This window comes from Phragmites australis, chromosome 18 (assembly GCF_958298935.1).
Source record: "Phragmites australis chromosome 18, lpPhrAust1.1, whole genome shotgun sequence".
Lineage (NCBI taxonomy): Eukaryota > Viridiplantae > Streptophyta > Magnoliopsida > Poales > Poaceae > Phragmites > Phragmites australis.
In genome coordinates this window covers 3666000-3735813 of record NC_084938.1, presented here as the reverse complement: position 1 = coordinate 3735813, position 69814 = coordinate 3666000, and the positions used below count along the sequence as shown (strand labels likewise).

General features: G+C 42.5%; 6 protein-coding genes, 1 long non-coding RNA gene and 1 pseudogene across 14 annotated transcripts in view; 3 read left to right on the top strand and 5 right to left on the bottom strand.

Annotated features, from left to right (window-relative positions):
- The window catches only part of LOC133898826 (uncharacterized), a 14015-nt gene extending 5924 nt beyond the window's left edge, over positions 1–8091 (bottom strand). Inside the window, exons 1-15 of the mRNA XM_062339588.1 lie at positions 7831–8091; positions 7642–7734; positions 7007–7179; positions 5307–5580; positions 4953–5020; positions 4797–4866; positions 4386–4706; positions 3762–3841; positions 3628–3679; positions 2876–3029; positions 2043–2130; positions 1865–1967; positions 1697–1787; positions 1399–1496; positions 447–635 (exon numbers count right to left, since the gene is read on the bottom strand). Coding sequence (XP_062195572.1) covers positions 447–635; positions 1399–1496; positions 1697–1787; positions 1865–1967; positions 2043–2130; positions 2876–3029; positions 3628–3679; positions 3762–3841; positions 4386–4706; positions 4797–4866; positions 4953–5020; positions 5307–5580; positions 7007–7179; positions 7642–7734; positions 7831–8016 — 2040 coding nt within the window. The 5' untranslated portion in view covers positions 8017–8091. The remainder of the gene's footprint in view (positions 1–446; positions 636–1398; positions 1497–1696; positions 1788–1864; positions 1968–2042; positions 2131–2875; positions 3030–3627; positions 3680–3761; positions 3842–4385; positions 4707–4796; positions 4867–4952; positions 5021–5306; positions 5581–7006; positions 7180–7641; positions 7735–7830) is intronic.
- A 2022-nt stretch (positions 8092–10113) lies between these two features.
- LOC133898924 (uncharacterized) lies at positions 10114–21000 on the bottom strand. 4 transcript variants are annotated; one of them, XR_009906281.1, is made up of 3 exons: positions 20632–21000; positions 12816–17499; positions 10114–10615 (listed from the first exon to the last, which is right to left on the bottom strand). It is a non-coding gene; the product is annotated as an uncharacterized LOC133898924 (long non-coding RNA). The 4 variants fall into 4 exon arrangements; XR_009906282.1 differs by having other exon boundaries at positions 12816–13205; positions 13854–20990; XR_009906280.1 differs by having other exon boundaries at positions 12816–13290; positions 20632–20990.
- Positions 21001–25782: 4782 nt separating this feature from the next.
- Positions 25783–26830, bottom strand: LOC133899447 (uncharacterized). Its single transcript, XM_062340436.1, has 2 exons — positions 26669–26830; positions 25783–26379 (listed from the first exon to the last, which is right to left on the bottom strand). The coding sequence occupies exons 1-2, from the start codon at positions 26828–26830 to the stop codon at positions 25783–25785; spliced, it is 759 nt and encodes a 252-aa protein (XP_062196420.1).
- Positions 26831–34712: 7882 nt separating this feature from the next.
- LOC133898827 (general transcription and DNA repair factor IIH subunit TFB1-1-like) lies at positions 34713–44977 on the top strand. Of its 3 annotated transcripts, none has more exons than XM_062339589.1 (20): positions 34716–34888; positions 37757–37835; positions 38167–38240; positions 38322–38385; positions 38791–38929; positions 39485–39560; positions 39669–39764; positions 39912–39956; positions 40516–40572; positions 40751–40906; positions 41018–41083; positions 41189–41312; positions 41773–41829; positions 41908–42032; positions 42114–42305; positions 42882–42995; positions 43218–43295; positions 43930–43977; positions 44195–44263; positions 44613–44977. In XM_062339589.1, the coding sequence occupies exons 1-20, from the start codon at positions 34814–34816 to the stop codon at positions 44691–44693; spliced, it is 1815 nt and encodes a 604-aa protein (XP_062195573.1). In that variant the 5' UTR covers positions 34716–34813; the 3' UTR covers positions 44694–44977. The 3 variants fall into 3 exon arrangements, 2 of the variants coding, with proteins under 2 accessions (XP_062195573.1, XP_062195574.1); XM_062339590.1 differs by lacking the exon at positions 34716–34888 and adding an exon at positions 37327–37565; XR_009906273.1 differs by lacking the exons at positions 43930–43977; positions 44195–44263; positions 44613–44977 and having other exon boundaries at positions 34713–34888; positions 42849–42995; positions 43218–43253.
- A 3674-nt stretch (positions 44978–48651) lies between these two features.
- Positions 48652–51285, top strand: LOC133899822 (pentatricopeptide repeat-containing protein At4g16835, mitochondrial). Its single transcript, XM_062340889.1, has one exon. It carries the CDS (start codon positions 48850–48852, stop codon positions 50674–50676), a length of 1827 nt encoding a protein of 608 aa, XP_062196873.1. The 5' UTR covers positions 48652–48849; the 3' UTR covers positions 50677–51285.
- Positions 51286–52211: 926 nt separating this feature from the next.
- LOC133899330 (uncharacterized) lies at positions 52212–53532 on the bottom strand. The gene is made up of 2 exons (XM_062340319.1): positions 53148–53532; positions 52212–53023 (listed from the first exon to the last, which is right to left on the bottom strand). Exons 1-2 carry the CDS (start codon positions 53313–53315, stop codon positions 52421–52423), a joined length of 771 nt encoding a protein of 256 aa, XP_062196303.1. The 5' UTR covers positions 53316–53532; the 3' UTR covers positions 52212–52420.
- Positions 53533–58484: 4952 nt separating this feature from the next.
- On the top strand, positions 58485–62386 carry LOC133899420 (uncharacterized). 3 transcript variants are annotated; one of them, XR_009906360.1, is made up of 10 exons: positions 58488–58816; positions 58936–58989; positions 59568–59651; positions 60251–60376; positions 60872–60939; positions 61030–61099; positions 61301–61366; positions 61448–61525; positions 61738–61884; positions 61970–62386. XR_009906360.1 is itself a non-coding variant. In XM_062340408.1 (9 exons), exons 1-9 carry the CDS (start codon positions 58529–58531, stop codon positions 61786–61788), a joined length of 885 nt encoding a protein of 294 aa, XP_062196392.1. In that variant the 5' UTR covers positions 58488–58528; the 3' UTR covers positions 61789–62386. The 3 variants fall into 3 exon arrangements, 2 of the variants coding, with proteins under 2 accessions (XP_062196393.1, XP_062196392.1); XM_062340408.1 differs by having other exon boundaries at positions 61738–62386; XM_062340409.1 differs by lacking the exon at positions 59568–59651 and having other exon boundaries at positions 58485–58816; positions 61738–62386.
- Positions 62387–63361: 975 nt separating this feature from the next.
- LOC133899445 (monocopper oxidase-like protein SKU5) lies at positions 63362–69336 on the bottom strand (annotated as a pseudogene).
- Positions 69337–69814: the final 478 nt, after the last annotated feature.

The window sequence follows — 69814 nt, the reverse complement described above, 5'->3', positions numbered from 1 at the left end:
GTCCTACTAAGTCTAAAACCTTTCAATTCTAAAGTATATCTCCACAACTCCAATTTCCTATTAACCCCTCTACTCTCGTCAACTAGCACAACATCGTTAGCAAAGAGCATACACCAAGGGATATCTCCCTGAATGTCCCTTGTGACCTCATCTATCACCAAAGCAAATAAATAAGGGCTCAAAGTTCACCCTTGATGTAGTCCTATTTTAAGCGGGAAGTCATCGGTGACACCTTCACTTGTCCGAACACTTGTCGCAACATTATTGTACATATCCCTGATGAGGGTAATATACTTTGTTGGGACTTTGTGTTTCTCCAAGACCCACCACATGACATTTCTCATAAATACAGAACATAATCAAAATTTCATATGGTATAAAAGAACAAACTATAAAGCAATATCACAGAAGTTAATGTTTCATAAAACATTTACAGAAAACATTACCTTGATTCCAACCACAAGACATCTTCCCTTAATTGATGATTCTTCTTTAGGTCCAGGAGGCCCAAAGTTAGCATCACACTTTTGTTCTTCAAAGCTTTGCATTTGTAACAAATCAAGAACGTTGTCACGAATTTTTTCCCAAATTATGTTTGCACAGCTTGGGTAATTGTGAACCACTGATCTCAACACCTGGGCACACACCAAAAGGATGAAAAATGGCCAAGGATGTCAACTTGTGGGATACTGCAAGGACATTCAACATAAATGTCCTACAAGGGTGCAGAGCAATTTATTCCTATGGCAACAGTCAACATGCATATACATGCCAAATGTACATATAGGAACATACAAAAAAGTATGTCTAAGTAGTGATATCTCATTAGGTGATCCATATGTTCTTATTCATTAAATATGGAGTTATGACTTGTATCTTCAATTAATGAATTAATGAAAATGGTGGTAGTTGATTGAAAAAACATCATTTATGTTGTATAACCATCAAACATACAACTGCATTACTGTTATAAAGACCATGAAGCTCAGCATTCCCCAAAGCTCATTAGCATAAAAAAAAATATGAAGATATCCAGGATACAATTCAGAAGAATGAGATAAAATATCTCAAAAGTGGTTATAGGATCATAGTCTCAGGAAAACATATTAAAAAAAGCAAACGGAGATTTTGGGAGGGGGGAGCACTGAGTAATGAAAGTTCAAGATAACAGTCAAGTCTGTCTGACAGGTACAGGACATTGTATTTGTTTGTAACAAAATTTCGTATTAGGTAAGAGAGGTGAAGGCTAAAACTTTGTTACAAACTAGTCCATGTGGGACATATGATCAAAGGATGATCAACTTCGGACATATTATCAAAGGTTCATATAATCAAATTTCCCAACAAACAAATACAAAAGTAGCTTTTAAGATTAACATAATCAGAATGAAAACTTGCCTGGAAAGCTCCGCATCTAATACTGAAATGCATTTCTTCTTCTATGCAATGGAGAAGAACAGCTATCACACTTGACTGTTGTTGATCATGTGATAGTCCTGAAAAGCTCATATTGGTACAAAAATGTGAGAGCTTGGTATTTTCCAAAGCCTTTGAACATGATCAACTTTGCAGGTCTTCTAAGAAGACAATAACCTACTGTAGCAGTATGCAGCTGATAACAAAATGAGAAAACTAAGGCAGAACATTAATCCAGATTCCAGAACATTAATTCAAATTCAAGATTATGATGCCTAACCAGCACAGCAATCTTGAGTGAGAACCGCAAAAACATCCAAAGTAGGTGGCACCTTTGAAAATGCTGCCTCCAAGCAATTTAGAACATTAACCTGTTGTGCACCCATGTAAGGTACAGGACAAACGACCATTGGTTCCTGAATAAAGGAATAAATATTTGAAAACTAACCTGCAAGGCATAATGTTCACTCTTATTCGAGTGAGCGTTCAATAATCTACCGCACATGATTGTAATGACTGTAGGCAACAACTCCTTTGGCATCCGAGGGTATCTGTTCATATAACATACTATCAATTATACAATATTGAGTAAAGGAAACAGAAATGCAAGGGGGTGAAGATCATACGGTGTAGCAGATATCAAAAGAATGAGAACTTTGAACAATGCCGCAAGCAAAGTAGCTTGAGTTTCACGCTGTATCAAGTATAGTGCTCCTGCCAATCAGAGGAAGCCAACATGTAATGCAAAATTAACATATCTATTTACAAAGTGGAGGGATCTGGTTATTTAATGTAGATGGATAGGAGAAATGACTGAAAAATGAATAATGAGTTCTGCAAAAATAAAGGGACTCAATTCTGGAACAGTGGAATTCGAGTGCCCGGCTGTGGAAACGACAGAGGCTATGAATAAGTTAATAGATTGTTAGTGGTACTGATAGTGATAGAAAAGAGCTGTTGTGGAGTAATTTTTGTTGTGATCAGGCACAAACCTTTTTGAGTAACCACAATACATATCTGGAACTTCTGGTTCCCAGAAGACATAATCAGGTGTAGCCCCACAGCGTGCCTAGTCATAGCGAAGTAACAGCTCAGGAGGGTAGGTCACTGTCGCAGAAGCGAATTACTGGAGGTGTTCAGAAGACTTCGACCGGAGCTTACGATGTACTAAGGTTGGGCACTAACAACCTTGATGTAGACCCTCATTTTCACTCTATGCCCTTATGCTCATGCAAGCATGCCCCTGTTAACTGTTTAGCTTTGCATTATGTGCCTAGCTGCAGAAACTGCTTTTGTTGTTTGCGGTCTGCCAGGTCATAGTGTAAAAGGTGTGATCAACTCTTTTTATCGGTGCTGAATTTCTATTTGGAAGAACAGTCATGAGACATGGGCTTCGGTGGTCAAAAAATTGCCCAGATATTGTTGTATTGGAATTTGAAAATGTCAGTAACTCTCCTACCTGTATGCAGCTGCATTAAAATTTGACCAAGCGAGCAAGATAACGTAGTGAAAGATCCACATTTGGATGACCCCTTGTACTCTGCAACTTGTGTCAAAACTAATGCTTGCCCTTCCAGCATGGCAGCAACAGTCGATGCTGCTTCAACACGTACCTGTACATAGTTAAGTCAGGCCACACCAATAGCGTACATGAGAGTTTCTGGATGGAAAATGACTAATTAAAGATGACCATAAATCACATGTTACAATATACAGAACTCAGGAAGGTATATTATCATTAACATCTACATGGCCTTCCTAAAAATTAGAAAGGCGGAAAAAGAAAACAGTAGCATTAAGATAGTACTTCATATATGGGTAACTCGGAAGTGCCTGGACACCCAGTTGAGTTCAACAGGGAAACACCATTCGAACTAAGTTTCGGTACAAAATTCGTACTACATTTAGTTGGGTGATGGAGAACAATGAAGGGTGGATGCAAAGCAAAGGTTGGATCGAGAAAGGCAGTCATCAATTTCGTTAGTACATTAGTTTTTTTTTTCCATAGAGCAGATAATTCATAACGGCATTAAGACAAATAAAAGCCTTCTATCACACAGCTTACAGAGGCAAACTTGGCATGGCAGTGAGGTAAGCGCAGCTTTGTCAAATGCAGAATAGTCAGAAAAAGCTAGATATTATAATGATGATGCCGTGCAGATTTGAGAAACTTCACAACCAAGATATATGTAAGCAAATACTGACTTGTACCTTTGTTATAGGATCAAAAATCAAGCATGTCATCAGAGTTGCTTGATATTTCCTGTACAAGCAATGAAAAAGTACCCATTAGATGACAGTAAGATGTGATAAATGTTGTACCTATTGTATGTGGAAGAGTTTACCTTTGTTGGAGAACATCATTCTCAGGCAAAAGTAATGGCCATAGTGAAGTAAGTAACTTCGGATCAGCGCGACAGATATCCTTAAAGAGATGAGAACAGGATAGTGAGATGGTTACTTGAATAACATGAGCACAATGAAACATTTGATGTTGTATTTGGTATTTAATATACCATGACATTAACTTCAGGAAGAAAATGACAACAACTAGAGGAACTTAAATATCTTCATTTAGCTCATGTGGATGCAGCTCATGGATATTCATGTAAAATACAAATTTTTGGCTCCAAAAGTATAGTTTCATTTGTGAAGTCCAAAAAACATATCAAAAGTTCTTCAAATTGGCATAGGCGAGTGAAGTCGCCCAGATTACCTGATTGGTCACATAATTTGCCTTTGAATCAGTAGCTATCTATTAAGGGGTACCCTCATCCATTCATATTTCAAGAATAAAAGTAATAACCATCACTACAAATTAATTATGAAGGACACATATCTCATGATTTCTCAACTCCACTACAAAATCCAATCTAAACTGCATAGATGCATAAGGAAACAATGATAAAAATAGTTGTATCTGAACTAAGGGAGACATGTGATTTACAATATATTGTGTAGTTACATACCTGTATACAAAGGATGGCAGCTAATCTAGCCTTTGAACTCCGAAAGCGGTCTCCATTTTTTGCATATCCATCACTATCGCTCAGATCTGAATCAGATGAGCTTAAATCATATCGAGAATATTCACTATCTGAACTTTGACCATCCAGTGAATCATTCCCTCTTCCGTCCTTGTTCCTCAAATGAGGTGGTCTATATCGTCCACGATATGAAGCCCTGGGTTTTGAGTCTGTTTTGATTTCCTTTGGAGCTAGTGCAGGAGGCGAAGAGGACCTCAGCCCATATACGAAAAACATTTGCAGATTTGCCACAAACCCTGCTACCTTGAAGTTTTATGCACATTGTGATAATCAGAAAAAAAAAACTAGCATATTTGTTAAAATGACAGAATTAAAATTTCCTTTTATACTTACATGCCCTGAGAGTGGTCCCTTGGGGTCCGATAGAACCAAATGTAGACAACGAAGAAAGGAAGTACAAAATCTGCAAAATGGTGAGGTTTAGCTTTGACTTTAGAATTTGTTCAATTCACTGTAATCAGTAATCCATGATACAACCAATGTGCTAACCTTGACATGATGCTACTCTCTATAACAAGGTTCCTTGCTGTCACAAAATCCATAACTTTCCGCAAGACCTAGAAAGTATAAAAAAGGAGATTGGGATTAAGATAGATGACCAGAGCACAAACTGACAATGTAAACCACAAGTCAAGCCACAGAACAGTGCTTGATGTGTTAGCATCTAGTACTTCATTAACTAACAGCATAAGTCTAGGTGATTAATCATGGAGGAAGCTCTAAATCACCAATGGTGGTTGTGTATCACACATTGCTGCTAATTTCCTAGTTGCGGTACTTGCAAGGCCACTTAATGCCCTTATGATAGCACCAAGCAGAATGACGAAAACAAAAACTACTAACCTCAATGACAGACTGCCACAAGTCTTGTGACATACTTGATGCAATCTTACATAGTATATCTTCCACCATGGAAAATGCAGATATTTTCATATCCCAGATATTGGGATGTTTATTATTCACCGATCCAGAGACGGGGGAAGAAATGCCAGTTCCATTTGGTTTATCAGAGAGGTTCAGTTCAGCTTTCAAGAATGATACAATCGAGATAAGCACTCTTAGTGCATGTGAATTTTCAGTTAATGGACTAGTTCTTCCATAATCCCTGCTCCAAAACCTGGCCATAGAGAGAAGAGAAACATGAGGAGCAACATAAAGATTTTTCATGCCTGATGACATTTCAGCCAACCATGAATGATGCTAGAGTACAGGTATCACCTCAATAAATTATAGTGACTTAAGTACTACATACAGTACAACTAAAGGCAGATTTTTTTCAGTACTCCCTTGTTCAAAATTATTTGATGTTTTAGCTAGTGCCATGCCACAGGAATCAAGGTGATGCTCCAAAAGACCACTCTAGCCCTATTAATTATCCATTTTATTTCACCTGTGGCGAGCATTAGCATTGGGCACACTGCAACTTGCTTGCAATTTCTTACTTTACGTGTAGCCATTACTCCATGCATGCATGCACATAGTAAAAAGCACCACTCACAGCTCATAGCGGGTATTGGTTTGCTTAAATACCTCAATGACGAGTGGAAATTCATGTAAGGATAATTATTAGGGGTGCGTAAAGTACTCAACAGATATATAGAGGAAAGGATAAAATAGGAATTGTCACCAACCATTCTCCTTGAAAATCTAAAACAGAATGCATTCTCGAAAAGAAGAAGAGTCTAAAATGTCATACATTTTCGAACGAGGGAGTAATAATAAGAAATAATTAAAAAAGAGAAAAACTGTACAGCGACTACCATACTTTCCTAAGGCATATATATCCACCCTTGCTTCTAATCTTGACAACTACCACTGTACTTGAGTTAGTATAGACCATCACCTTTACTTTTAGTTTTGGCAAATTGCCTCCCCGTACTTTTAAATTTAGTGTGATTCATTTACCACCTATACTTATTTTCTTAATAAAATTATTAACTCGTACGGCATGATATAGTTTTAAAAGGTAGTAAGTATGTTCATATCAGCGCTAAGCTTACTTCAATTTTCTAATATTTCATTCAAGTGAATGATTTGTCGTTAAACACAGTAGTAATAGGTGTTTATTTCCTCTTGATTGAAAACTGGGGACGCCAAGTAGCTCAAAACCCAGAGGTTTATGGAGGTAATCTGCATCAAATTAAAGTGTAGATGGGAAACTGCCTAAATCGAAAGTACTCATGGGGATTTGGAGTCTCAGGCAAGTACAGAAGAGCAATTTCTTGAAAATAGGCATAGATGATTGCTTTTGTGGAATAAAGGATCACATGTAACAAAGGAAGAGCTCTAATCAGAAAGATTGGGCTAACACGGAACAAATTAGTCATTTATTAAGTTCTTTATGGAAGGGTATGGTATAGTTGAATGTAGAAGTTTTTGTGTTGAGAGAAGCAAGAAAGAATAAAAAAAAATGTCATCGAAAGTTCAGTCAAACCTTGAACCATCGTCACACATTAGCAAACAAACAGGTCATTAGTACTTGATACCAAAAAAAACCTACAGGAAGCAGGTTCCCATGTATTTCATAAAACTCAAAAGCTAACCTGAGGATCTGTAAACATTCAGATGCTGTATTCAATGCAGCTGTCCTAACAGAGAGGCCCTTCACACATGCACCTTCAATCGAGCACTTCACAAGCGCATCAAGGAACTTCAACATTGCAAGCCAACCAGGAGAGTCAATCTCCATATTTGTTTTGCAAACGATATCATGAATCTGCATTAGCGGTTTTGAGAAAGTTAATGCAAAGGTTTTCAGAACGTTTTGGTCAAACTAACGACGGCACAACAGAATCTAGACGGCTTAACTTTGTTATGGGTCAAATTGATCAGAGCTAATAGTATCATTTCAGAACGTAGGAAACTAGAAATATCTCACCGATAGAATTTATCACAGTAATGTGGTAAAAGTGATAGCAAAATGGATAGAACCATGTCCTCAAACCTCCAACTAATCATAACTAGACCTCAATGCAACAGCGTGCTAAAGCTAAGTTCGACTTCAAACTAATCAGGATTAACATTGCTATTCCACGATTGATCATAACATCACATTCTCGTGTCCGATCCCCACAGAACACAATCTAATTATCAGAATGATATACAGTTCTAAACTAATCCACCGTCGTCCGACAGACACCTTTAAGATCTCGACCGAGTGGAAGCACAGAACCATTACCAGGTGGCAGACGCCGCGCAGGTCGTCGTCAGCGCCGGTGCAGGGGGCCACCGCCGTAGCCATCTCCGCGAGGAACACCACATCCGAGCCCACCTGCACACGTAGCACGCCACAGCGGGTGAGATCGAGACAAACCGATACGAGCCGAAGCGTGGGCGGAGCCAGAGGGGATCTTGCCAGGGGGCACACCTCGTGAGACGAGAGCACGGCGGCGGAAGCAGCGAGGGACGGGCAGGGGGAGGTGGGGGAGAGGAGGACGCGGCGGAGGAGCGCGAGGAGGACCGGGGCGGAGGGCGAGGCCACCGACTCGTCGCGGAGGGTGAGCAGCGCGGTGCGCCACGGCCGCGCGCCGCCACCGGAGGAGGTGGAGGCCATCGGCCGCCGGTGCCGGTGACCGCGGGGGTTCGGGTTTGGAGTGGGGGCACGGGGAAGCGACGTTTGGGCTTCGGCGTGGGGTTTTGGCTTCGGTTAGAGGTACACGGGCCGGGCCGGGCCGGGCCTATCTTCTGGAAGACGAGGCCCAGACTGATAGTGTCTAATCCAATTGAGTTTTAAAGCATGTTTAATTGGCGTCTAAATTTATCATGTAATTAGTTAAATATAGTTTATTATAAAAAATATGGTTAATAAATTTTTAACCATAATTGTACTAAAAAACTGAGGGTGCGATGTATGGATCAGTGAGTCAATAAAGTGTGACTTTATATTTGTAACCGCTAATTAAATAATTGTCTAAAAATCTATAACATGACTAATCTTAAATGTAACAAAATTAGATATGAACTAAATAAAACACAAATACAAGTATACAAATTTAATGTAGGACATAGTCGCACCCACAGCTATGCAAAGTTTTAAATCTTTAGAAAGCTTCTAGGCTTCTAGGTACGTCTTTTACCGAATTTGCATCGTTTTCAATATTGGTGGCATTTTCACCTTAGTTAGCTCCCTAGTAAACTAAAACTATTTGCTAATGTCAGCAAAGATAGCGGCTTGTTTCTGTCTTTTTTGGTTTCCCTTATTTCCTCCATCATTCGATTAACATCGCACACGCTGGCTCTAGGAAAGAAAGATTGAGGGATCCAGCGCAACCGGACGCAGGTTAACTGGTTCCTACATTTTGATAATACCATCAGTTTTCGAAAAAATAATACCATTTTTTAATTTCGAGATTAAATAGCCGTTACGCATGAAAAAGGAAAAAAACAAAAGGAGAAAAGACTTTGGAAAGCGTATATTAGGGAACGCAAGCATATCCCCACGCACTATCGGTTATTAAAAAAGTGTCATTAGTGAAATCACCCTAGCGAGTGCAGTATACGGGCGCTATCTGAGGCCTTATGTGTGTTTAATAAATTCCTAACTACGTATGTAGTAATGTGTAATTATAGAGAAGGGTAAATTGTAGCAATGTCACAATCAGTTTGTATGTATGAAACCGATCGGTGGTAGTATAAAATTGCTATAATCGGGATATCGACATGAATCAAATCAGACCATCTATATGAATCGAATCCATGGCAAGAAAATTTTCTAGTGGATTGGAGGAAAAAAAAACTGTACTCATAGAGAAAGACAAATCGTAGCAATATCACAACTAGTTTGTATGCATGAAACCGACCGGTGGTAGCAAGAAATTGCTATAATCGAGACATCTACATGAATCAAATCAGACCATCTACATGAATCGAATCCATGGCAAGAAAAATTTCTAGTGGATTGAAGAAAAAAAAACTCAAATAAGACGAGAGACGTCCATCCTAGCACAAATATGTAGAATGTGAGAGTCGAACTTTGTTAGCTGATTGAGAACACCCCATTTCCATTGGAATGAGATGAGTTATGGATGAAGAAGGCAAGATGTAACCACTTGAAGAGAAATAATCTCTGCACGACTAAAATCACAAAATAACTACCAAAATGGCACTGTACATCCAGAATAAACCTAATAAAAGTTGAAAACCGTTTAAAATTCCATTGTTGCTCAAGGCCTGGTAAAATTGCGACGCACCGTGCATCAGCGAGTTTCTGCCATTCTGCGACAAAAAACGTTGATCTGGGCGAGTTCCAAGCTCCTGGGAGAACAAGGCACACTCCATTTCTTTTTCACTAAGGTGCTACCATACCTTGTAGTTGTACAACAATATTTGTGTGTCTGATCGTTCCCTGGATCTTCTTTGGGAGAGAGGCTCGATGATTCCTACGAACAGTCCTTTCAATGAAGACAGCAAGAACATAGCATTCGCCTTTTTTCAGACACCTTCGCCTTAAAAATTTCACATCGATTTGTATGTACTGCTCCCTCCGCTTCGAAATACATAATGTTCTACCGAGAGTTCGCAGCTACAAAATAAGTAACATCACGATTTTTCCTTGAAGATACAAAAATCATGCAAACACGAGACCAAATATGCCGCGCCCAAGTCTGACAGTGTGCGTCAGCTGCACATAATTCAGCAGGCAGCCCCAACGTGCAAAATAATATAAGGCTGATGATTGGAGGACAAACACATGAGATAGAGGGATTTGAATTTTTAACAGGACATTTGAACGAGTCATTCCTGGTGGTCTTCATGGCATCCGGATATTCTCCCCTTATCCCATGAACGATGTTGACGCGATAACACGGATTATGCGATGGTAACACTTGATCCCTGAGAAGAAACAAAAACCTAGCATATGCTGCTGCTACGTGTGAAGCATCTTCCAGAGTTGATCAGGTTAGCAGATGAATCCAACAGAAGCAATCCAGATCTCCAGCGAAAAAGTGTTTCCTTTCTAGCTTCCAATTGACCTTCCGAATTCTGAGGCTTGTGAAGCTGCAGCCTGGGAGACATTTGTACAGAATTCGGGGAATAAACCAAATTGGTTCTTTCAGAAACTGGTTTCGCATTGTCCAATTCAAACATTGTCAGAAACAACCACCTGAGTAACCAACCAGCTGTCAGTGCGCCTCCGCGTTGCAAACAGCAGCCTGCACAATGCAAATCCGGTGGAGCTGTTAGTCATCGTCAATTTTGATTAGAACTCAGCAAAAGTTCAGAGAACACATAGCATTGTAAGGCTTCTGCAAGGAGCCGGCATGCATGCTCCGGATTCCAGAACATTGCATGGAGCTCTGGCAATGAGAAACATCGCAATGCTTGTGCTTTTTTGTGCCTTCCCTCTTGGACGAAATGCATCAACAAAGTGCTCCAGGTGCAAATAAACATTCCGGGCCGGTTGCAATGACATACGACATGGACAGCCTCATGTCTTATATGCAGTCTGAAAAAGCATATGCTCAGATTGTTCTCCAGTTATAACTAGACAACCACCTTGGTCATGTAAGCACTCTTTAATCTATTGTGCAGATCAGATCTTCTACATTTTATTAAAAAAATTATCATCAGGAGGCATGGAATTTATTTACCTGATCAGGGTTATGAATCTTTAAAGTGAGATCCTAGACATTAATCTAGCTTTCAGATGGACTTTTCATTCACGACTAAAAAAAATTACTACGTCCTCCCAAACTATATGTCATGATAGAATATGTGCAATCCAACTATTAAAACTTTGACCATTAATACTCGTAAAAATATTTACATTTTTGACATGGAAATGATATTTGCACAATTTTCACTAAAGTTACCTTAAGTTATTATTTAAAATAATCTTTATTGACACATAAATAGAAAAAAACTGAAAAAATAATGGTGAATATATTGGAGAATGTGGGTTTAGGTAGTACATGATTAGCACATTTGATGATATGGCCTATCGCTGCTTCATAGAGAGAATTGTAAAAGAATATAAATGATGTATTTGCCTTTTCTTACACTTATTCACTCTGGGAGGGCTGCTTGCTGGCAGTTTTCAGTTTTCTCAATCCAAAGTTTTAAATAGCTACGTCTTTATTGTGCCCCTTATTCTCCATCTAGATTAATGAAAAACAATTTAACAACACACTGATCAATGTCATCTTAAGCATGCATTATTGTGTTAACCTGATACAATATGCTCATGGATCCCTTAACCAGCTCAGAATATTTTATTTTCAACCTTGGTAGTACCTATAGTACTTGTTTCATGCCACTTTGGGAGATATGGTTGTCAGTATCTATGTGTAAACAGTCATGCCCAGAATGCAACGCCTATGCCTATAATACTGATGCCATATATGCATCTCCTTTTCCATGCTTCTCTATTGCAAAGGGATCACAAAGATCTCTGAGAAAAATGGCCATAAACTACTATGAAGATCACTCCATTTCATCATCTCAGGCTGATGACATGGATGAAAGGAGAAGCGCAACTTCAGTATCATCAGTAGCTAGTGCCGACGAGAAGCCATTTTCATTCTTTGAACTGCTTTGCTATGCCGACATGGTAGATTGGTTTCTCATGGCCCTGGGAACTATCGGGTCCGTCATCCATGGCATGGCATTTCCAATCGGATATCTCCTTCTTGGGAAGGCGCTTGATGCCTTTGGAACCAACATAAATGATCAGGAGGGCATGGTCCATGCGTTGTATAAGGTGAATTGCTAAAAGCATTGATATGCATGCATATCACCCCCCCCCCCCCCCTCTACCACCACCATTCCCAGGTGTTGTGTTTTGAACTTCAAATCTTTTGGCCAGCAATGTTTTTTAACTTGCATCAATTTTTTCTACTTGTTGCTTGAAGGTGGTCCCTTTTGTGTGGTACATGGCAGCAGCCACTCTTCCTGCTGGAATGGTTGGTAAGTCGAGAGTGTAAGGGTCCTTTCGTTTCTTCCATGGTGCATGTGGCTTCTCCTTTGGTGAAAGAAATACTCTAGCATCTCATGCTCCATTTGCATGTCACCTAGTGCTTTAAAAAGAACAAATATAGAGGAAAGGCAAAACATGGACTCCAGCACTTGCTGAAAAACATTCATGTGATTTTTGGTTTGGTTCTATGAAATTAAGATATAAATAGAACTGAAACATTTCTCACTGATTGGCTCACTCAGTATGCATCAAATAAACCCAAAAACTCAGGAGAGATTATTACAGGTATGCTTGAAAATTCATGTTCACTTTAATTCGCAGTGACATAAAACTTTAACAAGTCCAGTAAAGGCACATTAATGTGCAGAATGGATGATGTACAAGAGATCTAATAGTAGCAACAACATAACAATGTTGAGTGGTGAAATATTGATAACCTTTCCTCTGATGAATTCGCTGCAGAGATATCCTGCTGGATATACTCAAGTGAGAGACAGTTAGCACGCATGCGGATAGCATTTCTGAGATCAGTCCTTAATCAAGAGGTTGGGGCCTTCGACACTGACTTGACAACTGCAACCATCATCACCGGAGTAACCAGCCACATGAGTGTCATACAAGATGCAATTGGTGAAAAGGTAATAGTCTAATGGATTCCACAATCATATGGAGCAAACTTCTGACATTCTGTGGTCAAACTTTCATATAAGCACACTTTTCTGCAGCTGGGTCATTTCGTTGCAAGCTTCTCCACTTTCTTTGCCGGAATCATAATTGCATTTATCAGCTGCTGGGAAGTCGCAATGCTTTCCTTCCTGATCATTCCTCTGATCCTCGTCATTGGAGTAACATACATGAAAAAGATGAATGGTGTATCACTGTCACGCAATGCTATTGTCTCAGAAGCAACATCTGTTGTAGAACAGGTATTGTGAGATCAGTTAGCACTCATAACTCAGGCCAAGTTACTTGAATAAACATAAATGTTGGAGTACAGATAATCTCCCACTGCATTATGTTCATAGTCCTAGTATACATTTGTTCACAGACTTTGTCGCATATCAAGACTGTCTTCTCCTTCGTCGGGGAGAGCTGGGCCATGAAGTCCTTTGTCCAGTGCATGGAAAATCAATTCAAACTAAGCAAGAAGGAAGCAATGATAAAGGGAATAGGGCTTGGCTTGCTCCAAGCAGTGACCTTTTGTTCATGGGCACTGATGGTTTGGATCGGGGCGGTTGCAGTAACAAGAAACGCAGCAACAGGAGGTGGCACGATAGCTGCCATCATGAGCATCCTCTTTGGTGCAATGTAACAATCGTACAATCTCTCTCGTTGGTTAAGTCACAGTTTTAATTTGTCGATGTAAAAACAATCAAATCACAACTCATATAAAGCACACTATCAACTGGCATTTTTTTTTAATTTGCGTCATTCTAGACTTATTGGTTCTTCCTACATGGATTCAGATCAATTACCTATGCTGCACCGGACCTTCAGACCTTTAATCAAGCAAAAGCTGCAGGAAAAGAGGTCTTCAAGGTGATCAAAAGAAAGCCATCCATAAGTTACGGAAAACATGGAGCAGTACTAGAGAAGATTCATGGAGAGATCAAATTGCGTCGAGTGCATTTTGCCTATCCCTCACGCCAGGATAAGCCGATTCTCCAAGGATTATCGTTGTCAATCCCTGCAGGCAAAGTCGTTGCTCTGGTAGGGAGCAGTGGCTGTGGGAAGAGCACTGTTATTTCACTACTTCAAAGGTTCTATGATCCAACCTCAGGTAGCTTTGTACCATCTGCCTAGTGCAACTATATGCATAAGATAAGTCAATAATATTTATTGTTTCTGCCAAATTTTCATGAAAATTGAGGTCAGATGATTGTCATGAATTGTACATCTACGAAGCACAAATAGTCATTGCAAGATAAAGTAGTTTTAAAATGTTTCAATCAAGTAACAAGGACTAATGCAGGTGAAATATTCATTGACGGTCACAATATCAAGGAAATTGACCTCAGATCCCTGAGAAGAAATATAGCTTCAGTCTCCCAAGAACCATCACTATTTTCTGGTACTATAAAGGACAACTTGAGGATTGGTAAAATGGATGCAAGTGATGAAGAGATAATTGAAGCAGCAACGACAGCTAATGTGCATTCGTTCATATCCAAACTTCCCAACAAATACTCAACAGAGGTACTTACTGTGTTCACTAGAGAAATGCATTAAAGATTGAGGCATTGATCCATTTTTTGTATATGCGACTGGAAACCTGTCCAACATCTTGAAAATTCATGTCTACAATCATGGTTGTGGTTATGAGAAGACAAAATACCCTTCTGAGTTAGATTAAAGAAAGAAATAGGGTACTATTTTGATCATGACAACTGAAAAACTTTCCATGTCATGATTACCAATTTGGCAATAATCTTATGTCAGAAAGGAAATTAACTGTTAAAAGATAATTATGATTATATAAATACACAAGTCACTTTAGCATGAACATCCGTTTTGAAAGTCCAAATAGTTGCAATTCATTCCTATTGGAGGATCACTGAATACTGATGGTCCATAATATTTGATTTATCGGAAAATACTCTGTGTGCATAGGGCCACATGCCCACCCTCCCTAAAGCTAAAGGGGCTCATGTTGTGCCTTACAATATTTTTAATTGGTTCAGGTAGGAGAAAGGGGTGTGCAGTTGTCCGGAGGCCAGAAACAAAGAATAGCAATTGCAAGGGCAATGATGAAGGATCCACCGATCCTCCTTCTCGATGAAGCAACAAGTGCCCTTGATTCAGAATCAGAAAAGCTAGTTCAGGATGCTCTTGAGAGAGCCATGCACGGAAGGACTGTTATCTTGATAGCCCACAGGATGTCCACAATTGTAAATGCTGACACCATTGTAGTCGTGGAGAATGGACGAGTAGCGCAAACTGGGACACATCAAGAGTTGCTAGAGAAAAACACATTCTACTCCAATGTATGCAGCATGCAAAATATAGAGAAGGAAGCTGGAAAGAAGGCAGCGAGGTAAAGTTGAATTCAACCAGTGCAAAGCTTTACATGATCAATGTTTTATACTCCGTTATCAAATTCTTCAGTATAATGTTGCGTGGGGTGGTACTTTAGGACCCCTTACTGAAGATTTTTCCAAAATGGAAGTGAACAGTTTGAAATCAATATGAGACTCCCTGTAACAAAAGGTGCTGAAAGAACTAGAAATTGCAAAAGATCTATGGAATACATATGAAATCTATGGTAGGGAAGTTTAATGATACTATATATAAGTGCGATTGCTTCATCATAACTTAATATTTTATTTTGATTGATTAAACAGAACTTCTGACAATGTAATGGAGGAACAAATCGATGAAGCATACATCAGGCAGTCCTCTAAGAAGCAGGAACCAAAAAATAAGCAAGAAAGAGTGAACTTGAAACAACCAAAGCAAGATGATGGAAAGGAAACACACCCTTTCTTTAGACTTTGGTATGGACTGCGTAAAGACGACATTATAAAGATTCTATTAGGCTCCTCAGCAGCAGCCATCTCTGGAATCTCAAAGCCCTTGTTTGGTTACTTCATCATGACAATTGGTGTGGCATATTATGATACAGATGCAAAAAGAAAAGTCAGCAAGTATTCTTTGATATTCTTCACAGCTGGGATGGTCACACTGGTCAGTAACATCCTGCAGCATTACATTTATGGTGTTGTTGGAGAGAAGGCAACGAAAAACCTAAGAGAGGCCCTCTTTTCAGGTATTTTACATAAAAACTTTGTTCATCAGTCACTTCAATATGTCACGATGGTCAACATTACATTCCTTTCATTGTTAACAATATGTTTAATTTTTTTTGGTTTCAATGCAATGCAGCTGTTCTCCGAAATGAGCTTAGTTGGTTTGAGAAACCAAAGAATGGTGTAGGATTTCTTACCTCGCGCATTGTCAGTGACACCTCAACAGTCAAAACCATCATATCTGATAGAATGGCAGTAATTGTACAATGCATCTGTTCAATTCTGATAGCAACAATAGTAAGCATGTATGTCAATTGGAGAATGGGTTTGGTATCATGGGCAGTCATGCCATGCCATTTCATTGGTGGCCTTATTCAAGCCAAGTCAGCCAAAGGATTCTATGGCGACTCTGCTATCGCTCACCGGGAACTTGTCTCCCTTGCTTCAGAGGCGGCTAGCAACATCCGAACTGTGGCATCTTTTGTTTACGAAGATGAAATAATTAAGAAAGCAGAATTGTCGCTGCAAGAACCCATGAGAATTACCAAGATTGAAAGCATGAAGTATGGGGTGATCCAAGGGATCTCACTGTGCCTCTGGAATATTGCACATGCTGTGGCACTTTGGTACACCACAGTTCTGGTTCAGAGGAAGCAAGCTTCATTTGAGAACAGCATAAGATCATACCAGATATTCTCACTCACAGTACCTTCTATCACAGAGTTATGGACCCTCATTCCCATGGTCATGTCAGCCATTGCAATACTGAATCCTGCATTTGACACGCTTGATAGAGAGACACAAATTGTGCCAGATAAACCTGAAAATCCAAGTGAAGCCTTGATCGTGGGGAGAACTGAGTTTCAGGATGTGAGCTTCAACTATCCATCGAGGCCAGAGGTGGCAATTCTGGATGGCTTCAATCTAGTAATTGAACCTGGCCAAAGAGTGGCATTGGTTGGCCCAAGTGGTGCTGGAAAATCCTCTGTTCTGGCTCTAATGCTGAGATTCTATGATCCTTACAGAGGTAGAGTGCTAATTGACAACAAGAACATAAGGGACTACAATCTCAGATGGCTCAGGAAGCGAATTGGGCTAGTTCAACAAGAACCAATCTTGTTCAATACATCCATCAGAGATAACATTAGTTATGGAAGTGAAGGCATTTCAGAGACTGAAATCATCCAGGCTGCAATGGAGGCAAACATTCACGAGTTCATCAGTGGCCTGCCAGAAGGGTATGACACAGTTGTTGGAGAGAAAGGAAGCCAACTTTCAGGAGGGCAAAAACAGCGGATCGCCATCGCAAGAACTCTACTAAAGAGGCCAGTCATTCTGCTTCTTGATGAGGCAACCAGCGCACTTGATGGTGAGTCTGAGAGGGTGGTAATGAGTTCGTTAGGGGCCAAGGAATGGAAGAACAAAGATGAGCGATCCAGTAAGATTACAAGTATCACAGTTGCACATAGATTATCCACAGTCATAAATGCGGATATGATAATTGTGATGGAGAAAGGAAAGGTGGTAGAACTTGGTAATCACCAAACATTGATCTCTGCAGATGATGGCGTTTACTCAAGGTTGTTCCACTTGCAAAGCAACATGAAGGATTGACCGCTATCTGACCAATTCCCACGGTGGACAAATAGACTTAGCAAAAATAGCTTTAGGTGATTTGGCATTGTTGAAATGCATTTTCTGATAGTTAACAAATCGTAATCACATAGCTATCTCATCGTATATTGATGATGCATAGTCCACGAGTTAAAGTTCAGGTACTATTGCCTTCCAGCTTAACATTTGGTACTTGTCAACCATCTCATTCTAGAACAGTTTTCTACTTGGAGCACTTTCACTACCATGTCTCAGCTCATTATTCTTGCACAATACAAGTGTAGCCAACAGGGAAGCTAGATCACCAGTAGAGAGCACAGGGAACCAGGACATGCTGGTTCCTATGTGCGATCCATCAAGTAGTTTTGGCATTTTTTAGGGGTTGAAGACACCTTGATCTAAGCTCCCTCCCTCCCTCAGAAACTAGCTGAAGACTTGGCAGAATCTAATCTTGTAAATATATTTTTAATCAGGTAAATATGCCATAGAAAACAATAAAATTGCCTTGAAGAAGTTTTAGCTACCTTAAATATATCATGTACACAATAAAACTACCAAATTTGGCACAGCAGGACTATGGAAAATAAAGTTGAGATGTGAGACTTTTATAATTATGCATCCCTAAAGATACAGGGTGCTCACAAGTGCGCATATAAGGTGATCTGACTACGTGAGACTATATCGACACTCCAGAGAATGAGGCCATAAAGACCAAATCTCACAAGTGCATGAACATGCAGGCATATCACCTTAGAGGGTGGGGTAGATTTGCAACAGAAACTACCTTGCTTATTACTACACACCTTGGTCTTGCAGACCTAATTTCGAAATATTTTATGGAACTGAAACATCCAAGACATGTATATATACGAGGAAGCTAGACTGTATTTAATTGGAATTTGGAAGGGCTTAGGAATATGAAGAGTAAGATCTGCTTCTAATAGAGTATTTTTAACCATATTTGGCATGCCTAATATGGATTAGACTTGTAGCTGGCCTAAAATAATGTAGTCTGTAGATGAAAACAAAGTTGCCTCATGCCCTACGATTTGGTTACAACAACAAAAGATTCATGCTTAGTGTTTCTCGACAAAGTGATTTTTATACTATATAACTCAAGTTACACACAACACCCATAAAATAATTTACTTGTAAGTCTGAGTACGCAGGTCTGACATGGTGCATCATGTCAGCAAAATGGGTCATGAATAAGAATGGCAGACGCTAAGACTGCGCAATCGGTACACTAATTTTGTTTTATTCCAGGCTGGTGTAACTAATTGTTAATCTTGATAGTACCAACAGTTGTCCTGCAATTTGTAGCTATATGGTTGTCAGTGTGCATATAAAAACATACCGGTACTATAAAGCTCAGAGTGCCTGCTACTCTTCTGCAAAATAACACAAGGCTCAGCAAAAGCAATGCCACTCGTCCAAGAGAAGGCTCACCCCGTAACCATCTGAACTCAACATTGAGGATGGCAAGAAAAGTGCATCACCAGTATGGACGGCGCCAGAAACAGAGGCTGAAAACAATCCGTTCCCATTCTTTGGCCTGCTTTGCTACGCCAAATGCACTAGATTGGCTGCTCATGGTGTCAGGGACCATGGGATCCTTCATACACGGCATGGGGCCTTCAATGCCGTATTACATACTCGGGAAAACTGTTGACGTGATTGGGAACAACATAGGCAATAAAGAGGCCATAGTCCATGAACTCTCTAAGGTTACCTTCTATCTGATTTATTTTCAAGCTACCCAATTAAATTCCGTCCGCTTCTGTTGAATACAATAACAACAACAACAAAGCTTTTGTCCCAAGCAAGTTGATTTATTTTCAAGCTATTTTGTTGAATGTTTATTTTATTTTATTGTTATTTCACTAACAATCCACGGATAGAAGCGCATGGAAGTTAGCAATCCACGTGCCAGAACCATAACTTATACTACAGTCTCCTTGTACCGTTATTAGTTTATTTTTTACTATTACTAGTACTTTTATTATCATTATTATTTTCTCATCATCTTTTTAGTTGGATTTTGTGGGTTTCATCTCTAAACTACCCCAACTTTCTTGGGACAAAGGCTTTGTTGTTGTTGTTGTTATTTCACTAACAGTGTCTACTTTGCAGCTAATTCGATATATGTGGTCCTTGGCAATTGTTACCCTTCCTGGTGGAATGATTGGTGGGTGAAGTCTTCTAAATTCTAACTTTTCTATATTATTGGCAATGTATGCAAAAAAAAAAAGCAGGCCGTTACTTATGCCTTGTATAAAGCATACTGAAGGTCTGAAGGAATCTATGCCAGTCAAAAACCAAATGAACTAATCTAATTGGCAAGTACGAGTTTATATGAAGAACAACAGAGTAATTCAAAGATAACGATGCACAACATGCATGTTTCAGTCAAACTAGGTGGGACCTGGACTAGCTTAAACTACATTTTGCCAGGTTAATGCATTGTTTGCATGTGAGCCATAATTTCAGTAAGTTTACAACAGCTAAGGCTTGTACCAGGTGAGTTTGGGTTGAGTGTAAGCCGGAGTGTTGGATCAGGTGAACTACTTTGACATATCAGTGAAGTTACAAAGATCATGGTTCGAGCTGGCTACCATTTGATCATTTTTTGGTCAAAAGCCCATTAAAATCACGTAGTAATTAATCAGACATCATCGATTAATCTAATAAACCAAGGGCCAAATGACCAATCTCATCCTACTCATGAGCTTGTGACCACATTAAAAAAAAATCAACAGGAAATCCAACCCTATCCTCCGTCTAGGAAATCGCGTAGAACTAAGCTAACATCATACCAAATCAAATAAATCGAAGCATAAGAGAGGAGAAGGGTGGAAATGGCCGCAGGTAATGAATGGACTCAACCGCTCACCGCTGCTTCTGCCTCCCTTCATCGCCTCCTTTTGCTTCCTTTCATTCCTTGCTCCCCCAACATCGAGCCGGTTTACTGTACGGCATAGCGTGGTGACGGGCGCTGGCCGCCGTTGTTCTTGCGGCAGGAGAGGAGTACGCGGGAGGTGGTGGTGCTGCCGCCGGAGTGCTCCCCGGCGGTGCGGTGGCGGAGGCCGGCGGTGGCGGAGGCCGGAGTCGGGGATGGGGCGAGCAGCGCGCGGCAGTACTCCCTGGCGGCCGCCGCCGGTGCGCTACCCAATACGGGCCGCCCGATAGTGATCAAACGGTTGGTCTCAAAATGCTTTGCGTGGCCCAAGCCCAAAACAAAGGAAAACTAGACCAAAGCCAACACAACAACTCCGTATGGCTTGTCTCAGCGTTCGTCTATCTCACCTGATATTCATTATTTTTTCAACATAAATTTTAATATAAATAAATTATCCTAATAAATTATGTAGTCCTAATAATTTATTAGGACCCTAATAATACATTACCTCTTCAGCACGAATCTCAATGTAAATGAATGATCCTAATAAATTATGTGACCCTAATAATACATTACCTCTTCAGCACGAATCTCAACCATACCAATACAACATACACCCAACCACCAACACACGCACACACTCTTCGTTCGCTCCCAAGCAACAAGCCACTCTGCAACACACCTTCGTCTGAGAAGCGAGCCCTCCTGCTCCATGGGGGCTCTATCAAGTGAGGTAAGAGCTCCATAGAGGCACCCTCTGCTCACCATCTACGGTTGGTGTTGCTTGTCTTGGATACCTATGTGAGGATTTTTTTTTTAAACCTCTGATAACAATGGTGATGCTATATCGAGGTCATCAAGTTTGCAATGTCATCGTTGACGATGAGTGAGGATAACATATGAATGCGATGACCTACAATCTTTTTTTTAAGTTGAGTTGGAGTCGAACTCCCTCTCAACCTAGAACATGTTGGCTTAGCCATGCCTCGTGCAATGGCTAGAATTGTGTTTTTGGAGAGGTTAAACACTCTTACCTCGTCATTTTAGCACTACATATGTACTCATTGTTTTAGTTATTTGTAGCTAAGAAGATCTCTCAAAATTACTTTGCAAAGAGGTCAAAATTACTTATTTAATTACCAAAAATTACAGCACCCTTCTGATTGTTGGATCACAGTTTTTTGCATGACCACCTGATCATTAGCTCGGAGAGTGACTTCCTTTATTCCTTTTATCCAATGTTCCTATCTTTTTATGGCCTCCATCACTTTCTATAACTCCATATTAATGTTCATTAGTAAAACTATCGAAAAGTCTCGCGCATTCGCCTAAGAACAGCAAAAATCTCTGCCAATGGCTTTTGTTCATTGGATTTCACATCCAACGTATCAAACATTTCTTCTTCATGAAGCACATCTTCTCCCTCTTCATCTCCCGGCGTGTGACAAGACCGCAAAACTCATCCACTTGTTGTCATCCTCGACTCTGGCGCTGCTGCTCGCCACGGTTCTCCGTCGTGCCACCCAATTAGGCCCGAGGGTTGGGATTCGAGGATTACGTTTTCAGGATTGAGTAGCTGCCAAATTAGAGGGAAAGCCTTGAGCGGTCGGCAAGCCCGGCGGTGGTGATGGTCAGTGGGTGGGTTGGCGGTGTGCCAAGGTGTCGTTGGCCATGGTAGGTTGACAGGAGGAGGAGGGCAGTGCGGGAGAGTTGTTCCTTGTTGTTTTCTTTGAAGAGAGAGAAAGGAGCTGCAGCTTTAGCTGGAGGTAGTAGAAGGCACATGAGAGTAGCTCCAGCATTGATTTTTTCAGGGAGAGAAAGATTCTCAGGGTGCTTCACACTGGAGCATGAGATGCTTGGAAGCAATAGCTTAGCCAAGGTGTTTGGTTTTGCATCCGGTGCTAGGAATAAAATAACAATTTACATGCCCATCATTTATTAGTTGATCGTTGGAAAAGAGCTGCTGCAACTAGCTGTGGTGGGGAAAGTTGGGTTTAGGTAGTTTTTTTTTCGGGTGGGACCTAGTTTATAAGCTAGAGTGATTTTAGCCGGAGTCCATATCGGTGATGTGTCCTCCTAGACCATTATTGGAACGAATATACATTGGAGTTGCTTTGAGACGTTGGATTTTAATCCACTATTAGAAAACCCAAATTCCCATACAACTTGTTTTATTAGGGAAAGACATGAAAATAGTAGGAAAAGAGTTTCCCTACAGTTTTCATAAGGAACGATTCATAGGGGGGAAAGGTTGGGAAAGACAAATTGCCTTACCGTTTGTTTCCCTACTATTGTTCTGGGCAGGGGACGTGGCTAACATGGCAAGCATGTCCTACATGGAAAGGTTGTTCCCCTATGCTTTCATTTTGCTTGCCTGTTTGTGTAGTGGGTAGAAGAGGAGGCAAGTAGGGACTTACCAGCAGTGCCCTCAATGCTGGCAGCTACAGCTCCTCGTCTCCCACCCTTGGCAGTGCTCTTCTCTAAATATGCAGCTCCTCCTCTTCTCACAAGCTTGATTTAGGATGGAGGAAGCAAGATTTAGGACAGAGAAAGTGGCATTTGAGGGAGGAGGCATTGGGAGGGAGGAGCGCTCGATTTTGGGGGGAAGACGCGCTCAATTTGGGCAGGATTGGGAGGGTGGGAGGAAAAATTTAGGAGGGAGGAGATGCGATTTTCGGGCTTAGAAGTTGTGGAGGCCGTGACCGGTTTTGGGAGGCCACTCTCGATGTGGCATTGGCACGCAGTGCAAAAGGAAATTTTGCTTCCCTACATTTTTGCATCGAGTGTAGGGATAGTTGCCACATTGGCCTCCACATGGCACCCTGCTCCAAAGTTCCCCTACGAAATGAATGTAGGTAACCCCTAGCCTGTTCTGCACCCAACGGGGTTGGGTTTGGGAGCTCATTTTCTCCCACAGGTCCAGTGGGTCAGGGACCTGAGAAGGTCCGGATCAGGTGCGAATTTTATATTGTGCCAGTGTGCACACAACGGGGACCTAAATTTTTGTATCCCTTTAGAACTCGCAACACAAGTAGACCACTACCACTAAGTGGCACATCTCAAAGAACCCTAGCTCCACCACCCGTCCACAACTCGAGCACCAATCCCTATTCCCTTGCACGTAGCCGCCACATGCAGGCAAAGCCCTAGACCATGGCACCGCGCCGCTTGCCACCTCTGTACCTCAGCCTCATGCCCTCAGCCCTCACTTGCTTTGCTCGCGCTCCAGCTTGGCAACTCCACACAACCACACCCTAGCCGCCAGTAGCTGGCCAGACACGCCTCCTCCCCATCCACGCCTCCCCCCTCTTCGCCAATAGCCACTCCTCTAGGGTGAGGGGGATTGCAACATGAAGTGGTATTGCATCGCATCGGAGTAGAACACAGGGGGGGGGTGACAAGCGCGATGCCATGGATACCAAGAAAACTCCAAGATCTGGATTCCAGGGTGTGGATTGATGGGCTCGGCCCGTCGTCGCACATCCAGGGCTTAGGGGAGGCGTCGTTCTTCATGAAGTATGGAAAGGCGGGACGGTATGAGGTCAGTGAGGTGGTCACCAAGGGCATCTAGGGCATGGTGGCCATGACTTGCTATAGAGGGGTCAGACTTGACGGTTGCTCGAGACCCGGTGGGTGCGAGTGCATGTATATATTTGCGTTCTAGGTTTCGTTGCGAGCGGGTTTTTGCTCCACCCACCCTAAATCCGACCCATTGTTATCCCTAATACAATCTTTCCCTACTTCACTCTATCATTGCTAGAGAATGATTTGAAACTGTTAGAGGCCTGTTGACTGAAGATTGTTATCAATTTCAGTCAACTAACAGAGAGAAGCCCCCTACAACTATAGTACTATTATGAAATCATTTTTAAGATAAGACTTCTCGTCTAGTTAATGGATGGTATGGACTCGTGAACTTATTAAAAAAAAGAACCTAGTAAGAGAATGTTTAGACTTTAGAATGCGTTTGTTCCACATGAAACGGTACGATTGCCTGATGATGCATGTCCAAATCCAAACGGTACCACTATATATATATATATATATATATTGTATGTATATTCTGCAGGTATACTCAATAGTTCATATCTGCGCATACCCCACAAGTTGTAACTCACAGTGTTTTGGGTTGTAACTCACAGTGTTTCGGATTGTAACCGGAGGGATGTGCGCAGTGCGAATAACAAGTTGTAACTCACAGTGTCAGCTTCTCGTGTTGCAATTATGCATTTATAGACATGAAGTTGTAACTAGTCTACCTAACAAGTTGTAACTCACAGTATTTCGAGTTACAACTGGGGATGTGCGCAGTGCAAATAATAAGTTGTAACTCACTGTGTTAGCTTCTCGTGTTGCAATTATATATTTTTGGATGTAAAGTTGTAACTGGTCTACCTAACAAGTTGTAACTCACAGTGTTTCGAATTGTAACTGGGGGATGTGCGTAGTGCAAATAACAAGTTGTAACTAACAGTGTTAGCTTCTCGTGTTGCAATTATGTATTTCTGGACGTGAAGTTGTAACTGGTCTACCTAACAAGTTGTAACTTATAGTGTTTCGGATTGTAACTAAGGGATGCGCGCAGTGCGAATAACAAGTTGTAACTCACAGTATTTCGGGTTGTAACTGAGGGATGTGCACAGTACGAATAGCAACTGCGCATAGATGCAGAATAACCTCGCCCAAGCATTTTTGACAGCTCTACTACCTAATCGATGATGATGTGAGGAGTTGGGCTCACGAGCTATTCAAACTCAGCTCGTTAAAAGTTCAATTTGAGATTGTCTTGTTTAAGATTCAAGCTGAGCTTGAACCTGGCTTCAAGCTCGCAAGGCTAAACAAGTTGAGCTTGAGTTTGGCTGCTCACGAGCCTTTTATTATATTCAATAATTTAGTAATTTATATATTTGATTAGAAATAGAGAAAAAAATTTATTAATTTTAACTATTAATAAGCCGAGCTCGAGCTGAGTCAAACTTTAGTTGAGCTTATCTCAAACCTGTCTATCGATAACTCAAACTCGCTCGGACTCGACTCGAGTTTATATCAAGCTCGAACTTACTATGTTAGACTCGCTCAAGCTCACCTTGTTGACAGCCCGACCTCGAAAATCCATCTGCTTCTTGACGACAGGCACAAACGTCTCTACACCCGCTGCTCTGCATCCTTCCCTTGTCCTGATCTCTCGTCACTAGCGCACTGGTCCTCCTCCTCGTCTTCTTCCTCCTCCTCCCAGTCCTTGCACACGTCCAGGAAGTAGAGCGCGCAGACCATGGCGACGCACGCGACGAACATCGGGATGGGCCCGAAGAGCCAGAGGAACACCGGGCAGGAAAAGTAGAACGCCCGCGCGCCGAGCGACCAGAAGTAGCAGCCGCGGTTGACCATCCCGGTGACGTACCCCACGGCGCGGCGCGGGCGGCGTCGGTGCGGCACGTTGACGAGCACGCTGGCGTGGCTGTAGTACCGGATGGACTGCACGTTGAGGAGGAAGGCGACGAGGAAGCAGACGAGGATCGCGAAGAACTTGGCGGACAGCGCGGGCGCGCCCGTGGCGCCCACCACGAACGGCGCGCCCGGGAGGAGGCCGTTGTTGTTAGTGTTGGAGGCGGTGCCGCCGGCGGACATGAGGACGGCGATGAGGGAGCTGAGGGTGATGGCTGTCGAGGCTAGTAGTGTTGACGCCATGATGTTGTTGCGGATCGTCTGCACCGCCAGCACCGCGTGCTTCCCGGACGGATCCTGCATGCATGCAAGTGTGCAACAAATAAATCAACACATTAATCAATAAACCCTGGCCATTTCTGCTCGAGTTCATCAGTTCTTGGATTCCATCTTAACATTTTCTATTTTCGCGTTTGATCCATGAAGAATCAAGAGAAAGAAGTGCGTGGATCGATCAAGGGCATTTCATGGTGCATGCATGCATGATCCGATATGCAAGACAAGAGTGCAAGGCAACAACGGCCGAACAAGAACCAGCAGGAAGAAATGGATCGATCGACTAACGGTTTACACCACGCGTACGCACCTCCATGACGTGGCGGACCCAGATGCGGCGGTTGATGGCGTTGACGCCGATGACGGTGGTCGCCGGCCGCCGGCGGATGCGGAGGAGCAGCCACGCGTGGTACCCCGCCATCACCACCAGCCCCAGAGGCACCAGCACGTAGTCCAGCTCCTCCTTCTTCATCCGCTCTCAATCCCCCCTCCCTCCCTCACTCTCCTATCGATCAATGGAGCAGGCACGACGCGACACCAGACGAGACGAGGAAGATGATCGGGGCAGGGCGCGCGGCTCAGCTGCAACCACGGTTCCTCGCGGGTTTGGGAGAAAACCCAGCCCGACCCGCAAGACTCGGGCTAGACGGTTTGGGCCCACTTGGACGACGGGCTAGTGGGCTGTTTGCTGCGTTGGAAAAGATCGAGCCCAAGATTTTTTCAAAAATTAAAATGAGGTCGATACAACTACAAAGATATCTATATTTGAAAATACTATTAGTTGTGAGTATGACATGTGGATCTGAAAACACATGTAATAGATATATAAATAGTATTTTCTAATTTGTATTTTTCAAATTCATCCTTTTAAAAATTAGGAAGGAAGAGCGGGAGTTCTGGGTGGGCGGGGGGGGGGGGGATCGAGCTCGGAAGCTCTCGGATGCGCAGATCGAGACTCACCGTTGATTGGATCGGAGGAATAATGGGTTTGCGCGTGCATCTATCTGAGCTGAGTAGTTTTAGTATGTATTAAACATTAGACACAGAGTACATAAGATAGGGATAAAAATCCTAGATTACAAGATTGTAGCCTTCTTGCTACAGAGTGAAGTTCTTCAACTCCGTGGAGAAGTCGAGCTCGAACAGTATAACAAAGCAATAACAATTTGAGTAAGATGACCAGTTGAAGCTCCTGTAAAGTGGTGGATGACCTTGTCGATTCTCTAGTGCAGTGAATACGATGTGGGGAACCATCTAAACAGTATTCTAGTTACTCACCAAAAGAATCATTATTCATAATCACAATCTCGATGATTAACCAGAATGTCATTTCAGTAGTCCCGACACGTGTTTATTTTCAGAATTGAATACACGCCTTTACAACATATAGCATCAAAACACAGCTTAAGAAAAAGCAAGTAATTAAATTACATTATAAATTCTTAAGGATTTATCAAGTTATTACAATTTACAACAAAAGAAAGCTAAGAGAAGACTAAAACCTGCTCAACTCCTAATCTGCAAAAAAATTACGTAGCGGAAGACTAAAACTATACAACAAAAGCAGAATAGAAACACATGCCCTTAAGCTCCATCACAAAAGCACGTCAATAGAGTAGGATGTACTAATCATACCCACCACCACCCTCAACACGCATGAAGTAGCCAAAGACCAACTCCTTCTCACCTGCAAAACCTGTAGAGCAGCTGAGTACGAAGATACTCGCAAGATTTAATCCATAATGGGCATCTTATAATTACCCCGACTCCAAGATCATGCATTTAGATGTTAGCAGAAAAACGATCACATAGTTAAGTAAAATTTACATGCAAAAGCAACTTGACACATACATATATGAGCAACTAAACTTAACTAACAACAATACCACTATACCCTGCAAATACCAACTATGCATAATTGTAACTGGAACCATAACGAACATAAATGTAACATGAACCATCCCGACCATAACCAACCACAATCTACAACGGAACTCTACAATGGTGCGCATGGACAAAAGGGATCGAGAGCGTGGCATTTTAAAATATTTTTACACCCCGCAGATGATACTCTTTTACCCACACGACACGAGAACCATTCAGCTTGTGCCACCCACTAAAGTGCACACAAAGGGGTACTCGTGACAATCTTTCTCAATAAGCCATAACCATTTGATACATGTATCGCTCGGCGTGGAGGTATCTAGAACTACTCCTGAAGCAAGCTGGATACCTCTTCAAAGCCCGTCCGCTCACACCGTCGATGTTCAGGCTCAAATGATCACAACTACAAAGGTATTCGGCTCGCCTTACCATTAGATCGGCATGTGCTAAATACGGTAAGTGCTTAAGCCAACGACGACTAACGATCGGTGCTTAACCGATGCAAAACAGTCTACGTTATCCAAGCTCATTCCCCGAACTACCCCGAGAACCTCCTTCAGGGCAGATGATACCCCTAACACCGCTAACATCTCGTCTCATGCTCACCACTCATCCACTCATCATCAATATCATTGTGTAAGTAATTAAGCCTATGCTCGTGAACGATGAAACATTTCACCGCTCTACTTCTACCATAAACCTATGCAATACTAAGCAACTCGTATCACATTTTAAATTAGACATTAACATGATTATACCCGGGCTACAAGGATATGGATCAACAACAATTGAAGGAATCTCTGGGTTGTACCGAACACTCCGGGTGAGGTTTCGAGCGAGGGTGCTCGTTTAAATCCGCCGGTTTAACCAGGACCCTCCAGGCTTACCCGAATTATCTGGGTGGGGCAGACTTTGACATTCTCAAAAATCTTCCCTCGGGCAATTCGACTTGTATGATAGATATGTGCTACATAAACATGTATATACACTATCCAAAGGATTCTAGACCCAACTTGCACCCTAAACCCTAACGATTTTTTAATAAAATTCAATGGTCTCTCCTGTTGAACCCGGAGTATTTGGGTTATCAAGAATAGCCATTTTCGAGGGGATTTTGTGGTCGATTAGTTTGCGAGCCACACCAAGTCTAAGGGAAACATGCTAGGGATTGTTCAAGGAGTCTAGAACTCACTCGTCAACCTAGCAACGTGACTTCATAGCTCAAATTCGGCCAAAACTACATTTTGCTCCAAAAACTCAAGAACATCTAAAGAACTCAAGAACAATTCGATTACTCTATGAAAACAAAATGAATTGGATAGATGAGTAGTTCATTAGCTTGTGATCGTGTGGATATCACATGCATACCTCAAATTCTTCTCTTAAGGTCGGATTTTTGGGGAGAGGGAGAGAATGCTTGAGAGAGAGTGAGAGGGGGAGCTCCTCTCTTGCTTTGGCTAGCTGGAGAGGGAGAGGGAGGCGTGGGAGGGAGGGAGAGAGAGAGAGAGAGAGAGAGAGAGGGGGGGGAGGGAGGGAGGGAGCAGGTGGCTACTGCGCCTCTAGGTGGTTAGGGTGGTGGGCCCACATGTGGGGCCCACATGTTAAAGAAATGGTTTGTTTTAATTACGAATTTCATTATTTTATCTCCCAAATTCATTTATGTCATCCAATTGACTTGAGACGAATTGCATTAGCGTTCCGAAATAAAATTATACAAAATTAAACATAATGCTTAAGAAACATGATTATGCTTAATTGCGTAATTAAGGATTTGGGATGTGACACTAGTCCCAAGTTCGGAGAGCTTGGAAGGGGAGAAAAGGGATAGGAGATTATTGATGCTTTCCTCATCCTCCAGGTGACCAGTGGTGGCAACGAACAACTCGACGATGGCTACAAAGACAAGGAGGAAGAGGAGGAGATGAAGAAGCTCCATCTTCAGCCATCGGGGTGACACTTGACTGCAGACGACTATATAACTTAACTTGAAGGATAGCTAGGGGCTAGGGGCTGGCCCCTCTCCCTCCCATCGGCGAGTTCACCGGAGATAGGGAGGGAGGGGATCGGATCTAGGAAGCTACTACACAAGGGTTTCAGAGGAGGAGGGCAAGCGTTCTGTGTGGAGTGACTGAAAGTGCCTAGAGGGGGGGGGGGGTGAATAGGCTTTTCTGAAAATTAAAACTAAAATAACGGATTAAATCTGTCGGATACTCCGGTGAAGGTCGGATACTCCGGTATGGTCCGGAGTATCCGGTCTATACAGGAATTTTAGAACAACTACGAATTAAAGCTAATAGCTAGAATCTAAGGTTTAAGCTAGGTCTACTGGATATCACAGAGCTAGAATAACACTTAACACTAGCAAGATGATCACTAAAGCAATTTATATGACAAATCACAAAATTCACACAATAAAACAAATGGCACTAATACGAACATGAGAGATTATCTCGGAGTTCGGCCACCTCACAAAGAAGTGCCTACGTCTCCGTTGAGGAGCTCACAAAGAGCCGGGTCTTTTCCAACCATATCCTCTTCTAGCGACCACCAAGATCAAGCTAGAAATTCTTACTCAATTCGAAGATGTTTACAAACTTCTTGTGGCACTCCACAAATTTTTGGTGCTCTACGGGCGACGCCTTTCCGTCTAGAAGAACAAAGCTTCAAGAGAAATGATTGCAGCGAATGCTCGATGAAGAACTCAATGCTCAAGTGGCTTGAACTCTCTCCAAACATAAACTCTCTAAAAATTTGCAAACTTTGCACTAGAGGTGGTTGGAGGGTCTTTGAATGCTCTTAAAGTGCTCAAGATGTCTAAAGTTTACCAGCAACAGCAAGCCCTTAATGCCATGGGGTGTGGGGGCATTTATAGCTCTCTCTCAAAAATTAGCCGTTACTGTTTTGTCAGAACTGACCAGAGTATCTGGTGTACACCGGAGTATCAGGCCCTAAATCCAAAAACGGCGTCAAAACGGTCACAGAACGTGTCAGAACTAACCGTTACAGTTCTGTTAAATTACCGGAGTCTCCGGTTCTGACAGTCCTTCCAAAAATGTTAAGTCTGGAGACTAGCCGGACCCTCCAGCCTCTCCAGGTACCGGAGTATCCGGTGCACACCAGAGACTCCGGTCTCTCTTTTCTTTTTATCAAAAAGATTAAACGCTAACCGAGAGTCTCTGCCGAAGTCTCCCTCGGAGACTCCGGTTAACACTGAAACATTTACCGGAGTATCCGGTGAACACCAGAGACTCCGGTCCCCTTTTAATTAAAATAAATACCTAACCGAGACTCTCTGGCGGAGTCTCCCTTGGAGACTCTCTGGCGGAGTCTCAACCCATAAATTACCGGTGTATCCGGTGAACACCGGAGACTCCGACCTTTTTCCAAATAAAAATAAACCGTAACCGAGACTCTCTGCCGGAGTCTACCTCGGAGACTCCGGGCTAAATACTGAGTACCGGAGTATCCGGTGAACACCGGAGTATCCGGACTCAGTGGATTTTTTCAGAATGAACTCGGTGTCCGTGAGTGATTGTGTCTCTCAACTAGTTGGTTCTAAGGAATATCTTGACCAGTGAGACACTAACTAAGCAATCAAATGCAACCCTCTTAATAGAGCGGCTATCCTAGACTCAATTTCAAAAGTAAAAAAATTTAAATCCTATTGAGTACTCTTCGTTGATTCTCCATTTGTTTCGACGGGTGTCAAACGTCACTTATCTTTACAACTAATGCTTAAACATGTTCATAACTTAGAAAAGCATGTTAGTTCCTTTCTCAAAAACACCTTTGTTGGGTCCAAATGTAATCTATTTGTTTCCCTTGTGATTGTAGTACGAGGATAAATTCAGTTTCACCCTAAATGATTTGCCATCGGTGATGATCATATTTGGCAGAGCTCCAACTCCTAGCTCCACATTAGATCTTGTATTTGTAGGGCAAGGTAAAGTGATTTAATTATCTATTTATAAACTAAAATGGAAATAAAATAGTTTACCCAAACACCATCATTGTACCCACAGCTCCAGCTGCACAAATTTCTGAACCTAGGAATAAGCTCTAACAAATAGGACCTTAATGTCGATTTCTAAAGCATCAAAGGTACTTTCCCTTTGTCTACCTGTAGAGATGGTTCCATAGTGAGGATATTGGAACGCACCAACATCAAAGTACCGTTGTTTTGCTGGTGATTTAGAGCATGTTTGTTTCAGTTGGTGAAGGGATCGATGACATCCTAAGAGGGGAGGGGGTGAATTAGGACACTTAAAACAATTTTAGCTTCAAAAATAACACACGATAAACCTATATCAATTTTTATCTAAATGTGCTCTAGGTTTATCTAAGTATGTCTACTCTACTGATCAAAGCGCTTGTAACCTATCTAAGAAGGTAAATTGCAAGAATGTAAATACGAAAAATAAATAAGGTAGAGAGAGCAAACTCGAAATAAAGATTTTTTCTTGTGATATCGATGGCATGAATGACACCCCTAGTCCATGTTGTAGCTCCACATGGCAAGCAGGCACTACGCAGCTGAAACAGTAGAAGAAAATTGGAGATAACTGGTAGGTTGTTTGCCCAGGAAGCAAAATCAGAAGAAGATGGCTGGTCCAAGGCCTACCTATTCATGTTTGATGCATTTAGAGAATGTCGTGTGTATGCATATGGCATGTGGGCATGCAATACCCGTCTTGTACATTGAACTGAAACATGTGTGTGTATTTGTGCACTGAATCGCAATGTTATGTCTGAAACACGAATGTACTTATTTGCGCACCAATTTGCTCAATCCAGATATTCATGTGCATTTGTACATTGAACTAAAACATATATGCGTATTTGTTCACAATGAAGACTTTCTTTAAAGATGCAAGGGCCAAATAAGATCTCAGAGAGAGCTTTATGTCATATAATGCAAAAGTATTTAACAAAACACGCAAAATACAACTCATACACAAGTGTGCAAAAATCAAAAGATTATACAAATAGGGGTATAAAGATAATTCAGCCAACGTTCTCTCTTTTAGGAATCAAAATCCAGTAAGATAGCCAAACAATTTCACAACTGAATTTGATTTACTATAGAAACGTTTCCATGGTAAATCGGATTCACTTGTAGAGTGAATCAGAATATGTAGCTCTCCCAAACAGACCCTCAGTTGCTTCAACTGGTTCGGAACAAGTTAGTACTGTAGAAGTGGAGCGACGAATGAAATTGTTGAAAGAGGATAGGTGATATGATTATATTTGGAACACCCACACCATTTTCTTTTTGTCACAGCAGCACAAAAAGCAGTGAAGGGCAAACTTTAATGCTCTTTTATCTTCATGGAATTTCTTGAGCTTGCATATGTACTTGCAGATACTTATTTTAACTTGTTAGTGGTTCTTAATATTTTCCTGTTGTAAAACATGGATTTGATTTTCTTAGGTTCTCATAGCTAAAGATAATATTAAAACTTGCATAATCGATGAACATAAAATTGCACACGCTAAAGCTCGTCGAACAACATTATTTTTTACCAATTACTCCTAAAACGTTAAACCAAAATGAATGAGTTCAGTGCCAAAGGATAGACATCGAGATGACCTTCAAATTTCTTTTTAAAATTTGACGTCAATTAACTTCAGTTTCTAAATTAAGTTGCTAGACATCAAACAGATCAACAAACCCTGAACTTCGGCGGTAAATCCTCCCATTCACTTAATCTACCGATAACTAGAGACTAATTATAGATCACCTATCATAGTGAGAAAGTCAAACCGATGAAGAATCCCATGAATCTCATAGAATCCCTTTTTTCCTCTTCTACTTTCTCCTTTCTCCGTTTACTTTTCTTCTTCTCTTTCTTATTTCTCCCTTCCTTCTTCTCTTTCATCCTTTTTATCTCTCCCTTCTCCTCCCTTGTCTTGGCACTTTGGCAGTAGCCGAGTAGGGTGGGCTCCGGCTGGTAGTGGCGGATGGCGACATCGAGCCGGATGACTGGCGATCGGGGGCGGTAGCTAACCTTACGATAGCAGCGACCGAGCAACATCATGTGGCATCATGCATGGCAGGTCGACGACCGACGGCTAGGGTTAGGGCATAGGGCAAGAGCGATGGGTGAGGGTGATGAATGACTCTATCTTGATACTTATTCATCTTTTTTTAAAAAAACTTAAGATATTACATACGCACATCCTACTTACATCATATGTGCGCACGCGCACGTTAAAAATACATTGAGGAGCTCTAGAACCTTAATGCACAGCACATGAGTCGAGTGGGGGCTCCAACGCATCCGACGCATCCGCATGCCAGCTACCTTGCGAATCAAGATGACTCGACCTCCGAGAGAGAAGGGCAGCGTCGGCGTCTAGGTTCTAGACTAGAAGTGAGGCCCATCCTTCCGCATTACTATATGGGCCGGCTCGAACCGAATGACGGGCCCACGGCCCAGCCCGTCTTCTCACTAGTCTGCTTCTACTTCTAGGCTTCTACTTCCAGCCCCATCGGCTCCGACGCCGGCGAGACCGCGTGACTGAGCGAGCGTGAGAGGAGAGCCACCGCAGCGGCGAGGCGGCGGGTGCGATGGGGTCCATGACGATCGGCGCCAAGTACAAGACCACGCTCAAGGATCCCGGCACCCCGGGCATCCTCCGCATGGTGCGTGCCATCCCCCTCCTCTCCTCCCGCTCCCGCTCCCTCCCCCCTATCCCCTCCCCTCCTGGCGCGCGCGCACGCGCGGTTCGGCGCGAGGAGGTAGCAGCCGCTGGGATGCTCTGCGGGTGCGGGAGGGGTTTTTGATCGGGTTCTAGGGCGCGTGGCAAATCCAGGGTTCTCTGATTCGGCACGAGAGTGGGGAGGTGGGCACGTGCCGCTGATTAGATCGGTGGAGATGGAGGCGCGCGCGGGTCTGTGCTGAGTAGGGATGAAAACCCGAGCGGCGGTGCCGCTGATTTTGTAGAGGTCTCATAATCCTGAGGTCGAGAGTTCGAGCCTCTCACCCCACCAGAAGTCGATGTTCATTGCAATTAGCCCTTTCATGAAGCTCTGGATCCGAGAATGCCTTCAATGTTCGGTGGAACAGTCCCTAGTGACAGTCTGCTGAACTTTCGTGAGGATATCCCTGGCGGTCCATAATCATCAAGCAGAGGCTCGACATAATCTCTGATGACCATAATTGCTTCCATCAAGCAGCGGCAAAGGGATCTAAGTGAATTGATATCACTGACCTTGTCAGTGCCGAAAATGACGGAATTGCCGCAATCGGCGGCGGCGAACGGCACGTTGAGCTCGGGCACGAAGTTGAGGTAGTAGTGGCTGTACTTGCGCATGAGTGTGACGGCGGGAAGCACGACGGAGCCATTCCACAGTAGCTCGTCTTGGTGGCTCGAGTAGTCACAGTAGCTGAGGCACATCGCCACGTGCAGACTGCTGTTGCATTCGTCCGTGAACTCAAACTCCTTGATGGCGCGGTCGAGGAGGCACTGGAAGTAGATGGGATCGGCGTCGTGGAAGACGATGGAGCTGGCCGCCAGCGTGACAGTGGTCTCAGTGGTGACGTTGGAGCCAGGGTGTGCCAGGTCCATCTTGTACAACATGCGCGGGTCGTCTGTGTCCTTGGGCCGCTCCTAGCATGAGTGGTCGCGAAACGCGTCACCTATCAGCCTGCGAACAAGCATTCTGTCGAGTAGCTTCCATGTGGCGCGAGGTGTCACGTGGGCGAGCAGGCCGAGGGGGTCGAGTAGGCGCAGCAGGTCGTCATTGGGGCTGAAGCCGTGGCGCGTGAGGTTGACGTTAGCATTGATGGCGATGTTGGTGAGGTCAGGGAGCACCACATGCTCTAGCTGCACATCGACGCGCTTCTCAAGCTCCGCGACCACCTCGTCACTCCTCTCCACGTTCGCGATGCTCCGTCCCAAGTTGTCTAGGCGCTTGAATGTCGCCTTCCGTTCTTGCTCCTCTGGTTCTACGGTGGCATCGCATTGCTTCTTAGCTGATCGGCACTTCGTGCGGAATCTCCAACGCATCAGGTCGACCACCCACCAAATGCGTGACATGTAGAAGGGCTTGGTGGTGACGGCTTGGTGGGTGGTTGTTGTTGGAGGCGGTTGTGCTGGCGGGCAGGGGCGGTCGCCGATGCCGGAACGGACGCTGTGGTGAGTGTAGGCGTAGTGACTGATGCCGGCTTGAATGGTGCCGTGGTAGATGCAAGCGCGAGGGATGCCGCTGCTGTTGCGGATGTCGCAGCGAACGCAGCAGCAGTAGCAGCGAACGAAGCAGCTGTTACGGATGTCGACGCAGGGGTGGACACCGACGCAGCAGCGTACACCGTCGTAGAGGCGGACGCTGATGCCATGGTGGACGCTGACGCAGGGGCGGTCGTCGACGCCGGTGTCAACGCAGCAGTTGCCGAGGGTGTCGTCGTGGCTGAGATCGTGGAAGAGAACGCCGACACGCTGACGAGGTCGCCAACGGGTTGCACAGATTGAACATCCAATGAGCAGCAACCTTCATAGATGTTGTGCCCATGGGTGGCACACCGAGCCCGCTTAGCGTCGAGACCTGTCTGGAACCAGACAAGAGCCTCCACCTGCCACACACTCGCTAGTGTGAGCACCGGCACGACCATCGCCCCGTAGACGTCATAGATTTGGTGAAGCACATTGGCGGTCATCGGGTAAAGCACGTGGCTCACACAGACGCGTAGCCCGGCTCCAATGAAGCTTCCCCACCAGTCTGGCATTTCGCCGAACACTTGACGCATGCTTCCATCTCGAGCGCCTCCTCCAGCGAAATCCATGGCCGTCGCACCACAGCTTCGGGAATCGACAGCTTTGATACCAATTGCCACGATCCCCACTCTAATCAAATATCCAAATCACTCAAGACAAAAAATCACCTCTTCGGTGACACATATATTGCCCACCAAGTCAATCACAAGAAAGGGGATACAAGTTTGGATAGCAGCAGCAACACTGAAGGTAAAGAAGCTAGCTACTGGAGAAGAAGGAGACTAGGATTGGAGAGAGAGAGAGAGAGAGATAGAGAGAGAGAGAGAGAGAGAGAGAGAGAGAGCAGCAGCAGCAGGAGGAGGTTGGGATCAGAGAAGAGTTTTTTCACTGGGAAGAAGACCGAGGAGGAAGGAGACAAGTCTGTTCTGATAATCTTCGATGCCCTTCTCTCCTGGCGGTGTCCGGCTCTTATACACCAAAAGCTTCACAGCCATCTGCCAAGTGGGCCACACCGGTCTGTTGGTCCAGCTGCAGTTCAGCCCACGCCACGTTCATGACAGTTACCTAGCGGTTTGGATGCGGAGGGACGACCTTGCTTGCCTATGGTTTGTGCTAATTTGTGCTTCGAGATAAAGCATTGGTTAGCTTGGTGCATATATAGTCATGTACGATGGGAGCCTTTTAGGTTTGCTGTACATTTTTACGTCTGCTGTTCATTTGCATCTGTTCAGTTTCCTTTCTCAGCAGCACCTTGTCAGGTCCAAATGTGATCGGTTACTTGTCGTTGTAATTGCAGAATGAGGATAAGTTCACTTTCACCCCTAATGATCCACGGTCGGCAATGAGGCTTAATGTCGATTTCCGGAGCATCAAAGGTACTTTCCCTTTGTCCACCGTGATGATTTCACAAAGAGAGCATTTGGAATGCAGTCAATGGAAGTACGGTTGTTATGCTGGTGATTTAGGTTACAAGCTAGTTAAATATACCTAATTTACTGTGGAACTGGTGTTCACATCCTTTATTAGAAATCTACTGCAGGAACATTTGAAATATTTTGACCTCAAATAGAGAATAACTAAAGTGAAGACAACAACAATTAAGCTGTGGTAGAGTAGATCATGGATAATGAAACAATTGGATTTATTTCATGTATGTTGTTGCTGCTATGCTTCATGGTAATTTTACAGTTTTTTCTTGTGCTGTAGGTCACAAGTTCAACAAAGTAGATGGTAGTAAGCCAGCACCACCATTATTAAATCTTTCTAAAGATTCTGACAAGGTTTGAGCAATTTATAGGCATATGCTCTGCATTTTTTATTTTGATCAAGGTTAGTATGACATACATATCTATTTTTCTCAGGGTGGAGGCTACATGTTTGAGTTTGACAATGTTGCTAACCGTGATCTATGTCGGGACTTTGTAGGTAATGTATATTTTGTAGTTAGTGGATGCCACCTAGAATAGCTAATCTTTTCATCGGAAGATATCTACTGTAGGCATGAAATGAAAGTAAACACAAAATACTTTATTATCTGCTCAAGTAAGCTTATTATCTAAGGCAGATACTTACATTATAAATTAATCAATCAGCTACCTCATTCCTGAGAGACCTAGTTTTTGGCTAGATGTCACATAAGATAGGTGTAACTATAACATAGACAACAAGATGAACAGCACCATGTTTCAGGAACATACTAAAATTCTGGATTAAGGTTATTAGCTGCGACAAGTTCGATATGGCACCAACTCACTTGAATATACCATATTGAGTTTTTTTACATCTATTGCCCAATAAAACGCATCCATGACCTATACATCCTCTTTTCAGCTAGGGTTTTAGGCAAACATCAAGGGATAGTGCCCCCTAGACCAACTGTGCCTCCTGAAAACTCAGTTGCTTCAACTGGTCCGGAACAGCTCAGTGCTGCAGAAGTGGAGCGACGGATGAAATTGTTGCGAGAAGATAGGTAATGTGATTTTTTGGAACACCCACACCATTTCTTTTGATCACAGAAGCATCAAGTAGTGATGATAGTTCAATGTTACAAGCACAAATTTTAATCTGCAAGAATTTCTTGAGCTCATATATCTTGTTTCAGATGTTCGATTGATTACTGATCTTTAAGATTTTCTCATTGTAAAAACATGGATTTTTTCTTATGTTCTCGTAGATAAAGAAATTATTACTTTATTAGGGCTTCACTTTTTAGTGTCTTTCTGCAAATCGGTGTAGCTGGTAGTATGGATGCCAAAAGGAAATGGTATGATGTGTGTTTTACACTTTTAAAAGGCTAAAATGAAGCTCAAATGTTTCCTTCTATTCATTTTATTTGATATATTCTTATGGTGAATCTTGTTTGTCTTGATTCTCTTCAGGAACGTGCTATATACATGGATTTTTAAATGTCCGTATTTTGTGTTAGAGAAATCAGTGTGGACAAATCTGCATACTGTCGTAACCAACAAAAGGCAAAACACACTTACCTGTATTACTGAGTTTGATGAATTTTGTTTCCTTACAGTGAATTGCAGAAATTACATAAGAAGTTTGTTCTTGGGAATATTCTGCAAGAATCTGAATTTTGGGCAACAAGAAAGGTAAAACCCATTGATCAGTGTATATTGACACATTCTTTTTAAAAAAATTTGGTGGTACATTTTATGTTTCTTCACCCGAAACCATTATTTTTTTATTGCCTTTTGCAGAATTTACTTGATGATGAAGCAAATAAAGCATCAAAGCAAAGGCCAGGTTTCAAGAGTGCGATGCTAGCAGACGTTAGGCCATCAGCTGATGGTCGGGTATGTTACTGAAATCCTGTTGTAGTCATAGGCCCATAATTTTATGCCAGGATATTGTTTATTATGTTATTGTTTTTGTTATGTTCTATTCCAAGACATTGAATTTGATAGTAGCCAATTTACTTGTTTCTACGTTGCGCATTTCAGACAAACAAGGTTACGTTCAATCTCACAACTGAGATAATCCATCAGGTATCAACTTCCTATTCAGATCTGCATGGTAATCATTTTATGTTTCCTCAACTGTAAGAAAAAAGCTATGTCTATTTTGTGGGTGATGGTATTTCCATTTTTGTTATGCAAAGGGTTTCAGCGATGCACTACCTATATACGACTGTAGGAGGCACTATACCTCATCTGCTTCCTTTACAGCTGCCATGCAGGATGGCATGATCCCTCATTAAGCTATTTTTATTTCTTGCAATTGTAATTTCCATTGGGTGTGTGTTCAACTAGACATGACCAAAGGATGGTGTCGAGCTGGACCGCTGAAAATTGTGCTTGCACCCAAGCCAGCCAGGTTAGGTTTGGTCTGAAATTGCGAGCCCATCCTCCTAGCATTGCACCCAACCTGCACTGGGCTCTATTTGCCCAAGAATGCTCCTGTATACCTGAGGCGGGTATTATTCTCGGAAGCAAGTGCTGAATTACATGATTGTTTATCTGGATTTTGGAATGAAGTGATAATGTAAAAGTCATTAAAAGATAGTTCTGCTAACTTATTAACGCCATGTATCCATTTATTTTGTAGATTTTTGCGGAAAAGCCTGCTGTCCATCGGGCATTTTTAGATTTTGTTCCAAAAAAGGTAAGACCTATTTATATTATCAATGTCTTAGCATACACTGTAGAAAAATCAGGCATGGAATGTTGCTAGTTTTATTACTCTCGCTGTATTGGTGCAAGTCGATGCTGATTTCTCATTGTGCTCTATTCTGCTGTATACTTTCGTCATCCTCTCATTTAGCTGTATTTTCCGAGGATAGATGTCAGAAAAAGATTTTTGGACAAAATACTGTAGAGCTGAGTATCTACTTAGGACAAAAAATACTGTGGCAGCAGCTGCTGAGGCTGCTGATGATGAGGAATTAGCTGTCTTCCTGAAGAATGATGACATACTGGCCAAGGAGGCAACATTCAAGGTACAATTTTAGCGATTATTGATGTAATACTGCATATTTTGTTGCGATGCCTTGGTGCCATTTCTTGGGGTGTACCCTTTTCTTTTGAAGTGATTCAATTATTGGTTGCAGATAAAACGAGTCGATCCAACGTTAGACATGGAGGCAGATGCGGGAGATGATTACATCCATCTTCCGGTGTGTTTCTTTCTGCTACTTTTCTGATGTCTATAAGACAAAAGTCATGAAGTGCTTATTCTATGTTGAAACTATTGTTCAATCATTATGTTTTTGGGCATGAAGGACCATGGGATTCTCCGTGATGGTAGCAAAGAGACAGTTGACACTGATAGTGAATTGGCGAGGAGAACACTGTCTCAGGATCTGAATCGGCATGCTGCTGTGGTTCTTGAAGGGAGATCTTCAGGTAGAAGTTTTGGACTCAGTCGAAAAACTTCACGATGCCTCTTTTGTTTTCTTCAGTACTTAGAATGGATTGCTCAAGCATATTATGATGTTATCAGACATCAGTGTTATGACTTATGAGATGGTACTGTTCTCAGGAATTCCAGGATGTAAATTAATTCTTCTGCAGCTGAATGAAACGGTCTAAATTGTTTTGTTTGCCACCTATTTGTATCATTTATTCTTATTGTAATTCTTTGATAATTATACAAATCAACTAGTCTAGATCGTTGGTTGGTTGCAAATCATACTTTTGTAGTAATTGCTTTGCGACTTCCTGTTGAGTCTATTCTTTCGCCTTCACATGAGAGCAGATTCCGACGTTCGGCTGCATTTCTATCTCTGCATTTGCTTACTGTCAATTTTGACACACTATCTTTTAATCCATAAGGTGATGATGGTGTGTTGTGTTTCTCTTGTAGATGTGGAATTAATTGATGCAAAGACTGTAGCTGAAGCCCTTGCAAGGTCCAAGAAGGGTTAGAAATCACAGTGCAATTCAATTGAATCCTTTTTCACCTGTAATACCTTATGTGCTGATGAATTATTAACTGCAGAACCATCTTCCACTTCTATTGTTGATGATGCTAATCATGAGAGATTGGTAAAGGTGGCCCGCATGACTGAAATAGAGGATCTGCAAGCTCCTCGAAACCTCCTGTACGCACCACTTTGTATAAAGGTTTGTGCTCATGGCTTAATAGTAGATTTATCAACCAAAATAGGATAATAATGGATTATTGTGTCTTCTTTTTCTTATTAGGATCCTAGAGAGTATTTTGACTCCCAACAAGCAAATGCTCTGAGATCTTTGGGTGGCAGCAATGATGGAAGAAAAGCCCGTAATTGCAGCTTGAGCACTGATGACGCTTTCCATCATTTGATGGATCAAATATCTTCTATTAAAGTTAATAAGTTGAACTGTCCGGTTATTCAGGCAGATGTGGCTCTTAAGGTAAATAACTTTAGCAGTTTGGTTCTTTTGTTACTTTGTGCGGATGAACTCTGTTAGTAAAAGCTGATTCAGTGCTAAACAAATTGTTGGGGTAGTGGTCAAATCAAGAGGAATGTACAGACAGAGTTTAGAATAATGGTACTTTGAATACTGCAACTCGCCAAGTCTTTGTCAGTTCCTCATCAGTTATGAGTTTCAGTGGTCGACAAGTACTCAGGACTTAGGACACTTGCAAATATGGTTTTCATCTGGCACTCCCACTCAACTAGTCAACTGGGAACAGCCAAAAGCCAGTGGTAACAAGGCAGTTTACCTTTGGTGCGACCAGCAGAAATTCAGTCAACTGTAGGATGTGTTAGCAATTAGGAAGCATCTAAATATATTGGTATATCATTTAAATCTCATATGGAGATCCATTTTTCGTATTTCTTACAACTACTTTCAGCTTACCAACACTTGATGACTTGAATAGTACACATGCATGATGTTGTATTACTGCTGCTGTGGCTTCTCTATTCTTAAGCTATTAAATTGCATGAGCAGGAAAACCTAACTACCTAAATGGTATGGGCCTAGGTTGTTAATGAATTGAATGAAGGGATTTCACGTTCAAGGAGACTTAATCTTAAGAATCCTCAAGAGAGTCTACTCGGCCGGCTGCCTCAACGTACACGGGACGAACTTATGGATGTGAGATGCTGTTCCTATTTATGTTTTATGTAGATGCACTGTACTCAACCTGCTGCGCATAGAATACTTTATTTTCTCAGGTTTCATGTGATGTTACATTTTTGTTGAGTATATGGTTTGTGCTGTCATGTTAAAAAATCCTCTTCACTACTAGAATTTCGTTTTGTATGTATGAATACTCATGTGTTGATGAAATTTCTGTAAACTCTATATTTTTCTCAGCATTGGACGGCTATCCAGGAATTGCTACGCCATTTTTGGTCATCATATCCAATAACAAGTGCAGTCCTTTATAATAAGGTATATCTCTCCCATCTTTATCTTTATCTGCACTATTTTGTAACCCGCATATGGTATTCAGGTGGAAATTAGTACCAACTGCTTAGTGGCTGGCTAACTTAGGTTCCTAGAATGATTTTGCGGATGTTGTTTTCATCTTCCAAAGATGTGAGGAAATCTTGATCTCACATGATAAGTGCTAAGTTAGCTGATTTATATGGCTGGATGCAGTGTTATGATTGTACATCCACCAAGATATTCTTTTTCAGCTGTTAGATGTTCTTTATAACAGCTCAGTTCATTTTGCATGCTGCAATGATTTGGTAAGAGAACCATTACTAAAAAGTAGCTCGCTGTAATATATTATCCACAAGAGAACTGTAAGTTAAGGAAACCATAGTTTGAAGGTTTTGTTCCCACTGTAGTTATGTACTTATGTTACTAGTTTGGGTAGGCTAGCTAGCTAGTAAGACTGATATCCATGATACACTGTCTTAAACACTTCAAACATCCAGAAAAGAAGCTTGCAAGGCCATGTCATGCTTTAACTCATTTCTGGTACAGGAGTTGGTCGTACAGCTAAATACTGCTTCAACTGTAGACATGCATTTCTTTCAGTGTCAATTGCCTAATTGTTAGTTTACATGTTTTGAAGGTTCAAAGGGTTAGAGATGCAATGACACAGATATATCAAAAGTTGCAGGTACATCTTTCTCAGGACAGTTGTCCCCTGTCTCCCTCTCATTCATGCTCATTCCAAAGCCCCTTACACTTGTCACTAGAAATGAGTGCATTCAAATTGCCTTTGAACTCTACTCTTATGCATCCTTGTGGATTCTTTTTACCATGTTAGTGAAAGATATTGGTGATGAATGGATGCTTGAAAATAACACTTCATTTGTGCTACTTCTGACCTGCAGGCTATAAAGGAATCAGCACAGCCTGATGTAAGGCACGAAATATCTCAGCTAGTAAAGCCCATGACTCAGGTTCTTAACATTCCTACTTGGTTTTCATTAGAGTTATCATCTATCAGCTTGTTTTTCATCATCATCTATCAAAGAGCATTATTTGAATTCCATTATACTCACATACCATACATGTTCCAGCACATGCTTCGGCATGGATTTTATTGTTCTTGCGTAGCATTAATTTTTAAACCTTCTGTTTGCATGCTTTTGTTTTTATGCGATGCTATTTATGCTCATTCCATCGCTGCTGAACTGTACTGTTTAACACCTCCACTGACACCAAATACGCAATTACTGCCTACTATGGATCTATCTGAAGTTTTTCCCCTTTGGAATTCCAGCAAATTGATCACATATAATTTTCCAGGCCTTGGACGCTGCCTTCAACCATGATTCGGAACAGCAGAAAAAGTCCTCGAAGGCCGGGAACAAGCCCAACGGGTTTTGAGCCAAGAAGGCTGGCTTAGCCAATAGATGAGAACTGGATTGCTGCTACAGCTCCCCGGCATTGTTGTCAGATTACGGGTTTGCAGTTCTGGAGGCGCCCAAGATCTGCATTCCCAAAGGCTTCTTCTCTTCATGATGTATATTTAAGTGCATCCGAGCTTTGTACTGACGAGTCGTATAATGCACAACATACATGCCGATTTTTGCCGTGCCTGATTGAATTGAGGCATTTCCTTGTGACATTGGCGTTCTCCATATTTCCAGATAGGATCGCCATTTGGATTCCGCCGTTCTTTCTGGTGAGAGCCGCTGCACCATCCATCCTGATGTTTAGTTAACACACGCGGGGCTCCATGGACGTCCGTTCCATGAGACTGCGCGATGTGCTGTGCACCGGTGGTTGATGGCATGCTGGGTGTAACACAGCCAGAAGGCTAACACTTACAGCAGTTGGGTTTGTTGCTACATCGCGTTTAGGGTGTCTTTGGTTCTTTGGATGAGGCTTTGTAGAGCTATATCGTCTAAACAGGCCGAATGAAGTTATATCTTTACTACAAAAAAGGTTTTTAATGGGTCACACGTCCATCATGAATATATGAATCCTACGTCCACTTGAATTCCAACAACACACAATCTTGTAACTGCCACGTCCTTTGTTCGCTCAACATACTTTTGTCTGCTCTCTCATGTGTGCGAATCGCGCATTGATATGCCTGCGTCCTCTCCCACCCGATGCTGCACTCCTGCATCCTCCTTTGCTCTAAGCACAGTCGCTCCTTTCTCCGAACGCTACCATCGAATCTTAGAATATTGTGAGTCGTAGGTGGTCTCTCATGTCTACGGTAACCATGATGACGCCGTGCGCCACTAACCAGATCCTGTTGTCCTTCCCTCACCAGATCATGTTGCCGCCTCTCCTCTCAGTCCCAGCCCTCATCGAGTCGCGCCCATGCACCGCTTGCAGCACTGCCTCCATCGTATCCTGTCGTTGCTGTTGATTTGCCGACATAAGGGATGACAACTTGGCAAGTCCTCTTTCTCGCAGACCGATTCCTACTGACATGGTGGGCACCAAGATTGCAATCGATCAATTGCTATGGATGGAGGCCGATGTCACCGTGGAACTCGTGGATGACGTGCTCCGGCTGCGAGACTCAGCAATCCTCTTCTTCATTGATGTCGTTCACCATGGTTACCGCAATGAAGGTGCAGGCAGGCGTGAGATCCTCCAAGGGAGCGCCGCCATTGATCACATGATGGATACTTGATATTGAATTCTTGGTGCACTTTGGATTTGTTTTGTTCCACAGGTTGCTTTGGTTGGTGAGGAGTCGATTTGAGCAGATGTAATTTCTAGGTGTTGACGTAGGCATCTCCTTCTGATGCACAAGGGAGAGGCAAAAGGAAACATTGTTGCTGGCTGTGGAGGGTGGCGGATGAAGTGATCACTGATGCAAACCCCATCAAGGTATGAGGCGAGTTTAACATCTATTTCTTCATCTTTGCGCATGTCCTCTCATGTTTACATGTATGTGCTTTGCTCATCCAAGTGAAATGTGTAGGATCCTTGGAGATATCGAGTTGCAGCTTAGGTGTTTGCAAAAATATCATGGAGAAACAATAGAGCAGCCTACCTTATGTTGTCTCAGGTGTTGCAGGTGCACATGGGCCACGGGTATCACACTAAATGAGTAAACATGCCAACAGAGGCATCGGTTTGATGGGCGAGAATAATTTCTTTATTAATTAAATGGATGTCTCTATATTAGATAACATTTACTAAAAATTGGTGGCTTAGTTTCATGAGACATATATTTATAATAAATAAATACAATGAGTGATAGACTCTCAAGTTATTTCATTGTGGGTTTTTGACTTGTGTCTGACTTTGAGTCATCCTCATGTCAACAGGGTTTTGAGAAAATTATATTTTGCTTGATCAATTGGACTAGGATGATCTTCTCAATGCTAGGTATTACTGAACAAACGGAAAAGCAGTATCCAATAGTTATTATATTGCTTGATTTTTGCAATGATGGTTTTGATGGATGCATTGCTTTGATGTTTTGGGCACTATTGATTTCTCTTTTCTTTTTATACTACATTTGATTGTTCCTGCATTATAAGTTTATACTGAAGAGTTTCTTTGGTGATTACAGATCAACTCATGGTATTGTAATGTGTTGTTCATTGAATTGAGATTACTAAGAAAGGGCAGGGCTATTGCTACCGAAGAAAATGAGATGACAAAAAAAGAGCACATAAAGGATAATATGAAAGCCCTGAAGTAGGAGGTAATGTACGATTTCTATGGTGTTAGATAGCAAGAATAATACCCAACTGTCAAATGTATTTTATTAAATATTTGCAGACTCATGATGAAGAGAGTGCCTCGACAGGGTTCTATATGAGGTGGTTCTTCAATAAAATACATGAAGTCCTTGTTTACAAAGGTTAGGATTTGGCACTTGGCAACTCATAATTGTGCTTTACTTATAACTGGTCGATGGTCCATGCTATTTCGGATGGCATGCTCATAGATGATGACTTCTGGTGTTCTCAGAGGGGCTCTACAATTAAATGTTTATCTGAGTTTTGCTTCATATGCCTTCTGTCATATTTGAAATTTTTGTGTATGTCTCAAAAAAAGATGTCACATAAAATTTATCTTCTCTTTAGATAATGTTGCTATGATCCTATATTTAGTAGCTATATATAGTTAAACTGATAAATTTGTTGTTTGTACATGTTTGACAGTCACAGTTATCCCCTTCTTAAATTCAACATGCATGAGTTACATCAATTAATTTCATGTAGCCTAAATTCGGGTTTGGAAATAAAAATCTAAAACCAATTTGGAACATATTTTGTTGTAGTGACATGTTTTGTGTTTATATGTTCGGTTGACCTAAATGCCTTGTCTTTCTTTGGTTTAGTCTTTTCCCTGCTGATTTCTCATGTGATAGTCTATTGGCCATTATATCCTCTTGCTACTGCTCTTAATATCCGCTACTCATAGTGAACTTTTCAATTGGTGAAGATGCTTTTGCTTACAAAATAGCTCGCTGGTTAAGTTGTTTAAAGAAAGATGTTTGAGGAAACTTTATCCATATCAGTAATTTGCTTTTGTGTACTTTTTCCAAATGATACCATATTACGAAGGGGTTATTCATTATAAGGATGACTGCATTCTGTAAGCCCCTCGAATTTCCTTACTATCTACTGAAAGAGGAGTAGCCTCAAAATTGGTATGACGAAATATCTTGTTTATAATGATGCTACAATGTTCCATGCTTTCTGATTATCATATTTTGTTTTATATTGACTGTACTATCTTGAGGCGTCATGACATCTCCCACTCATTGACTCTGCATCCCCACCACAGTAATGATTGTCATTTGAACCTCTTTTAGAGAATTCCATCAGTCATTGTTAAGGTTTCTCTATATGATCATTTGGTCTCCATGTCATCATTGATGGATCCAGTAATGAAGAGATACATGATATGCCAATCTGGTTTTTATGGATTGGTTGCAAGACTGAACGATAAAGAAAAAAATTCCCTTCATTTTGAATGTTGAATGAACATCAAGATTGTTTATATAATATTCTTTTGCATCCAGTTTCCAGTATGGTAGCAGCCTGAATCTGATACTTCCAGTTTCCCACACTAGTTGTGATTTGTGAGTGTAATTGCAAAGTTGCAATGCACATGTCTTGTAATTCAGTGTGCAACATTTTCATTTCTCCAGAAGTCCAAGCCCTACAAATCTAGAATAAAAATATATAGATTTTTTTGAAACAAAAATCCAAAATGTGCTTAAATTAAGTTGAACCTTTTGAGTATTTTTTCAGCCCCAGACTTACACACATATAGTTAGATTTTTAATTGCTTTAAAGCAAATTCAGTGTAAAAAGAGGTTTTTTTAGAGGAAGGAAAAAACTTCTTAGGAGGGGAAAAAGCGGCCCAACGACATGTTGACTCGCTGTTTTGTTTGTTCCTCTCGTCAGTCGTCGGCGACGCTCGCCGCCGTCGATCCTAGCCGAGCCCATGACGACCGAACTCACCCTCCTTCCGGCCGGTCGCCGCTGCTGTTGTCTCGAACCTCCCACCATGCCAGTCTCCAGGCCGGGTACTTGCCTGAGACGCACGTGAAATGACCCTGCGCAGTTCTCTCCTGGCCGTTGCCCGCCCCCTCACCACCGCGGCGGTCGCGGCCGCCGTCCGCCGCGGGGACCTCGCCGGAGCCGTGGAGGCCTTCGCGTCGACGCCCCGCAAGACCGCGGCCACCTACAACTGCCTCCTCGCGGGCTATGCCAGGGCGCCCGGCCGCCTCGCGGACGCGCGCCACCTGTTCGACCGGATCCCGCACCCGGACGTCGTCTCCTACAACACGCTCCTGTCCTGCCACTTCGCCAACGGCGATGTCGATGGCGCGCGGAGGCTCTTCTCCGCGATGCCCGTCAAGGACGTCGCGTCCTGGAACACCATGGTGTCTGGGCTGTCTAAGAACGGGGCCCTTGAGGAGGCCAAGGCCGTGTTCATGGCCATGCCGGTGAGGAACGCAGTTTCTTGGAACGCGATGGTTGCGGCGCTTGCGTGCTCTGGAGACATGGGCGCCGCGGAGGAGTGGTTTAGGAATGCGCCGGGGAAGGAGGACGCGGTTCTCTGGACTGCCATGGTGTCGGGGTACATGGATGCTGGCAATGTACAGAAGGCCATGGAGTTCTTTGAGGCAATGCCAATGAGGAACTTGGTTTCATGGAATGCTGTGGTCGCTGGTTACGTGAAGAATTCACATGCAGGCCATGCTTTAAGGGTGTTCAAGACCATGGTTGAGGATGCGGTTGTGCAGCCAAACGCGTCAACCTTAAGCAGTGTCCTTCTTGGATGCAGTAACCTATCTTCACTTGGATTTGGAAGGCAGATACATCAGTGGTGCATGAAGTTGCCACTGAGCAGGAGTGTGACCGTGGGCACGTCACTTGTGAGCATGTACTGCAAGTGTGGCAATTTGGACGACGCTTGCAAGCTGTTCGATGAGATGCATACAAAGGATATAGTTGCATGGAACGCCATGATTTCTGGCTATGCTCAACATGGCAATGGAGGGAAAGCTATCAAGTTGTTTGAAAAAACGAAGGATGAAGGAGTGGTGCCTAACTGGATTACTTTTGTGGCAGTACTGACAGCTTGTATCCACACTGGTTTGTGTGATTTTGGAATACAAATCTTTCAAACAATGCAGGAAGTCTATGGAATTGAGCCCCGGGTTGATCACTACTCATGTATGGTGGATCTTCTCTGCCGAGCTGGTCAGCTTGAAAGAGCTGTCGACATGATGCGCTCAATGCCCTTTGAGCCGCATCCTTCTGCCTACGGCACCCTGTTGGCTGCCTGTAGAGTTTATAAGAACTTGGAATTCGCCGAGTTTGCCGCTGGAAAGCTGATTGAACAGCACCCACAGAGCGCAGGTGCCTATGTACAACTGGCAAATATTTATGCTGTAGCAAATAGGTGGGCCGATGTCTCTAGAGTAAGGAGGTGGATGAAGGATAATGTGGTAGTGAAAACACCTGGGTATAGCTGGATAGAGATAAAAGGTATAAGGCATGAGTTCAGATCAAATGACAGATTGCATCCTCAGCTTCATTTAATTCATGAGAAGTTGGACAAGTTAGAGGAGCTCATGAAGGCAATGGGTTATGTTCCTGATCTTGATTTCGCACTGCATGATGTAGAGGAGAGTCTGAAGGTGCAAATGCTAATGAGGCACAGTGAGAAGCTCGCTATTGCCTTTGGCCTGATTAGCAGCCCCCCTGGGACAACCTTGAGGATTTTCAAGAATCTCAGGGTCTGTGGAGATTGTCATAATGCAGCAAAGCTTATCACCAAAATCGAGGATCGAGAAATCATCCTGAGGGATACTACACGTTTCCACAATTTTAGAGGTGGGCATTGCTCATGTGGGGATTACTGGTGAAGAATCCCAATAGAAGTGTCAGATATGCACCAGTTTCACCGTAGGTCTTGCAACACTATCTGATCCCTTCGACAAGAGAAAATGTGGAGCATCAACGGTCGACCTGTGAGCTCTGCAGTTCACCCTGATGTTTTTCAAGGTGTTGTTGCTTTGGCAAAAACTTGTGCCCTCCAGACTGTGAGATCCATCAGAACCTTATTGCTGATTGTTCGAGCATGTGGACAAATCAAGAATCAAGACATATGGAAAGATTGATGTACTGCATTGGATTTACACCTCGCTACTACCGAGTGGAGCATGCATATCCTCCTAGTCCCAGCACTATCCATAGTGTCACAATTGTGGATCCCCACATTTGTTCGTAGCCTGTCTTCTCCTGCTGATAAGAGATATTTGTTAAGCTGCCTTCTCTGTGTTTCGGCTTCAATAAGTTGCTGCAACAGGTGGTCAGTCAATCAATCATGAACTGCATAGATGCATAGAAAGAGTTGAGTTCAGTAATGCAATATGCCAGTGTTTTCTTTGACAAAATCCTGTAGCTCCATTTAGATTCATTCAAAGTTCAATTTTATACCGGATGTGCAGCCCTTTGTTTTTTTTTTGTTTTGTTTTTTGTTTTGTTTTTTTTTTTTTTGAGGGGGGATGTGCAACCCTTTGTTAGAGCATGCAAGCAAATATATGGTGAAGTTGCTGAGACAAAAGCAGCTGAATGTGCTTTATGCGGAAAGAGCATCTGAAGGGGGCTAATTGGCATCCTTTCAATAAGCTTTCCAGCAAGTTGTGGATGAACATTGTGAAACGACTAGTAAGCTTGAAGGAGCAGCTTGGCCTCAATTCTATGATCAGGCGGTGACTACTGTACTGCTTGAGACTACTGTGTACACTGGCAGCGGCAGTTGCGTGGTCCCTGAATTCTGCAGTGAGCTAGTGATGAAGAAAACAGGCAGTCCAGCATAAGGAAGCTTTATATAGCACAATGGAACCAGAAATCCAGAATATGATGCGCTTGCCCGGGAACAACGTTAACCTTAATCTATTCATTGCATTCAGTAAAAATAGTCGATAGGATTATCTTGATTGTGAATTCACGCAATAAGCTTCAAATCTCTGAATGATGCAGTTCGGAGCAAGCTAATAGTCAGGATGGTCGGTTGCTGAAAGTTGTGGTTCTTTCTTTTGTTGGCTCTTGTAGTCGTTTTGATTGGAGTTTGTAGTGTTATCTCTACGGTATTTTATGTCTAGTTTAGCTAGGTTCTTAGCCCGCTATGTTATGTAGTTTTTGCTCATTTTTTTCTTAATTAACTGAGTATTCAGTTCGGATTTTTCATATAATTAATATAACAAACAGTTCTCTACCAGTTAACCCTGAACAGCCAGCAAAACTACCAAGTTAGAGTACGGTGGACACTGAAAAAAGGGTACATCTAAATAAAGGGTGGGCGCCGAAAAGGAAGAAGCGAATAATAAATTCTTTCCATTCTTCCAGTTTTGAAAAATAAAATAAAAAAACAACATGATAAAAGTACACACGATACCATGGAGTTGACTTTGCATCATCAATGACCTCTCCCGGAGGATTGTACCACAAGGCCCAAGCAGGTCCTAGGTAAACACCAAGGATATCAAATTTATTTGCTACAGTACAGTATAGTACTGATTATAATCTGGATTCAACGAGCATTGAATCCTGATCCCTTGTTAATCACTAGCAGAGGACATGACATGCCTGGACCCTGTTGACAATTTACACGACTTCTGGAGCCACCTGCCTGCCGGCGGCGGCCGTCTTCCTTTCTTGGCCATCGACATCGCCGTTGTTGTTGCTGGTCTCATCGTTCTTGTCCCACTCCTTGTTGACGTCGAGGAAGTAGAGCGCGGCGACCATGGCGAGGCAAGAGGCGCACATGGGGATGGGCCCGAAGAGCCAGAGGAAGACGGGGCAGGAGAAGTAGTAGGCGCGGACGCCGAGCGACCAGAAGTAGACGCCGCGGTTCAGCGTGGTGGTGACGTACCCGACGGCGCAGGCCGGGCGGCGGTGCGCGCGCAGCGGGACGTTGACGAGGAGCCCCGCGTGGCTGTAGTAGCGGATGGACTGCACGTTGAGGAGGAAGGCGACGAGGAAGCAGACGAGGATCGCGAAGAACTTGATGGACATCGCGACCTCGCCGTGGGCGCCCACGACGAGCTGGCTCTCGCTGCCTCCAAAGAGTCCGTGGGCGGCGCCGCTGGCCATGAGGGCGGCGACGAGTGAGCTGAGCGTGATGGCGACGGAGGCGAGCACGGTGGAGGCCATGATGCTGTTGCGCATCGTCTGCACCGCCAGCACCGCGTGCTTCCCGGACGACTCCTGCATGCCGACCGATCGAGTGCAACCATGCATGCATGCATGCAATCATGATGAGCGTGACTGATCCGATATATATATCCTGACCGTCCAATCAAGGCTGATGATATGAACTAGAAAGTACTACCTCCATGATGTGGCGGACCCAGATGCGGCGGTTGATGGCGTTGATGCCGATGACGGTGGTCTCCGGGTGGCGGCGGATGCGGAAGAGCAGCCAGAGGTGGTAGACCACCATCACCGCCAGGCCCAGCGGCACCAGCACCAAGTCCAGCTGCGACGACCCTCTCTGCATTTCTGAATCAGCTCCACACGCCCGGTGCTGTACTTCTCTTAGATATATACTCTGCGTCGACTCGTACGTCTGCTACTGATGAGCACGTCACGTAAGGTGTGCCTCGTGTTAATTACCTGATGATTCCTACTGAGAGAGAGAGGGGCATGCAAAAAGAGGAGAAAGTCAATCGGAAAGTACAGGCGTACGAATCTCAACGAAGATTTGTGTGGTGCCAGATCGTACAATACAAGCAGCTAGCTTTCATTTGCTTTTCCCCTCATGTGTCTACTTATAGATACTACCTCACCTCACTCTGTTGCGATGGAGTATAAATTTGGGTTATTGTCCAGAACCTGCACTTGCCTTGTCGAACAAGCATTTTAGGTCTGACCACCGTGTGAATCTTAAATTCCTCTTTGTGTGATTTTGACCAATCTTGGAGACTGTGTGAAGAACGTGTGCAAGTCCAACTGCAATTCTTGTACATCCTGGTGTCGTTCATTTGGTGAAAAGATTAATTTTTTAATCAATGTCAACTGATATCTTCTCGAAGCCATACCAATTTACAGTATTTTTTTCGAACCGAACATCCGATTCCATTAAATATGTGCCCCTGAATCGCTAGCAATAAGTCTAAAATACAAATCACGGGTGATTGGTTGTCCTGGTTGTCCGTATGAATGAATTTCGTCTCGACGGAGGCATATAATCTTATAAAAAAATATGTATTATTATCCGTACGCGCTGTTTAGCCTGGTCCGACGGAAGGAGCAGACAGCATCCACTCATACAGGTAGATTTATTATTAGCGTCACAAAATCATCTTCATATAAGCAACTAATCAGAATCTCAACTATTGCATCCGCTAATACGACATCAGGTTCAGTAAACTAAACTGAAATTCAGCTCAATTTAATCAGACAGATACAAATAATCAAATATTTTTCTTTTCAAAAAATATAACTCGTTTCAAACTACGTATTCAATCCATACGGATAAACCAATTAAACCCCTAAGTTATCCATCATAGAATCTGGATACTTGCAACCAAGCTCGGCCAAAGCATACCCCACCTTATTAAAATTCACAGCATATAGACACAGTCAAACGTCTATGTGTAAAAAATAGTATTTAGTTGATTGTATATGTCTGATTAGACTAAACTGAATTTCCGTTTGTTTAATCGAATTTGAGACCGTATGGACGGATATAAAAATTGATATTATGAATGATTGCTCGTATGAAAATAATTATGTGACACGTGGGCTCGTCTGTATAAGTGGATATAGGAGTCTGCATCGCCAAGTCACGCTGTGGAGGAAAACTTGAGTTCTCGAGCCAGATTACGGAGGTATATTTACATCTGTTAGACCATATTAAAATAATACATATAGACAATTAATCCTACTTCTACATAAAATTATACATATCTATCTGTCAAGTAAGTTGTTCCCATCCGAACAACCAATAGACCCGCTAGATTTCAAATGCCGCGAGATATACACGGAGGATAGATATTCACTTCGAAAAATGCCTTCGGGGTGCGTTGCCAAAATGTAGTTGCATGCACTGCACGTTTAGGCTGGAGTCATGCAGGGCTACGAAAGTAGTGCTAGCTACCAGTCGAATATAATACTCAGTTTGCATGTAGCGCCTAGCTCACAAGTTTGACTTTTGCATGCATCTGTCCATCCATCGTATTCGTACGTGGGTGCGTACGTATATATCCGCCGGCACGCACGAGGACGAATACAAACGCTTCACTGCCTCCTCACTTTTTACCGAAACGGGTTGGCACGTTTTGATTTGGATATCGAGTTGACACATGCACGAATCGATTGCTTTGACATCGAGGCAGAGACGATGGCATCGAGTTCTAGCGACTGCCTTCGGTGAACGTACGGTGCATGAAAGGTTGCTTGGAGCTCGGTGCACTCCTGTCGCCTCGTGTGGTTTTCTAGCGGTGTCTCAAACATAATTGTTATTTTTTGTTGTAATATATTTATAAAATAATAATAAAATTATTATGAAAATAATTGTCAAAATAAATGTACTCGTATTATTTTTAAATATTCAAACCCAGTATATAAAAAATATAATTTATAACTAAAATTTGAAACGATTAACCGCACGTAACTCAAAACACATTGCATTGTGACACTACATCATGTACTTGCCTTACCGAACGGATATCTTGGTGTTATTAATGGTGGTGGGTGATCTTAAGTCAAAAGCCATTGACTTTGGAATAGGAAAATTTTCATGGATAGATTTTGGAACTATTCGTACATCTCTCCTGTAGCGTCACTGCTCACGTACAGAAATTCCAAGGAAAAACTAAATTTGTTTTGTTTAGATATGTCGGCTGCTATCTAAGCAAAATCCAAATCAAAAGCCAGTTTATTTACCACGACATAGACAGTTTTAAATTTGTCAACCATACACGTATTTATAAAAATATTTCATCGCGAGCTCTAGCGAGACTGTGGTCAGGGGTTACATATGGTTTTAGAGCACACAGCCGAACATTTATAGCGGTGGCTGCTTAAATAGCTAAAACTATCTAGATGAGTAAGATGGGGATAGTATGATTTAAATTTGTGTTACAATTTTCCCGTAAATTCAAACTTTCAGGTCATGATTGCAAATTTCGGTAGAAAAATTTTTATTCACAAGCCAATTAACTGGTGAGTAATTTTTGGATTGGTCGATTGCAGTGTCTTTGGTGTCGTGCTTTTATTGGAGGCGTCATCTAGGCTTCAGGGTTAGGCTTTCTTATGTTTCGGGGTGTTATTGATCATCTCAGTTCTAATCTAGCTAGGTACATGATCAAGTATCAAGGACATCTCTGTGGTGTTTTAGATCTAGTTTAGCTAGATACATGATCAAGTTTAGCTAAGTACATGATCAAGTATCTGGGACGTCTCTGTAGTACTATATCTTATGATTTTTTACTCGATTTTCTCTTAATTAATTGAGCGATTCAGCTTGTTAGACTTTTTTTTCTTATTCAATACAATAGACAACTCTCATGTCAGTTCATTAAAAAAAAACTAGACTCCATATGGTCGACGTTGCTCCACGCACCGTTGGCAAACTTCGGGTCTCGAGATGTGCTCCTGGGCTTGGAGAGATGTCCGAGGCATCAGAGCAGCCCGACGGCCCGGCGGTTGTGGCAGACGTGGGGGCGAGGCAGTGGGGTGATAGGATTGTCGCGGCCCACGGGATGCCGATGACCAACAGCCGGGTGGTGTCGGCGGCAAGGTAGGCAAAGCAATGCAAGGTTAGCGTGGGATGAGGGGAGTAGTGATGGACAAAGATGATAGAGGTGCTGAAGGTTGAAGAAAACGCATGGACGGTTGGAGATCCTACTGCCAAGGGACATATACGGTAAGTTCTGTTATTTCCAGTCGCTTATCATTTAGTATTTTCCTATATTTGTTACTTTAAAAAATATCATTAATTGGTCTTCATAAGACGTAGTTGCATGTTTAGGCTGCGGTCTACGAAATTAGGTCATCTCTAATAAATATTTTAAAATTCATCCTCTATAGCACTATTACAACATCATATAATACTATTATAACATCTTCTAATACTATTACAATCACCCTCCCTATTACAATGCTCTAAAATTTCGTCTCTTTTTTTTTATCTTCAGCAGATACCTATTTCTTATCTTTTATTATTCTCATCCTTCCATCGGACCCACAATCATCTGACATAAATAGTGTTGTCGTATCCCTACAACGCCCACAAATTTGTCATGCCCAGCGCTACAGTGATGCCTGCCCGCTTCACTATTGCACTGAAAACGGCTTCCGTTGGAATCGTTTGTGGGTGCTCGGTGTCGGCATCGGCTCCTATAGCGTCGGATGCAGCTTCTGCTGGAGCTGACCTTAATACAAGTAGAATACTACACTACTCAATTTGTATGCAGAGCCAAGCTCACTAGTTTAACTTTTGCATGGTTTCTTGTATTCTTAGATCATGTCTAACGAATTCCCTTCGAGAACTAAAATCGTATGAAGGAATTTTCGTTCCCTTTAGCATTCAAACGGTTTTCCTTCATGGTTCACTTCACGAAAGGATTCCTAAGTTTATTCTATTCATGGTAAGATTTTCTCTCATTTTTTTTTACGAATTTCTTCAAAGAAAAGCTATTGAAGATAAGATAAAATAAAAGAAATATGAACGAGAAAGTGAATCAGGAAAGAAATAAAATGAAAGAAAAATAATTAAAGATAGTGTTAAGTACGCGTTCCTATAGGATGTAAGTGGGTACATTTAGTTTATTTTTTAAAAATTTAATTAGGTGTGAGTGAATTTTAATTTTTTTTGAGTTTTTATCAATCCAATGAGCAGAAAATACATAGTGTATTAACCTGTACACCCGAGGACGAATCCCAAATGCTTCACTACCTCCTCACTTGAAAACGAAACGAGTTGACACGTGGCTAGAATATTGAGTTGACATCGACAAATCGATCGAGGCAGAGCGAGAATATGCTTGCTGCTATATCCTCCAGTGATCTCGATAGTACAACGCTCCTCTTTCTTGTCTTTTTTATTCTTCCTCTGGACGTCTGCGTCTGTTCTTCTGCAGCCCACATAACACTTGCTCCTCCACCCAATTCGCATCGTCGTCTCTTGCAGCATCCCTGTTACCGTATCTATCTCCGCTGCTCTTCTCGCTAATTAATCTATTTTCGTTTTTTTCATAGCCTGCATACAGCCCTACAATGACGATAGTGTAGTAGCCTCGCCGCACCACTACTCCATCGGTCTGTGGCCTTCTTAAACATCTTTCTAAGTTTGGCACCTGATAAACCCACCACAAACCAAAACCCTCCTCCCATATGCCAATTTGTCCATGGACCATGGTATTAGCTTGGCGAGGTACCGACTAATTATTGTATTTTAGCGTAAGGGTAATGTGTTACGGAAGTAAATTATATAATATTTTTCTATAAAAGATTTTTATACGATTCTGATCTAATCACATATCGATTTGAACTGAAGCAGGAAAAAAAAGAGAGGATGCACATGTCATTATAAGAAATAAGGTTTTTTTATAAGACTAGATTTTATAAAATTTGTTTAGTATGGGTCCATGTGGGGGCAGCGGTACTATTGGCTATGTGTCACTGCCACGTGGGCCCTCGCGGGCAGCCGTGCTTTATATTATCGGGAAAAACGAAATTATCCCGACGTGCGGGCCGCGAAACGTGATGCCTCGCCTCGCCGCCGCCGCCATTTCTCTCCCTCCTCCGGCGGCCGCCGCTCGCGGGCTCGGCGCCGCACCTCCTGGGGTCCTCGGACGCCTAACCCTATACTCCGCCGCCACCTCCTCCCCTCCACGCCGCGGCGCGCCGGCATGCCGCTTACGCTGCCTGGGCTCCTACCACTCCTCGGCAGCGGCGGCGGCCGCGGTGGAGGAGGCGCGGCGCGGGAGGAAGCAGTTGGGGATGACGCCGCCGCTCTACGACTACCTCCTCGCCAACGTCCGCGAGCACCCCGTGCGCTCCCCTCTCTCCCCGTTCCCGTTTCGATCCAATTGCTGCGGATTTTTTTTTTTTTTTTTTTGGAAATCCGCTGACCAGTGTGGGCTTGCTTGCCCTGTCCTTGACGCTTTCAGATTCTCCGGGAGCTTCGCGAGGAGACCGCAGCCATGAGAGGAAGCCAGATGCAGGTGCGTGGCATAGCATTATAGATGAACTGCATCCACTTTACTGCTCCTGTTGCGTTGCATAGATGAACTTCGTGTTGTTCTGCAAGCGCATCATAGTCCACTCAAGTGCCAAAACTAGAAACGTTAAATGTGCATGCGCTTGTGTTGCAAATCTGGGAGCATTTGCAGTTCCTCAACGTTGGTGGCCATGCTTGAGTGCCATGATGATAAGGGCTGGCATTTTATTGAACTGTTGCATTCATGCATGCACATTACACTCTGCATACACACTTCTATTATACTTTCTTGTTTTGGTGGTATACATTCAATTGCTTCTGCAACTACTTTTGTGGGCATTAGGCGCAATACAGATAATCTTGTTTTGTGAGGTTGAGCCTACTATTGGGCTTAGTCGCAGTTTCTTTCTATCCCCTTTGAGTTGTCTTGATCTTTTCATTATAAACATAACCAGATTAAATTTACAGTTCACGCATTATTTGTCTGAAAATATAGTGGTAGCTTGTGCAGATACTGTAAGAAAAAAACTAAAATCCCCAATTCTTCAATGGCTGTCTAATCTGGTTTCTTCGTCTTGGTAGGTTACTCCTGCACAGGCTCAGCTGTTAACGATGCTTGTGCAAATTCTTGGGGCACGGCGCTGCATTGAAGTCGGCGTGTTTACTGTATGTGAACTGAGTAATTTGTGATTTGGATTTTCCTACCCCCACTCCCAGTCAATAAATTCACTGCTTCTTCATGGAACCAGAGCATGCTATATTGATGTTAAGACCTACATAAGCTAAGCATTAGCTTTCTAGGGTGTATTACTTCCTTCGGGAAAAAGGCTGACAAAATGTATACACTTGCACATATAAAGTTTGCTGTCCATATGTTGGTGTGATGTGCTTGCATAAGAAACATGGAATCCACAGATACCTATGAGAATAAGTATACATGAGTAGGTAGGTTTTTTTGGAGAAATGAACCGTTTGGTATGTGCTGTTTCCCCATGAAGTTTTTGCATAATATATATTGCAGCATTTAAAGGCATATTGTACACTGTAAGCATTTCTAGTACAAGTAAATGGTAGTGCTGTAATGCTGTATTCTGCAGCTCGTACATGTTTCCCTTCCTTTTTTTCTGTAAGGGGCAGTAGCTTCAAGGGTTGCAATTGAAAGTGTTCACTAGAGACCTTGTGAAAAAGAACTTCGTGTGTACAGAAATTCCAATTTATTGCGAATCCATTGTCCTTATCTTAGCAATGCTTCCATCATTCTATAGGGGTATTCATCATTAACTGTAGCACTTGCACTCCCTGAATCTGGTCGCCTGGTTGCTTGTGAAAGGGATGAAAGATGTTTAAAAGTTGCCAAGAAATACTATCAGCATGCTGGTGTTGCACACAAGGTAATTTTTATTGCAATTCCCTTTTAGCCTTGAATAGAAACTTAACAATTAAATGTGTGTGACTTTTTAAGCTAGTTTGAGAACTTTTTTGTGTAACAAAGCTAAATATGCTTAAACTACGCTGAAGACCTCGTTTTTGTTGCAAAGTTGAAATTCTTCCAAAGCAAAACTTCTTTTCAAGTTCACATCTTTCCTTTGTGTTACCTGTTTCATTGTTCTCAGATTTGCTTCACATTGTATTGAGTTGTGTAGCACACAATAGTTTATGAAATTATGATTATTGATATACTGCATATTTGCATTTATTTTTATTAGAAATCTAGTCTTCGTGATATTAGCCAATATTTCCTCATTCATAACCCATCTCTATGCACTTAAAGCTTAATATTGAGCATCTGGAACTGCCATACAATTTTAGTAGTTTACTTGATATAAACTAGTTGTGTTTTTGTATTCTAGATTTTCTATGCTGATCAATGTGTTACAATTCCTTAGATTGATGTGAAACATGGTTTAGCTGCGGATTCTCTAAGATCTTTGCTTGATTGTGGTGAAGCTTCCAGGTATACGAATTTATGGTTTGTTATAACCCTTCTTCTTATAAGTTAACCTCTTACATTTCTATCTAACCTTTACCTTTCCACCTTTTCTAGCTATGACTTCGCATTTGTTGATGCTGATAAGAGAATGTATGAGGAATATTTTGAGCTTCTACTGAAGCTAGTAAGATTTAACATTTGGTTCATCTTCTAGGTTATGTAAAACACGTGCAGTCTTCCACTTCATTTTCCCCCATAGAGTGTTTTTCCCTTTTTTTTTATTCCTCCTGTTGCTTATAATGTTTGAAGGAATCAGTTTTTTACAAGCTTTCTTCTTGATTTTGTCTTGTCCCAAATTTGACAATTTCATTTTCTTCTGCTTTAGGTAAGAGTTGGTGGTTTAATTGTGATGGACAATGTCCTTTGGTATGGAAGGGTTGCTGATCCACTGGTCGGTTTGAATGCCTTTGAGATTTGACATACTAAATATGTTACACAGTAGACATCATACGGCACTTTAAACCTTTTTTAGGTCGATGACCAAAGGACAATCAGTATAAGGAACTTCAATAAGAAAGTTTTGGAGGATAAGCGTGTCGATATCAGCATGGTCTCTTTCTCCCTCCCCTACTAATATTTTGGTATTCGGTGCACATATGCATTTATTACTTCCAAATTTTTAGAGAATCTTTGACATGCCTGCACAGTTTTTTTTTATCCTTTAGAACATGGGAGCAGTACAAACTCTGATGTGACAAGTACTGCAATATCAACGCCCTACATTTATTAACAATGCCATTTTATTATTTGAGAGACTTGCAGGTGCCTATCGGGGATGGGATGACAATCTGCCGGAAGCTAGTAGATACTTGACTTCACAACATATTATGTAGATGGCATAAACTTCCTGCTGAGGTCACGTCCTGAGTGATCAAACTGATATGGGGCAATAATGTAAAAGGATTATAGGTAATACACCTCTTGACATTGACCATATTCACGGATGCAGCAAGTGACTTGCCCCTAAGAGTACTAACCACCATGGAGGAAACAGATGGTGCATTAGATGTCTATGGCCGCGAAGGAGAGTAACATCGGCATGGCTAATTTTCCTGAATGGACTTGATTCGCTCATCGGAAAACAGTGTTGAGCAAGCCCCCAGACGGTTGTAGACTCAGCAAAAACTGACGTATTGCCATGGTGTTTGGTTGATGGACCATTGTTTTGATATGATATGTACCCTCCTGGAAGACAAGCAAATGTACCCAACCACTGAATCTCGATCATTGATATTCCAGAAGTTTGTGTAGGAGGGAAGTTGCATGAACGGATTGGTCACATATGAAATACTATAATGTTTAGGCAAGTGATAGTAAAATCTCGTTAAATTTTACAATGTGTAAAACAAGTGGCTGTTCGCAAGTGTTGAGACATGTTTTTCCAAATGCTCGGGCAAGTGTGGTTTAGTCATTTTTCCTCTGATGTCTTGTGTGGTCCGCAGAAGACTAGACTGCTGATGTTTGAATCATGATCAAGCTATAATAGCACTGAGTTCACACATTTACGTTCTACCTTTGTTTGCCAACTCTACTTACACAAACCATTCGATGCAAAATAGTTCATCTACAATCAGAATACTCAACTGTATCATTGTGAACTATTTATATCATTCGATCTTTTTAACGTTCTTTTTGTTGGAGGCTACTGGGTGATATCAAATTAAGTTCAAATTTAAATCTCTACTATATAAAATATGAGTTGGTTCTCGTGTCATCTCTTTTCTCTACTCTCATATCTAATAAAACTCTTTAAATTTTGAATTATTTATTTATTTTTGTCATCTATCTTCATCCTCCTGTCTTCCCGTCTTGTAACCTGTTACAGATATCGGATCAATTTTACTAATAAGAATAAATAAAAAAACTATGAGGTAAATTAGCAGATATTTTCCTTCTTTTCTAGATCCCGTTTGAAATCAAATTGCTGTATCGCTTCTGACGTATTTGTTTGTTAGTGCTTTCATGACGTATCTATATATCTTCATAACTTAGTTTGTGTTTGACGTTACCGTGCTTAATGTTTATATTTTGGTTGTAATGCACGAGCATTAGCTGGTACCTTGTAAATTAGAAACAATTCCTGTCGATTAGCCCTTCATCGCATAATGTGTACAAGCCACTGAAGCAACGAGGCATGAAACTGGCAGTTTGTAGACATCAAGATTCTACCTGAACTAACAATAAAAGCAAACAGAACAGACATTGGGGACATTTTCAAGCTCTCATTCCCGGTATCAAGTCTGTCCTTTGCACAAACAGCTTTTCAGGTTCTACAATCAAACAACTTAAGGATCTCCACAAATTTTCCTGTGGTGAACTTGTATGGTTGAAACTTCCATGTTGGATTTCTGCCTCCACAACAGCCTAACAAATAGCTTTTACAAATTCAACTGAAGAACACAGCTGCAATAATCAGCATCGCGGCCGCGAGGAGCCTGGCGCTCCACCGAGCTGTAGCTTGCGCCGACGATTTGCTGTTTGACTGGTGAACCTGCAGCCTGGAAGGTTTTCAGAAGGATGTAAGTTGCAGGTCAAGAACAACAAAATGTATCACTAGATCAAAGGGAGCTTTCAACCGAAACATACTTTTGCCTGTCTTTCAGTAGGCCACAGGACAGGGCGTTATCCGGCTTGACCATTTCAGTGATGTTGTAGCCCAGTGGATCAGCAACTTTCACATAGACCTCCTGCCCTCTACACCAGTTATCCAGCTTCTCGGCACGGAGATTCCAGATACCGACGTTGTCAAGCGAAACTAGGACCGCAGTCCAGCCTCCGGGGAAGACCTGTTTGGCATTGCAAAGATCAGAATTTTGCATTGTTCAGAGTATCCAAGAATGCAGCTGTGTGAAGTGCAGAACTTTTGACACATGAACAGATGATCTTCGAGAAGTTGTGTACCTGAGTAGTGCTGCGGAAGATGGCATCCCACTTGCTGTATTCATTCCTCCTATCTGGTGTCCACTCACCATAATCCATCCTGAAATTTGCAACATGGTGTTGGTGTTCGTTGAACAGCTTGATCTGAAGAATGGATGAAACTGAAAAATGAGATGTTTCAGCGCATACCCAACAATAGATGGTAGGTCTGAAAAATGAGTAACCATTCAGCACCAGCACTAGTATTCATTCTGAAAGAACGATGGTAATAGCTCTTAATGGAGAACATACTAACATCAGATAAAGTCATGCAAGTTAAATAGATTTTGTTAGAAAGAAAATTTTATAAATGACAGAAGAAGAATCAGATATGCTAAAAGAAGCTCAGGATCCATGGAAATGCAAGATCAATAGTATTTTGATGTTATGATCACAATAATGCACTCTTGTGAAGTCAAATGCACTGACATGATAGACCTTGCCTGGTTCATGGAATAGTACTTGTCCTAGTAATCATTTGGAGCATCAGGGAGGGGGCCAGAAACACTTCCTTTGGAGTTTGAGTACTGCAGGATGGCTACACCGGCGACCTCGGGCTCGCCACGATGTAGTAATCTGTGCTCGCATTTTGGTCCATGGTCACCAAGAAAGAGTAGGACTGGCCCACATGGATGTCGAGGTTGGTGTAGTTCTACTGATTGGTGTAGGTTCCTTCGGCCTCTACCAGACGCATGTTGTGATTCTGGATCCTGAAGTTGAGGCTAGTTGAGATGCCAACGTTGTGGACACGGAAACTATATGTTTTGCCTGTTCCAAATATTCAAAACATCAGATTTCACAGGATTGGTGATAATAAGTATCGAGTTTTTAGAGTAATGTTGATGATCAACTGATACATAAGATGCTTCTGTAAACATTCTCAACACCGGTTTTTTCTAATCATCACCTGCTTCCATTTATTTTGATTTCAAAATTTTATACTAAATGGGGAAAAACTGACTTATTTTTCACTTTTCGCGAATACGCAGGAGAGCTGCGTATCTTTATATTAAGAAGGAGGAATAAGTACATAGTCATACACGATGCCCCTAGCGGGGCACCACATCAACGGTAATTACTAGGAGATTACAATAAGAGGAAACAACTAGGTAGTCCAAAGTTAACTAAACTAGGTAATTGAGCCAAAGCTACATAGCCGGTCCATGAGGATGGATAAGTGTCTTGCTCTGTCTTTGCACCATCGATCGATATCTTCCTAGATGAGGGACGTCAGGACGTCAGAGGAGATTCGATGGTTGTTGAAAATAATGCCGTTGCGCGACAGCCATAACCTCCAACAGGTGAGGAGGACAAGGGAGTTGAGCCCCTTCCGATGCTCTTTTGCCACATGTCGCCGCAGTGCAACCCATCAATCGAGAAGAGTAGTCGCCGCTGTAGGAGCATGTATTCCCAACGTACGCCACCAGATCTCTTTTGCGAAGGTACAATGAAGGAGCAAATGATCGGTGGTTTCTAGTAGTTGTGCGCAGTGGGTGCAGGAGTCATCGGTTTGAAGTTCGTGTCATTTCCTATGCTCTACCGTCCATAGCCTTCCATATAACCCTAGCCAACTGAAGAATTTTACCTACGATGGAGCCCAAGATCTCCATATCAACTTAGCCCCCTCGAACCGGATGCACCCTTGGAACATGGCTTGGTATGCGGATTTTGCTGAGTACTGCCCTGAAGTTGTCCACTCCCAGACAACGCGATTGTCGACGCTGCTCAAGCTGATGTTTTTCAGTTAGTCCCATAACCTTAAGTACTGAGTTATGGCTACTATGCTCAAGGGGCTGATAATGTCTCTGATTCAACGTTGGTTGTGTGGTGCATTCCTCACTGATCTGTTCTGCGAGGTATTGGGAAGAACACAACGAAAAAGCTCAGGAGCCATGACTTTGACGGAGCCTCCGGCGAGCCAAGAATCCGACCAGAATAATGTCGATCTTCCATCTCCCACTTCAAATTTAGCGGACACATCAAATAGAGCGATAACATGTGGCTCGTGATGCAAGGGTAGACTAGCCCATGGTTTGGACGAATCACTCTGCTGCTACCACAGTCAACGAAGGCAAAAAAGCTATCCTAGCCAATCGAAGGTCTATGATGCCTAGTCCACCATACTCAATTGGTCGACAGACACGAGCCTAAGAAATGGCGCTGCGACCCCCTATCGTTGCCCTATCATCCGTCCAAAAAAAGTCCTTCCTGATCTTGTCGGCGTCCTTGATTACCCAAGGGGGCACCGTTATGAAGATTAGTGTGTGCAAGGGGGTAGAGGACAAGACTGACTTCACCAACATTGCTTGTCCTAGTTTGGAGATCATCTTCGCCTTCCAAGTAGGTAGTTTGGTGGCCACCTTGTCAATCAGCGGCTGCAGCTGATCTATGCGAAGCCTGTCGACCATGAGAGGTACTCCCAAGCATTAGATAGGGAAGTAAGATGACCAGCAAGGAAGATTGTTGTTGATGATGCCAATGTGTTCCTCGGAGCAGCTGATGGGAGCGCAACACACTTGTCCAAGTTGGTGCAGAGCCCGGACGTTGTCCCAAAAAAAAACAAAGAATGTGAAGGTGTGCCTGAATGTCCTGAGTGGTTGGCGACATAAAAAGAACAGCGTCGTCGGCGTAGAGGGAGCAACAGTGCAAAATGGAGCCATGTCCAGTGGAGTTTGTGACACCCTCCTCCCCAGCCAATGCAAGAAGGCAAGCAAAGACATCCATGACCAGCACAAACAAGAAGGGGGAGAGAGAATCCCCTTGTCGCAGCCCCCTGACATGGATGAGAGGTGGTCCTGGAATCGAATTAAGTAGAATCCGGGTTGAGGAGCCCAAGATAGCCTCAATCCAGTTGCACCACCGGTGGCCAAAACCCCAAGCCCGTAGAACCTCCAACAGGAAAGACCAACTCACAGAGTTGAACGCCTTTGAAATATCCAACTTAAACAAAATCTTTGAGCACTTAGCCTTCTTGAGTAATCTTGGCGTGGAGTGCACAAGCTTAAAATTGTCATGGATAGAACGACCAACAATGAACGCACTTTGGCTGCTTGAGATGAGTGAGTTGACCCATGGTGCCAACTAGATCGCCATTGCATTGATAATCAACTTGCCAATATTGTGGATGAGGCAAATCGGCTGGTAGTCAGACGCCAAGGATGGCGCCTCCTTCTCCGGTAATAAAATGATGAGAGCACAATTCAGATGGTTGAGCCCCCTCCAGTCCCTGGTACTAAAAGCGCATAAGGCATGAGCGATGTCCTTACCAATGATAGGCCAAGCGGCTCGATGGATTCACGATAGAATTTCAGCGTGAATCCATCGAGCCTTGGGGCCTTATTAAGAGGTAGGCACTTAACAACCTCCCAAATTTCTTCCTCACATAATGGTACATCCAGCTCCTGCAGACCGCGCGAAGATCAATAGAGAAATACCTAGGAAGCGGTGCATTAACAGGAGTTGCCCACGTTTTGATGGCCAAACCACATAACAACATGATTTTTGAGCTAGGCGGTCACTCCGCCTGAGGGCATGGTCCAGCAGAGGGACCCGTGAAATCTGGCCTGGCGTTGTCGCGAGGGGTGTAGGGATCTCCTTGGTGAGTCGCCGCAGGAAGGCGAGCACCGTCGGAACCTCCGAACAAGCTGGCGGTGATGTGTCTGCAGAGGAGGTAGGCAGACGGTGAGCTTTGTGATTACTGGTGACCGCCAATTTTGTGACAAGTTAAAACATAATTATGGCTAGCATAAAACACAAATGTGATGTAGTCCCCAAAAACTATTATCTGGGTACATATATATAAAGCTGCAAATTTGCAAAAATAAAAAGAGTGATCAAAGACATGTAGTTGACCTGGTTCAACTCCGACAGTTTCATAGTGAAGGCCACCTGGAACCAGTGTATTGTCATATCTGTAAGGGCCAAGGGGCCCGTCCATTGATCAGAATTGCATCTGGTACCCTGAGATCCTTGCCATCATCTAAAATGTTCCTCAATTCCTACATGGGAAAGAATTCTCACATACAAGAATATGCAAAATCTTTCTGCAAATATCAAAGCACCATACCCTAATCCATAGATGATGAATGCTGCAGCACCTTGTTGGTACTTTTTACTGTACCACGTTTCCTATTCTGTTGTCTAAGTCAATGTTACGATGAACATTAATACCCCTCCTATATAAGAACCATTCTAAAATATACTAGTGTTAACACTATTCTTTAGTCCTAAAAAATCACCGTTCCTTCAAAAAAAAAAAAAAAAAAAAATTCCACACTACTAATTTGCTGATAAAACCGAGAAAGACCTTGTGCCAAAGAATAAGAAAGCTCACTCTTTATCTCTGAAATATACTATGTGTTAACACTATTCTTTAGTCCTAAAAAATCACCGTTCCTTCAAAAAGAAAAAAAAAATCCACACTACTAATTTGCTGATAAAACCGAGAAAGACCTTGTGCCAAAGAATAAGAAAGCTCACTCTTTATCTCTGAAATATCACACTGACTAATACATTGCAGTAACAGACACAAGAACAAATTTCTTACAATGTGGCTGGTTGAAGTAGAAGAAGCTGCCGATCTGGTCCTTGAGCTGGAACTGGTAGGTCCAGTTCCAGCCCGGAGGGATCTGGATGCCGTCCCTGCCATGGGAGAGGAGAGAGCACGCCAGTTCAGTTGCCACAGGAGAAGAAAATTGGTGCCAATGCCAGTTCAGTTTTAAAAGTTGGAATTTGCAAAAGCAACCCTCATGTGTTAAGCATTTCTATCATGTTCTCAAGCATGATTAGACATTTGCGATGCTGTTTGCTAGTACTAATTTCAGATAATACAGCAAGGGTAGAAGATGCTCTACATATTTTCTTTTGTAATTTTTTTAGTAATAACAAAGTTGCTGGATTTTATTAGTCCAAATGACTTGTTGGTATGAACTATCAAGTTTTGAATGATGTGGTGCAGAGAATCACGCACAGATCGATGCATGCCACCCGAGGAAATCAGCAGGAAAGAACATGATGTGCATGTCCGTATATGTCTATATGGCATGAGCCCATAAACAAAGCATTTATACGGCACCATCCCTAATACGAAGGCCAAGAGACACCATAAAAAAGGGAAGTACAGATCAAGATCCACCCAGAATTTCATCATAAATCTATCACAGATGTAAACTGTAGATATGACTAACATCACTGTATTTTCCGACTTGATAAAAAAATCTTATGCGGCGCAAATATAAAATAACGTTTTGCAGAGATATATATGATTTCTGCAGGAGATGAGATGATACTAGTTGAGATCTGATGCATCAAAATGAACTGATCTGAAGCTCGGAGCTGGTGATGTATACAGAGAGGTATCAAAAGTAGTAAGTACCAGGTGATGAGGTGGGGCTCATCCAGGTTGTTTTGGACGTTCACTATCACGTTCTCGTCAGACCATTTTCAACCATATTATCTTTATTTCGTTTTTTTCTCTATTCCCTTCTTCATTTCTATTCTCTTTATTTTCTCTCATCTTCAACAGCTTTCTTTCGAGAGGAATTGTGAAGGAAAAGTAGAGAGAATCCCGTTACGAAGGGAATAAACTTGAGAATCTCTTTGTGACGGGAACCGTGAAGAGAAATTATTCGAGCGCTGAAATGAATGAAAATCTCTTCACGATGAGATTTTCGTCTCAAAAAAAACGGTTGGCCGTGGCCTTAGTCATCACATTCAGAGCAGGTCCGGGAACTGGTTGTTTATCCCAATCACCTAAAAAAAAGAGTCGCTTATTCACATCTGTGCCCTCAGAATTTTACATCTCCAACCCTCCCAAAAAAGAGTCGCTCATTGATAAAAAAAAACTTTTTTGCAGGAGACAGGTAAGAAAAAACCTAGTGCAAGATCTTCATCTTGATTATTTGCACAAAAATAAACTTTT

Bases quoted from the DNA above. Each gene is read 5' to 3' on its own strand.
- LOC133899447 (XM_062340436.1), bottom strand. From the start codon at position 26,830: ATGAAGAAGGAGGAGCTGGACTACGTGCTGGTGCCTCTGGGGCTGGTG. The intron at 26,380-26,668 runs GTGCGTACGCGT...GCATGCATGCAG, and splicing joins GGGTCCGCCACGTCATGGAG to GATCCGTCCGGGAAGCACGC.
- LOC133898827 (XM_062339589.1), top strand. From the start codon at position 34,814: ATGGGGTCCATGACGATCGGCGCCAAGTACAAGACCACGCTCAAGGAT. The intron at 39,957-40,515 runs GTATCAACTTCC...TTTATTTTGTAG, and splicing joins CAACTGAGATAATCCATCAG to ATTTTTGCGGAAAAGCCTGC. The intron at 43,296-43,929 runs GTATATCTCTCC...CATGTTTTGAAG, and splicing joins GTGCAGTCCTTTATAATAAG to GTTCAAAGGGTTAGAGATGC.
- LOC133899822 (XM_062340889.1), top strand. From the start codon at position 48,850: ATGACCCTGCGCAGTTCTCTCCTGGCCGTTGCCCGCCCCCTCACCACC.
- LOC133899330 (XM_062340319.1), bottom strand. From the start codon at position 53,315: ATGCAGAGAGGGTCGTCGCAGCTGGACTTGGTGCTGGTGCCGCTGGGC. The intron at 53,024-53,147 runs GTAGTACTTTCT...GTCGGCATGCAG, and splicing joins GGGTCCGCCACATCATGGAG to GAGTCGTCCGGGAAGCACGC.
- LOC133899420 (XM_062340408.1), top strand. From the start codon at position 58,529: ATGCCTCGCCTCGCCGCCGCCGCCATTTCTCTCCCTCCTCCGGCGGCC. The intron at 58,990-59,567 runs GTGCGTGGCATA...TCGTCTTGGTAG, and splicing joins TGAGAGGAAGCCAGATGCAG to GTTACTCCTGCACAGGCTCA. The intron at 61,367-61,447 runs GTCGGTTTGAAT...AACCTTTTTTAG, and splicing joins GAAGGGTTGCTGATCCACTG to GTCGATGACCAAAGGACAAT.